We start from the raw sequence: 70,818 nt of genomic DNA, 5'->3' as shown, positions 1-70,818 counted from the left end.
TTGTGTTGCCTGCAGCCAAGCCTCTTGTCTTTTCTCCTGTAAACTCAGTGTACTGACCTAGATTGGAGTTATAATCCATAGTATGACCATGTGTGGTGACAAGTCGTTTTATATGATATGTCCTACATTCCTGTGTTGAGCTGAAGGCCATTGGGTTGATTAATTGAACAACAATATCTCATATGTTTTCCCCCAGTCACATTCATTTAGTTTGCTGGTCATTTTCATATTTACCAGCAATTATACTTCTGTTGCGGATAACGTTAGGAAGCAGGAGAAAAGGGGCTTTGAGCAGAAAAATCTTCCTTAGGAGGTTTTTTGAATCCTGAAGACAAATCCTGAAAATGATGCAATTAATTCTGACATGACTTTAAATGTCTGTTTTTCTTCTTTTTTTTTTTTTTTTTTTTTACAGTGCCTCTGGAACCAATGTTGTTGCCATTGATAATAAAATTGAACAGGCTATGGTGAGTAATATATCAACCACTGATACATTTTCTTACTAAAATTTAGTTTCACTTTTTAATTAGAAATGTATGAAATAGGTATTCAGTTACATGCAAAGAGCAATATCTGAGAATGTATCCTACACATATATACTGTATTATGTTGCTGTGTTAAGTCATTTGGGTTTAGGGCTTTCTCCTTCTTTTATTCTTAAAAATAGTTCCTACCTTCAGCTCTCATGTCTGTCTTTACTGTGTCAAAGACGGTTTGTCTTTGCCTTTATGCACAAACATACACTGAATACACAACTAGAATCAATACATGAACAACTTAAGCCTTGAGCTTCCCTCTGGTGTCCTTGTCTGCTCCATGTTAGAACTTGATAAATCAGCCTCTGTTTGACTGGTCAGCTGTCGGTCAGGTCCAACATGTTGTTGGCCCAGTAACACATTTCATGCCACGCTCTCCTCTCCCTCAGGACCTGGTGAAAAGCCATCTGATGTATGCAGTGCGTGAAGAGGTGGAGGTCTTAAAAGAGCAGATCAAGGAGTTGTACGAGAGGAACTCTGTGCTGGAGAGGGAGAACGCCGTGTTGAAATCTCTGGCCAACAGCGAGCAGCTGTCTCAGCTGTCCACCCAGTCAGCCGCCAGCTCCAGCGCCACGCCTCCCCAGCAGGGACTCAGCCAGCCTCAGCAACAGCAGCAGGCCCAGCCTCCGCTTCAAGTTCAGCCTCAGCCTCAGCCTCAGCTGCAGTCACACCTCCAGCTCCAGCACCACCCCAAACCCCAGCAGCTCCAGACTCAGCCTCAGCTTGACCCTGGCCAACAACAACTGCAACCCAACGTCACCTCCGCTTGAAGTGCATCTACTCTGAATCGCATGGGGCAGGAAAAAAAAAGAGCATCTTCTCTACAACTTATTACAGTTTGGTGTATGTGAAATTAAAAAGAAGAAGAAAAAACTTTGTCTTCTTAGCCACCAGCTTGACCACAAAGTACAGTGCTTGTGTGTATGTGTGTGTGTGTGAGGGCGAGTTAGAAAGTGTGACTTTGGTGTTGGAATGTAAGTGTGTGTGCATCTGTACTGTGGGCCTTTCCAGTGTTAATGCAATCATCGAGAGACAGACAGAAAGACTTAGACAGAGAGAGAGTGTGTGTAGAGGCAGAGTATCAGGGAAGGTCGAGGTGTTTTTCTTTTATCTTCTTTTCATCTTGGGTTGACTGCTGGGTCCAAGCTTCTAGAGAGGAAGTCCTTTCTTGGACCAGGCCTGAGCAGGACAGGCCTTCGACCAGACCTGAAACCTGCTCAAACCGTGGGTTGCTGATAGGGAGGGGGTGGACCTCACATAAGGGACAAACAGGAGTGATTGTCAAAAAAAAAAGAGAGAGAAAGTGATTATTTTTTTAAATGAGATAATTGAGTGGGTAAAGAGTTATTTTTAGCCTTCTTGTTTCATGTTGTAAAGTAAGAAGTGGGAGAGAGTCTGTCTTTTTTCGGAGCACCACACTGCTGCCGTTACTTTTACATCAAGTCCAACTCTTGCATCTGTCTTTTTGAGTTCTACTGTTGAGTGTTTTATTTATTACAGGGCTGCTATTTTCACAAATGAACAATTTCATGAAACCTGTTTAACAGTAGCCCGTTGACTCGTTTCCTCCTTTCTTTTACAGTGTTTCAACAGATTGGCCATACGTCCCAGGGGCAATGCTTTATATTTACTTGTCAAAAATGTAGGCAAAATGAAATTCTGACAGACGTTTAACACTAACTCAAAATTTACGCTGCAGTTGCCAATTCATAGCTCAAGTCATAACCCAGTATGAATGTACATTTTTGTCTAGTATAAAGTATTAAGAGCCTTGATGGGTGACTCTTCACCTGTTGACATCAAATCTTAACGCGAGCCTGCACAAGGCATATGATGAAGATTCAGTTCTGTTGGTAGTTTCTCTAAAGGTGAATTAGTGTTGCCATAACCCCCTCCTTACTTAGTTTTTTTTTTCTCCATTGTTTTTCCTGAGGGGGCCAGGGGGAAAAGCTGTGAAATCATTCAACCTACTTTGTAACCAAAGATGCAAAGCTGTGTAAATTGATTATTTTTAAATGCACACATGTACTTGTTTTTTTTTTGTTTTTTTTTTTTTACTTCCTCCTTCACAAAATATTTTGTTGCTGTTCAGCATGTTCTGCATGATCTGTAATCTTCAAACCACTTTCTTACCTCATTTTTATTCAGCACTCTTATTGTAAGATAGTCTGTGAACAGTGTAAATGGGGGAAATGATGTGGCGCAGAGAGAAAAATAACCTAGTGTTACTGACACTAGTCACAGAAAAATGAAGTGAGCCATGTTTTGTTCATTGATATGGTGTTTGAATTTCATATGCCAATAGTTTTGTTACATTGCAAATTTTAATGTATTTAAATAAAAGCAATATTCAGATTCCAAAAATATGTCCGTCTGTTTTGTAACAAAGTTCCAGAAACCAGTTTAATAATACAAGACATTGAAAAATAATCCTGTGGACATTTGCAACCTTTAACTGTTCAGCAGGAAACTACCTAAAATACGCACCAACTTCTGGAAGCTCAAATTGCTCTTGAACACTGAATTTGAACGCATTCGTCCTACCATTCATAAACATCCACACCAGGATACAATGCTACAAATGCAAAGACTGTGTTGGAGCTTTCTGCACATGTGAATTGCTTCACAGAAGAAATGGTAACACCACATTGTTGTAAATCAACAGGGAGGTGACTGGTTTATATTACACAGGCAGGTGGCACTGTTTGATTACAAGATGGAGATTTGAAACATTCAGCATCAGTGTGCTGCAGACTGATGTGAGGCTATACAAATATATCAAATCTTTAAAGAGAAACTCATTTATTTGAGGAAACATTACAAAACAATTCTCAAAAAAGGTACTGAACACATGTGCCACCCTAGCAAATACGTAAACAGTTGTCTCTGAAAAGAAATACTCTCAAACAGTCTTTGTAATAGTGTCAACAGTTCAAAGTCCAAAGGGGAAAAAAAGCTCTTTCCTTCCCACTATAGGACATTAACAGTACAAACAGCTGCATACAATGATATGGACAATGAATGGTAACTTATTTTAAACAAACCTCCATTGACACTTGCACACTTGATTTCTCACAGTTGAGCAGTTGTGCACGTTGTACTCATTTGTCCAAAAGTTGCCCTCCCTCCCGTTAGTAAAGTCAGTGAGTGGGTCAGCACTATCCCATCCATTAGGAAGGTGGGGATCACTGTGTGGGTCTGAGTGGGACAAAGGAGCCTCAGAGCATTACTTATCACTATCTTTTTGCCAGCTACCCCACGGTAACAAATCGGCTGCCTTTGCTGCTCTGCGCTGTGGTGGTGCGACGATCTTTCAGGATGCGGAATCGCTCGTTCAAGGTCATCGATGTTTGCTGAGGAAAGACAAGGTCACGGATGATATGTTAACAAGCTTTATTATCCATACTGTGGAAATGAGAACACAAGTAAGTATTGCATAAAGCAGCACACTCTCACCGGTTTCCCAACGCTGTTGATGTCAAACTGTAGAGGCACTCCTTTTGGTATTTTCTTCTCCACTGTTTCCAACTTGACAGGAGCAGAGCTGGCAGCCGGGGGATGCAGGGTCCAAGCAGTGGGAGGCCTGTGAAGAAGTCACGGAAACATTTATTTATTTTTATCTGGAGGCGTCTTGTGTGTGATGTTTGGTGTGAAGGTCAACATCAATCCCACCTGTGGACAGGTGGCAAATTATAGCAAAAACCTGGCTCAAGGCTTACAAACTCCATGTTGGGTTTTACTTGCATTTAATTCTTCACGTCAGTTCATTATTTACAGAATCTAAAGAAGGGTCTAGGGATCCTTTACAAGGTGCTATGATTATTGAGGAGGTTGTCGGGATAGTTTGACTGTGTGATGGGCAGGTTCTGGAGGTACTTTAAGATGTTAGAAGGTTTAAGTGACAATTGAAGCAGCTCTTCAGCTGGCTTTAGTCATCAAGAAGGCTCTGCATGTCCTTGAGGAGTTTCTAGGGTCTTTGAGAGGTTCTAATGGTCACTGAGAAGTTTTTACTTGTAGTTATGGATGCTGTAGCGGTCAGTGATAAGGTATCATAGTGGTACTGTCTACTGTAATAGAAAGTAAGTTATTAATAGCTGTTAATAAAAAAAAAGTGGGTTTTTCTAAATGACTCCCTAAACTATGTGTGAAACCAGTTTTTTAAGATTCTGCAGGGTTTGTGTTGAGTGATTCTTACTCAGGCTGGGTCCTGGCTGTGGGGTTGTCAATTGAAACAGTCAAAATTCCACTGCTGGTTGTTGATGTGCGCCACCTGGTGGACAAACAGATGATGTATCATATCACACGAACACAAGAGACACGGACACAAAAATGGCAAACAATAGTCTTCCTCCACTATAATGATTCACATCCTTAGTGCGATTTCCTCTCCCTCCGTACTTAGGACAGAGTAACACAAGCAAGTAAGCATTTTAACAAACAGACACTGGAGCCTTCGAGTACTCACTGGCGAGTTCTGACTGGAGGAGACCGAGGATTTGGCTTTTGCACCTGGGCTTGTACCTGCAAAGGACACAAAGAATGAACACAGTGGATTTAGTCGAAAGATAAGTTCAAGGGTTTACAGTGTTTACCCTTATAGACACATACAAGTACACAAGCTAATTTCATAAAACATTCAACATTAATCTACAAATATATTCAACAGCAGTCCACACATCACGTGCCTTGAGTCCTCTGCGAAACAGAAATGTGGCCTGTCGTGCTTCTCTCTGAGTCTGCTGGACAGGTGGCAGTGGTCTGCATAAATGGAACAAAAAAAATATTGCAATCAATGCACTGGGTCATACAGTTAAACACATAATAATCTTTATTTTTCTATACCCAAACAAAGCAAACTATTTTCTAGACCTCTGAAAACTGAGTCTTGTGTGTTTGAAATATCAAAAACAAACAAACAAACAGACTGACTTTGGGTTCTCACACCACTCCCCCAATTATCCATGTATCAGTAGAGAATTACACATTAGTGCACCATGGGACTGTACACGAGTTGTTAAGGGGTGTTCTCACCGCCGTCGCAGTTGAAATGGTCTCCTGACAGATGCTGCATTCTGGCCTCTCTGTGAATCAGGCTGCCTGTATGGCCGCCTCTGGACCTCTGGCTTCCTGTACTGGGCTTCAGTGCATTGAATGAAGGGCCTTGTCTTCTGTCTTGTTTTCTGAAAAGGGAGGTGCAGCAGAGTGTCTTTAATATACTGTAGATATTACAAAAAACAAAACTTTTGCAAAGCTGGAATGTGTCTATGAATATATAGCAGGAGCTGATACATTTAATTTGGAGAATTAGGTAAAAAAAAAAAAAAAAAGTTTTACAGCGTCATGGAACAGCATTAAAACCTGTGATCACAACGGCCCCATGTGAATTTCAAGAGAACAAAATGACAATACAATGTGCCAAATCTATGAATCTGAATCTGATGTCAAGTGTAATGTGGTTCTATGCTAAAAACTTGACAGTAATGGAAGAGAAGATAAGTCACTTTAATAAGGCACCGATTGTTTGCACCTTAAATATGGCATTCTGTTTGCACTGGACTCTGCACTGGACTTGAAGTTTCTTCACTGTGTTTTTTATTAGCAGTGTTTTTATTATTATTCCCAATATTCATTGCATGCCTTCGACCCTTTATCTTAAGTTTGTTGATGCTGCAACTGTGAATTTCCCGTGCAGATTAATAAAGTATCTATCTATTCTAATCTTAAACTAGTAAAGCACAGGTTAACTCAAAGGGCATGGACATTCCTTTGTTAAGTTTATTCTCTTATACAAACTGACATTTAACTTTTGGGAGTAATTAGAATTTTAACCTAACTTTGATAAGAATGAGAAAAAAATAAATGAAGCCCCCAGTGGAAGGACAGTGTTGAGAATGTAAAACACACACACACACACACACTCTCTTTCACAGTGGCCCACAAAGACAGAAAAATAATTACAGTTCCTGTGGTGGTTCAAAGTTATAATCACAGCTGCTAAAGATTCTCATCAAGTCCTTTAAGTCTTGAATATCAAAAATGTACTATTCTCAACTATCAGCAAACAAAACTGAAAAGTTTCTGAGATTGTCTGGAGCAGGTGACAGCATGGGCAGCTAACTAAGCGAGTTTGCTGTTCCTGGACATCAGACAGTGGCTGCTGATGTCTGTTGCCAGGTGACAGGATGTGGAGAAAGCTCTGCCTCTGGGTGTGAAGAGGGTCAGGCAGAGCCAGGTCATTAAAGCAGGAGGAGTACAGTCTGTTGGTGCGCTCGCTTTTTACACGCAGCGAGCAAGAGGGGCTTTGGTTACCACGGCAACAGATAATGATGTACAAGTTTTTGAAAAGTATTTCAAGCTCTGCCTGTTTTAATTTGCTGGTGCAGAATGACTTGCAGAAGTTGATAAAGTTTCAGTCCAATGTCAGCATCACATAGGTAAAGTTTCACTGTAGAGTTAACATTCAGTGTTCAATCTTTAGTATTGCTTCTTACATTTTTCCTCTTCTTTCCTTTACTTTCTATGTATTTCAGTTTTTCACATGTTTAACACTCTCATTTCAGCAGGAGGCTAGAGCTACATTAGTAGGGCTAAGAGTTAATGGATAACTCTGGGATTTTTGAACCTGGGTCTTTTGTATATTATCAATACTGACAACAATCTTTGGAATCTGTGCGGAAGATGTTTTTATTTATTCAGTTCAAATAATGTTGCAACCTCACAATAAAATCTGTATGAATACCACTGTTGCTGGCAGTCTACGAAGAGGTACATGAGAATCTACTATCAGCGGTCTAACACTGGCTTGGGTATGCCCAGCAGTATGTCTTCCATTACCTGGTTGACTGCTGATCGGTTGAGTGTGCCGACTCGTTTGAGCAGGGCAGCTGGTCTCCTGGCTGCCAGTCCTGTGATAACCCCCTGACCCCGTCGTCGACCCAGTAAGGGAGGGACCCGTCTGTTTCTTAATTTAGGCGCTCCTCCTTGGGGTACGCCGCCTCCTGGTAGAGATAATATTAGTCCCATTACACACGAACACACTCAGTTCGATTAAAAAAACACGTTTTACTCATCAGCAGAACAACGTCGGGGGGCACACCTCTCTGGACCGGTCCAGCGGTCCGCGGTGAAACTCCTTTTCCTTGGATTAAACGGCCTTTCTTCTTGACTGGTCGGCGGTTCACAGTGGCCTGTCTCCTTTTTTGTTGCTGCTCTTTTTTGTTCAACCGAATGATGTCATCTGTTAAATTTATCACAGGAGCAGTGTTAAACAAATGCGTCTGGATGCTCACGGAATCTGTTTAGCTAACTAATGTCACCCTCCCACTTTAAGTAGCTTTAGCTAACGTTAGCAAGTACTCTATTTTGGTAACCTTAGCGCTAGCTACTGAGGACCTTACCTAATGACATGTCGACTTTATCGGGAACCGCTGGTCTTCTCCCCCGACCTGCTGTAAAATCGCCTTTGTTCATACTTTAAAAACACGACAAACAACCCGAAGTGCAACGAGAAATATAATAGTAACAGCAGACGTGCTAAGTGTTCGTCTCTTTTGAGGCTACGCTGCAAAACACACGGACCTCCTCCTCCGAACGTAAACGGCGCCGCGCATGCGCTGTAAGGACACCCAATGGCATTGTGGAGAATGAAGTTCATTTAAACAAAACTACAGCGTTACAAAACCCAAACACTAACGTACACATGTAACTGGTTGTGTGAAGGGAAATACGATACCCGCAAGCGAGGGCTTCATCGACATCGTGTCTTTCAGTTTGTGTCATCTATACTTTTCCAGTTGTGCTGTAGCAGCTTTACTTTGGGTCTTATCCATTCATTGTATGCTGCTCTGCATTTGGAGAGGGTAAGTTACAAGACAGTCTGTCGTTTAAACGAGGAGCTTCTCTGGCGTCGTCGCCCTATTGACTTTTCTATCATTTGCTGTCTGGCGTGTGTTTCTTACTCTATTCTAGCCTCATAATTAAGTCTTAAGACTCGTTTTTGTAGTTTGCCGTTTCTGTGTTTGTTTTTCAAACAGGCGCAGAGTTATCTCAAGTTTTTCACCATTTACACTGTGGGTTGTTTGCAGCTCATCCTTTTCCTGTGCACCAAGGCGACTCTTGAGGCCTGTTATCCACAATCATCAGAGGCCCCGTCCAATTTTCTTCTTCTTGACCAAGTCATTCACTAGTGAAACCATCATGTCAGACAAAAAGCGTAAGGCACCATCTGCTGCTGCTGGTAAGGAGCCCAGTGCCAAGCAGCAGAAGCTGGCTCCCAGCAAGGAGGAGAAGAAGGAGAGAGCTGCTGGGTGGCTGCAGGAGCTTGTGAAGCAGCAGAGGTCAGAGAAGAAGGAGATGAAGTTTAACAAAAAGCGCCTCCGCTTTATATCTGACACTGAAAAGGTAAAGCAGGGCTCGGAGGGTGTCCTGTATTGGATGTTAAGAGACCAAAGGGTACAAGGTAAACACCTAACACAACCAACAGTAGAGCCATAGGAGACCTTTTGGGCTTGTCTTTCCCCCATTTCTCTAGTGGCCACATCTCCTGAGTTTCTCCTCTGTGTTTTAGATAACTGGGCGCTGATCCACGCTCAGCAGCTTGCTGTGAAGGAAAACCTTCCTCTGCACATCTGTTTCTGCTTGGCTGTGCCAAAATCAGAATTGTCCACCTTGAGACATTACAACTTTCTGCTGAAAGGTCTGGAAGAAGTTGCAAAGGTATTGACATTCTTTTTTTTTTAATGCACCGATTACAGCTATAAATCCCAGTAATGCATTTGTCAGTTTGTCAATATGAGTCTGGCTTTGCAAAACAGTGTCAGGTGTTTTACAATATATTCTGACACGTCATTAAAGAAACAGTCAATTGGTTATTCAGACAAAGCATATGCTTGAATAATTTTTTGTGGTATGTGATCCACATTGTTAAATCCACTACCAGCTCTATGAGACTTAACTGTGTTGTTCTGTCTTTATCAAACAGGAATGTAAAGCCTTAGACATCCAGTTCCATTTGCTCCATGGTTCACCAGGGGAAGTTCTCCCTGGTTTTGTGTCTGACCGCAACCTGGGGGCAGTGGTGACAGACTTCTCCCCCCTCAGAGAGCCAATAAAGTGGTTGGAGGACGTCAAAAAGAGCCTTTCAAAGGACATTCCCCTCATACAGGTAAAAACATGCACTCAGAGAGGTGATTTACAGGTAGAGTGTGCTGATAGGATGCTCAAATAAACTTGAAAAACAATGTAACTGACCTTATTTAATACATTCTACATGCATTGGTGTTATGTATGCCCATGTCACTGTCACTCCATTTATTTGATAAATGAGTTGAACACCCCCCCCGTTTTCTGTTATAGGTTGATGCCCATAATATTGTTCCTTGCTGGGTAGCATCACCTAAACTTGAGTATTCCGCCAGGACTATCAGAGGAAAAATCACCAATCTTTTACCAGAGTTCCTCACTGATTTTCCTCTGGTAGAGAAACATCCTCACACAGCTACAAGAACAGCCAAAGTAAGTGCTGCAGTAACAGTGAAGGACATGCTCAGATTGTTGTGGATCAAAGTTAAAAAGCTTTTGTAAGGTGGAAGAAAAAGTCAAGTATTCTTGGTTTTATGTCATATTCAAGGACTTTTGGCTCAGTTAAGACCATGCAAACACCATTTGTCTTTTCCCAAAAATATTTATAGTGTTTACTAAGGTCAATATAATGGGAAAGTAAGCTGTCAGAGAGCTCATTGATGGGGAGTTTGGAAGACTGCTGCAGTAAAACACTTCCTTTCAACCTTAAGCTGTCTCCTCTCCTCCACACGTTATTTATTGATGAGAGAATATAAACAGTCGACTTTTTTAACTGAGTAAAAGTTTAAATTCCTTCCCAGAACTACACATTAAAGCTGCAGGGTGTATATGCTTTCACTGCAGTGCTGTGATTAATATGCCATTCACTGTTTGAGCCTTCTGATATTATGAGGTTAAAAACTCTTTTGATGTTTGCAGTTCACTATAACACTGCAGTGTTTATCTACGCTTGTCACAGCCCGCTGTGACCTCTGCTGAGTTTCTCTCTCATCGCCCTTACTCATCCCACAGGCAATAGACTGGGACAAAACCCTGGCCTCCCTACAGCTCGACAGAATTGTAGGAGTACCGGAGTGGGCTAAGCCGGGCACCAAGGGAGGGATGGCCACGTTGGAGTCCTTCATTGATGTTCGCCTCAAACTGTTTGCCACCCAACGCAACGACCCAAATGCTGCCGCCCTCAGCCAGCTCTCTCCCTGGATCCGCTTCGGTCAGATTTACCATGAAAAAAATATTAGATAAAATTTGGTTTTGTAAAAATCTGCAGCAACCATGTATGTGTCTAGTCTTCACAATTCCAAAGACAGCAACACAGTGAGAGAAAAAAAACAACACAATACAAAAGAATACTGAGGTATTGTACATGCTCAGTTGACTTCAAAGTGAACAGCAGTGACACCAGATCACATAATAGGTTAGCTTTAAAAGGTCCTCATTACCAACCCTGATCTGGTGACACTCTTGTCTATTTGCCTGCTCATTCTGTCCATCTTTAAATGCATCTTTTCTTGCTACTTTCAACCATCTCTTCTCACTCCCATCAGGCCACCTGTCAGCTCAGCGTGTGGCGCTGCAAGTTCAGCGCAGTGGGAAGAACGCGGGTCAGTCTGTGCCCTCCTTCATTGAGGAGCTGGTTGTGCGCAGGGAGCTTACTGACAACTTCTGCTTCTACAACAAGAAATACGACAGTGTGGAAGGTCAGTTGAAATCCCACTAAAATCCTGTTCACACTGTTGTAATAAGTCTCAGATGAAATCATTCAGATGAGTCATCTGCTCTAAGGCTGAATTAGTTTGTCAAAATGAATTGCTTGTAGAGTGGATCTGAAATGATTTAGCTGCATCTTTGATTGTGTTTTTTTTTTTTTGTATTACATGTGTGGCACTCAGGAGCATATGAGTGGGCTCAGAAGACCTTGAAAGATCATGCCAAAGATAAAAGGGAGTATCTCTACAAGCGAGAGCAGCTGGAGAAGGCAAAGACGCACGACAAACTCTGGAACGCAGCTCAGGTACCAGATTCAGTGTCAGTCAGGTCAGGTAGTCTGTGCTGTGCTTTGTTTCTTATGGCTTTTTGTTGCATGTCTCTGTTAGTACCAGATGGTCACTGAGGGAAAGATGCATGGTTTCCTGAGGATGTACTGGGCCAAAAAGATTTTGGAGTGGACTTCCTCACCAGAGGAGGCTCTCTCCATTGCCCTATACCTTAATGATCGCTACGAACTGGATGGACAGGACCCTAACGGCTTTGTTGGTAAGCACACAGATTAAATTCGCCTCACTTGAGCACGAGTGACACTGATTTACTGCATTGTTTTTCTCACATTTTAATGCCACTCTGCTGTATTTTTTTCCTCCTAGGTTGTATGTGGTCTATTTGTGGCATCCATGATCAGGGCTGGGCTGAGAGACCTGTTTTCGGAAAGATCCGCTTCATGAACTACAAAGGCTGCACTCGGAAGTTTGACGTAGCCCAGTTCGAGCGGAAGTACTGTCCCAAAAACCTCTGAACCATAAAATGTTTTGAAGGATGGGAATAAAATGCCTCTTACATCTCCTACACCTTTACCTCAGGGAGTGTTTGTACAGCGGGTTAGGGTTACATCTTTTTCTTTTCTCTGCTCTTTGCTGCTTTTTTATGGCCAAAATATTCAGTATGTTGTTGTTCAGTTTGTTGTTTTATCTGAGACATGACTGTAACTTGATTTGTGGTAGTTTACTGTTTTGTGTGATGTATCATAACTCTAAATAAGATGATCTATGGTGCCTGGTTAGCAGAAAGAGCTGTTCACTTTGTTTTTGTGCTACTTTGATACTGAACTACTTTTTGTTTTTTTAACTTCTGGTTTTTAATGTAAATTTTATTTTACAGAACATGCCCTGTTTGGGGTTACAGTAGCCCCTCTCACACACTGGCTGCTGTATTGTACATTGTGGTATATTGTATAAAATTACACACTGGGGCAGCATAAAGTTGCCTTCATATGGTTCTGTGTAAACAACCTAAGACAGCCTTCTCGAGGGAATTCTTAGTGCCAGTACTGCGCAATCTCAGTGTAAGAGAGGCTAGTGTGTCTTTTAGAGAAACTTATTGAATTTTACTCTTTTTTGTAAGAAAAAAAACCTCTTTTCATATCAAACTGTAAACAAAGTTAGAGTTATAAACTTTTCCAGTTTCCTAATGCTACAGTGTCTTTATTCGTTTACAGTTCTCCCAGGCTCACTTGTTTGTGAGACCTGAAATACAGTTCAAGTTGCTTTTAACAGACTTGATTTGATTTTTTATTTTTTTTATTTTTTTTTTACACAATAGCATACACCCATCTGTAGTCCCTTAAAGCTGATTGCACTGAAATTTAATCCTGAATTAAACATAAGAATGCTTACGTTTACCTTTACCTGCAGGCTTTGAAATGTTGTCTACAAGCTACAGTGATAGTTAAAACATATGAGCCCACAGATGCTGTTGTTTTTATAGAAACACATTTCATCATGAACCTTCAACAAATGGATTACCCCAAGAATAATTCATATCAGAGAAAAGTATGATTCTTACTCTGAATAAAGGATCAAAAAAAGACAAATATGTACAGTACTGCATACTAGCTCAAAATGCATATTACATCTGTGTGGTTTTGTTGCTCACTGATGTAATTGAGCACAGAAACAAAAACCACTTCTACCCAACCTAATTAACTCGGTGGTAGATAAAAACAATCCCTTCAGGTAAGGACACACTTAACATAGATTCAGAAAATACAATATGAAACCTCCTCTATGCTGTGGGTTCTTTTATTGTGTTAGTTCATTTCACGGGTGAGAGATACACTATATATGCTAATTAGCTGAAACATTCAGTAAATGGTTATAGGGACCATATACTGGATGCATGTCCTCACAGTTTCTTTCACATTACATGCTCTCATAGATTAACAGTTACAGTTACTAAAAAGAGAAAATGTAATGTAAATTGATTTGATAGTAATCTGTGGTGCAACCCAGCGTGCTCCTTTAACCAGACCAATGATAGATTTCTGCTGCAGAGCAGTGTGGATATACAAACAGACAAAGATGTCCATGTTTAGATGTTCTTCCAGTGCAACTGTAAACAGTGGTGCCATGGTTTATGGTAAAGAGTGTTAAAATCCGGTGCTGAAACAATGGGCCCTCTGGAAAACCAATATTTCTCTTCAACACAGAACATCATATGAACACCGGAAGGAACTGCACCAACTGGAGTGTTTTTGAAGTCACAACTGGCAACCTGGATGAACTCACTGACACTGCAACATCTTCCATCAGCTTTTGTGATAGAGGACCTTCTGCACATACAACAAGAGATGATGGTCTGTCAGGTCAAGGAGGATGCCTGCATAAGTGTGGATAGAGCCCTGCACAAGTGGCCCAGGAACTCACTGACAAAGGAACTCAGAGAGGCTGAAAAAAGCCACACTGAAAAGGTGACCAAAAAGGTTTTCAGAGAATGACTCTGCATGGGTATATACTGTATATATCTCTTATCTTGTATATTATCTGTATATTGCTGGTATATGGTAATATATGGTAATATGAGTGCATACTATGTAGACTGTATATATCTACAGTGCTTGAGAGTCACCTTTGTGTGTATTTTAATATACTAGACCAATAAATGTGACTCTGATGAACACTGACTCAAAGGGGGTGTTGCAGGTAATTTTGAAGCTTTTTGTTGCCATGGCAGACAGACAAGTACTTGAAGTCACAGCTTTGTAAGAATGCAGCCACAGGTCACAGCTCTCTTTACACTGTGCTTTTGAGCTACTCTCCAGGATTTTCACAGTTCTAAAAAATAAATTAAGGCTACTCACCTAAAATAAGCTCAATTGTGTAATTTTGCATGGCTTGTGCAGAATGGAGCTGCTTCTCAATAAAAGCTGACTATAAATTCTGTCTGAAGTTTGTGTCATCCTCATTTTATCACTTCAGTAGTTCTGTTACTTCATTTGAATGTCAAACAAGGCTAACCACTTAGCTTAATATGGCAGTGCTCTTGTGCTTTTGGGAAATTATTTATTTTTCTTTTTTACAAGACTAAGAGTTTACAGCCATGCTAGCAGCTCTGTGAGGTCATACTTAAGCACAGAAGTGCCTCGAGCTAAATGCTAACATCAGTATACTAACATGCTCTCAATGGTGGCGCTAGAGGAAAGGTCAACTCACAGCAAAGGTCAAGATTCATAGTCTGGGGACCATGAATGTCTGAACAAATCTTCATGGCAGTTCATCCAGTACCTGTTGAAACACATCAGTCTTGACCAAAGTGGTGGAACAACCAACAGACTGACGCAGAGCCACGCTGCTAGATGTTGAAAAATGCCAAAAGATTAGGTGTTGGACTATGTGAACTTTTACCTTCTCCTGCTCTCCTGGGAAATTTCTTCCTCTTGACTTTGCAGGTATATGAGTCATTCCAGCACAAGAGACATAAGGAGAATGCAATCACAGCAGAACTCCGGTGTCCTGGGATTTACCTGTCTTTTGTGAAATAGCTTGCATATAAATTGAGTGGAGAGCTAATCTCACCCACTAAGACTGGTATAACAAGGAGAAAATGAAAACAGCAAAGCAGTGCCAGAGTTTAATAAATGTGCTGTTGATATCCCTTTTGCCTTTTATCTACCAATATTTACAGTCTTCAAATTACTTTTTGCTTGCACTGACATCCGCTCTGGTGTAAGTATATTTTTCTGCATGTGAGCTTATTCCACTAGGTTCCCATCTGAATGTTGTGTCACAACCTTGACACTCCAATAATGATTGGTACAAGCAATATTCCAGAGGGGGAGGAGGACACATTAGTATTCAGGGGCCACAGTTATTTTTCATCCATTCATTCTTTTCTCTTGCTTATTCTGTTCAAGGTCGCAGATGGAGGAGATAATAGCATGCACTTGGTGAGAGGGCAGTGCATGGTACACTCTTTTTGAGTTTTCTAATTAACTTCACCTGCATGCCTTTGGACTGTGGTCTGACACCCACACATGAAGAACAAATGGTAGGTTTGAACAGTGCTAAACACTGATTCACTGGGCAATAAACATCCATTTTCTTAGTTTGCTTAGTTAGGCATTTAAGGCACCCTTGTAGCTAGATTAAAGTAAATTGAGAGGTTTTTATGTAGTGAGTTAGGACTAAAGATGCACCACTGCTGGTGTGCTGCTTTTGCTACACAGCCAGTGTGGACAGGGTACTGTATATCAATGTGACTTACACTACATAAAGCATCAGAGGTATATTAACCCTTTTTATTGGTACAGATAATATCAGAGAATTAATCTGTATGATGGCAGTTTTAATAAACAGCTCATGTTTTCAGGATGTGAAGGTAAAAAAAACCTAATTCAAATCTAAACAAGTGGAGTTTCAAAGTGTCTTGCTTTTCAATGAGATGGTCAAAAAATTGAGCCTAACCACTGATGATGAATGTCTGAGCTAAAGTTTTAAAATCAACCAGTCCTCTGCCTGTGTTTGATCATAAAACAATTATCTGTCAGTGGTGACAGAAATTTGCAATGAAAGGGGCAAGAATTGTCTTTAATGTTTTACCCATTAAATCAAGGCCAAATCTTTGAAATATTGTTAACTACTTTTTGCATATTAACACCATTACCACCAAGTTAATTTGGCACACAGCTGCTTGTTTACATGTCTAGCAGGTCCAGAGCACTGTTACCATCTCATTTCTCTGGCTGGCTGTCGAATGTAATTACCCCCAATGTTCACTCACCTTTCAACTCTGCTTTAGTCTCCACCAACTCTTGAGAAAAATATCTGGCTCTATATGTTAGCTGCTAAATGCTCCACTGTGTTCACCAGTTAGGTGCTAGATTTTAATGAACTGTAATGTATGCTGTTTGGTGCCGGGGTGATGGTTTATCAGAGCGTGCCTGCTGCAGCGTGCTTAATGAGGTTAATGAGAGCAGTGAATGTGAACCAAAACGGCAAAGTTGTGGGCTGTAAAACCAAAATAATGATCTGAAACATGTTGAAACCCTCTGTAGAGCTGCTGAGACAGTTGATAATTTTCTGTGGGTTCGTTTCTTTGACAGCACACACAACCATTTAATCCTCTGTTAATTTAATCAAAGTAAAAGTAAACAGCAGGTCTGTGATGCTGAGGTGCAGCAGTGCCCAAAGAGCATCAGAAGTCAGATCGCCAAAGTCATTAGAAGACATCATCTGGGAACCATGAATATCTAAAAGCTGTCAAGGCATTTCTGCCTGGACAGCACTGTATCCCTAGAGTTGAGCCTCTGCCCTGGCTAAAACTATTGTTTCGAGCAACCAAAATTGTGCCCTACTTATATTTTATATGCTTCATTTCACTGCTGGATATTTGGTTTTGAATGTACGACACTCCTTCCACAGACAGACTCCCTATTGCTGCCTGTGGTACAGAGCTGCTGACAGAGCTTCAGCCCAGCACCCCTGCTCTGCTCCCTGCTTAACACATCAGGTTGAGGATGTAGTCTCATGTCCTCTCTTGCTTTCTCTCAACTGCTGCTCTTGCTGAAATTACCTTCGTTCTCCCTATCTTCATAAAAGGCTTCAACTCGACTCACCTCATATTATCCTCTCCGCAGTAAACCACATCTCCTCCATATCGTTTTGTCTTTGATATGCTTCCATGCTTTTACATTACTTCCTGTCTTAGCAAATAATCATTTCAGCGTAATAAGAATATGGCAGAGTGATGTGGCTTCAAAACCTCTTCATCTGCTACTTTAAAAGAAGTGAGTGTGTAAGTTTACCATTGCACTAACTGTGTCAATTAGGTTTCTGAGATAAAAATCTGAATTCTCTTCTTTTCATTATGTTGTGAGTCAAAACATGTCAGAATGTAAACTACCTACACTAATGAACACGCAGGTCAAGTTTGAACTGATGAAAACAAGTGATGTGAGGCCAAAAATGTTGCAACTTTTCCCTCCTACATCTCCTACTGAGCATCGCATTGACTTTTTATTGCCCCTAAATTTGGAATTTTATGGTTTTCAATATGTAGAATTTTACAGATCTGTTCTCATTTCTCTGAGTGAGAGTCAACATGAAACACGTCATATTTCTCATTTGACTTGATTTGTATTTTAATTTCATAGTTACAACGTTCTGCTCACATAATTCCTTAAAGTTAAATGATGCCTCATATTGTTATATTGTCAAAGAGCCACGGGTGGTAACGATAACCAGGCTCTTGAAGTACCATTACCAGGGTGATATTGTGATCCAGCCTTTTAAATTAGTCTATTTGCAGAGCCAGTGGGTAAACACAGTATTCTGTTATGGTGATGGAAGTTGTTGGTATATTGACAATAATTAGTGCTGGTGTGGCACACTGATAACACTGTGCTATTACAGAGTGATTTGTCATTATCCATCATTTAACTAATTTCTTTCCCTTGCTTTTCCCTTTAGCCTCTACCCCCTCATAGTCATCATCTCCATGTGCACAAATTAAGTTTTTCCCTGCACTACATGTCACCCAAAGTTGAGATGAGACAGCCCAGTGGAAAGGTTTTCGTGGCTCTTGGCACACCTCGTTAATAACTCATATTGTTCGAGCAGCACTTTAACCACAATGTTTACGCAGACAATATTTCTGTCCTGGAGCTGATCGCTCTATAGGAGTCTGAATATGAAAACAAGTGCAAAGACTCATTATATTCATTTCTTTAAAACAAGTAATAAGAACAAAATCTCAGCTAGCACATCTTGCCATTAGCATTGATATTCCAAAGCAGGTCATGGAATCAAACATAGTATTTCAAGGGTATACACTGGGAAAAACATACATGTTTTCATTAAACAGTAAAGAATAACGCATCAATGCATCACTTTTGCACTAATAAAAGAGTAGATATTCTATACATTAAACCACACATTAAATAACATGAATGTGACGCTTTACAACTAGCAATAACCATTATCATGTATATGCTGGTAATTACTCTGTACAATATGTAGAATTACTAATATATAGCATAGAAGTAAACATACACGCAGTTATCAAAGATGTATATGTGGGAAAATGGCAGCTGGCATATAAAATCATTATGCCTCAAGTATTTTCTGAATAGAATTTGAATACTTGTGAGGCACTTGAATTATAAGCCTTGTCGCTGGTTTAATAACACATTCAAACTATCTTATTTTTATTCCTGTTTCTCTTAATCAATTTTCATTTCCACCTGTGATTCACGCCCCAGACAAGTGTTCGTTGCTTTTGAACAGGAGCTGTTGTGCATTCACTCTTTGCTCTGACAGCATGTTGATGTTGGCACTCAGAGCCGTACAGCTGTAAATAAGCAAGCCTGAAAATGTTATGGTTCACATTATACACTATGTACAATGAATACAGCACACAAACAGAAATTATTTACTTTTCAGACAGTTGGTGGGGTTATATTTCCCATGCATAAAAATGCAGTTTTGTCATTTATATGATAATTTTATTGTTCATCTATGCATTGACTTGGTCATCTTCTCACTTCGTTCAGGATGTTGTCTTGTAGGTCAAAACCTTCCCATTTGAGTGTGCTTGGCCACCATGAGTGGAACAGATTCAAGACTCCTTACCATAGATTTACCACTAGTCTCTGAGCACTCTTAGAGGGGTGAACAACATTCTTCCATAAGATATTCCCTAATTTGGTTTGCTGATGATGGTGGTTAGTTCACAGTCTCCCATAGGTGTTCAGGTTGTATCAGATCTTGCATCTGTGTAGGCCACAGGATACGACTCACACCACCGTCAGGGTCATCAAACCGTTCCGTAACCCCTCGTTCCCTGTATTTGTTGCATTCCTCCATTCAGTTATTCAGTTTTTGACCCGTCTGTGTGTAATGTTCGTGGACCTCCTTTGGCTCAGAGGACCCTAATTCAGTTTCATACTGTTGGGCGTTTTCTCGCTCAAGGTGCTGCGTTGTGTCATCTGTAAGCTCGAGCGCATGGGCAAGCTTTTAGAATGACATGTCATGTGACTGAACATTTCTCTGAACCTGGTGGACATCAGGTTATAGATGATGGGGTTGATGACGGAGCTCAGGTAGAAGCAAACTCCAGAGATGATGTGAACGTGCTCGAAGATCTTGAGGTGCTGCGTGGACGATTTGTCGATGTAGCTCCACACCAAGCGTTCCATGTGGAAAGGAGCCCAGCAGAGGCCGAACACAATCACCAACACACCTGGACCAGACAAATTACACAAGTCACAGTCGACCAGACAGACACACACAATCATGACGTCAGTCCAATTACCAGCATGTGACAGATGACAAGACAAAGCTGAGACAGATGGGCATGTAAGCTGAAATAGACTGAAAACAACAAATACATATGGTGTTAACACATACACATTCACATAGTCAATTTAAATTCTCTCCTCTGCTGCTTTGTAACTTGGTAAAAATATAACTGAAATGACACCTACACAACATTTTGGTGACTTGCACGTTGCGTTTGCTCAGCTTCTGCTTATGGGACCTGGAGAGACTTTCCGGTTCGAAGCTGCACCTGGTGTCCACCACGGTCGTTATCCTCTCCCTGCGGAGCCGCAAGCCAATGAGCAGGTAGAGAACACTAATTATCAGCATGGGGAGCAGGAAGAAGACCAGCGTGGAGATCAGGATGATCAGGTTGTACATCCAGGCCGGCTTGACCAACTCTGAGGATGGAGATGTAACAATGTGTAACAGCACAAAATTGTCAGTAAGATCATGATCCCAGGTGTACCATGGGTATTATTGCTTCATACGTCACTGCAAAACCTCTTGGCACTTTAAGCCATGCAAACAGCATGATTTTAGAAATGGCAGTTCCAGTCTGTTTGATCCAAACTGGGACATCTTAACAGTGATTAAATGGACTGTTACAACACTTTCCACAGACATTTGTAGACATTCTCCAGAGCTGACTTAAGCACCAGGCTGTCATATTTGGTTTTCGAGTTCAAATTCTTGACAAATATTTAATCCCTTAGCATATATAGATAGATAGTCATGGTGCCCAGAGGATGAATACTAACAACTACAGTAATCATCAGACTTTTCCTGTAGCAGCACCATGTGCTTCTCGTTTGTTGTTTATACTGTATATATGTCCCCTTTTGGATGGACTGTGATAGGGATCCATTGTGATTGTCATTCATTTTGAGCATGTTTGCAAGCTAACATTTAAGCATTTAACCATATATCATTATTAGCATGGCTGTAGACTCTTAAAAACAACAAAATTAAGTGTTAAATTTTATACGTACGGCAGATAGCAGAACGAGGAAACTCTCGTCCAAACTGTGAAGGCAGCGCCTTAATCCCATGCAGACTGGTGTTTGGCATGGCACACAGCATGGACAGCACCCACAGCATGAAGATGACCTTCTTGACATGAGCACGTGTGGTCATGTATTTGACTTTTAGGGGATGGACCACCGCCACATAGCGTTCCACGCTGAGCGCCGTGACATTGAGGATTGAGGCGAAGCAGACGGTTTCAAACAGAAAAGTTTTGAAGTAGCACCCCCCCTCCCCGAGCAGGAAGGGGTAGTTCTGCCACATGTCGTAAAGCTCTAATGGCATGCCCAACACCAGAACCAGCAGGTCAGACACAGCCAGACTCAGCAGGTAGTAGTTGGTGGGTGTCTGCATCACCCTGTAGCGTAAAATGACCGCACAGGTCAAAGAATTGCCGAGGATACCAACCATGAAGATGGCCAGGTAGGTGACACAGACGGGAAAGAACATGGGGGACCTCAGAGGCCCCAGGTGTTTTTCCAGGTACTTGTCCTCAGTCAAACACATCTCATCCAGCTCTTGCTCAGTAGCTTTGGTCAACACCAAGGAGATATTCATCCCACACATCACAAAAGCCTCATCAGCTGTGGGAAGAGCTTCGCAGGAACAGTTCAGACCTGGCATATTGGTGACTGGTGTTTCTAAAACTAGTGGGAGTAATAAAGAGGAGAAAGGTGTATTTCAAAGGGGCACTCCACTGATTTTACACAACTCATCAATAAGAGTAGTACTTAAACCGTGTTTTCTGAAGTTTGACAAAAATAACCCTGATGATGTCATAGTGATGTCATCAAGGTTATTTTGGCTCGGGCTTGAGACTTTGAGGTGCTGAGTTTGAATGATGTAGACATTTACCGTGCAGAGAACTTCCAACATGGTCCAGCTGTTTTTGGAGCTTGATTTACCAGTGGATAAAAGTAAGAATATCTTGGCCACTGCTGCTTTGATTTTGAACTTCTCACTACAATGTTTATTAATTATTAGGGAGGGAATATTGCTGCTAAAACAGTAGCTATTAAAAAGAAAGAAGCAAAAACAAGAAGAAGAAAACCAACAAAACAAAAACACTTGATGTGCATAAGTGGCATCCTAATTTTAACTGACCAGTTCACATATAGCAAACTGCTGTTGCCAAGCAGCTGCAATATAAGTCTTGTGTACAGCAACTAGCAGGGAAACTATGCTTATAAATGGAAAACTAAAGGCAATGTTTAATTCCACCATAGCAGCAGTAATCGTAATGTTTGACACAACTTGCCATGTTCTTGAGGCCATAGCCATGTACAGTAATTGCACTGTAAAAAAAAAAAACCAAAAACCCCACAATTTTCTCAAATATGTAAATATGTTTGGTGTACTCTCTTACCATCACAGAAAATATGTACATATGTAGACAAACTATGCTATCACAATGTCTCATTAGGAATTTATGTTCAGTAGAATACAGACTTCAGAGAAGATTTTGTTTGGATTTCCACTATGGATTTGTTTATCCATTCATTATGCAACACAGTTATTAAGATGACTTCATGTGAGGAAAAAAAAGAAAAAAGAAACGCACCTGCAGCTTGTGGGCTCCTTTAGTGATTTATCCTCCTCTTATTTACAAGATGAAGAAGATTTGAAGAAATGTATGAAGATGTGTAATCACCATATACCTCTGCATCCTGGAATTAGTTTTTCTGATACTTTATCTTGACCGATTTGGTGCCTCAGTGCGTCACAACTGCCTCGACTTCCCGTATTTGAGCACTGGTGTTAACTCCACCTCTCTCTCTCTCTCTCTCTCTCTCTGCCTCTCTCTCTTTCCCTATCACCAGAGTGTCTTGTTTGCAGCCTCCACCATTAGTTACCCTCTGCACCCATCTGTCTTCCAGTTCAACTTCTTTTCTCTCATTCTTTTTCACACTCACACTCACACACACACACATGCACACACTTTGTGTCTCACACACTTTCATTATCTTTATACATGAACCTACTGAGTCTCTATACCTTGTCATCCTCCCTTCTATTACTTTTCCCATTGAAAGACCACATATTGTGTCAGGGCGAAAATTAAGGTGGAGATTGTTTTGACCTGTGGTCTGAGTGTGTGTGTGTGTGTGTGTGGGGGGGGGGGTGTATATGAAAAATACATTTGTGTTCCCATTTCCATTCATTCCAAAGGAAAGACAAAGCAAAAACACACAATTCAATCATAAAATAAACTGAAAAAATATACAAATGTTACAATACTGTATGTTCAGATATTGTAGAAAATAAAGCCCTATTTTTCATTCAGTTGCTCTGAGAATAGACAGCATTGGTGACAGTAACAGCAAACATTAAAAAAAAAAATGTTTGTGCCTTTTTGTACAATGTGATGTAACTTTGATACATTCATGGGCCCCAGAGGATGAATCTCAATGATTTTGGTAGCACCTTGAATTTTCCTCTAGCACCACCAACAGGTCAAAGTTTTCACTTATCATGAGAAATATTTCAATATCTCCTTGATAGACTTGTGCCACATGTTGACACATGATGTACATGGTTTCCAGAGGATGAATCATCACGGTGATCCCTGGAATTTTCCTTTAGTGCCACTCTGAGTTTGTCACTTGTGATTTGAGTAAAATGTCTTTGAATTAAATGGATTGCCATGAGATTTACATTCATGTTCCCCTTAGGATGAATTATAACAACGTGTGGTGATTCCTTAATTACTTTTTTCACAGTTATTTCCAATCAGTAACTACGAAAATCTGTTTCATGCATGAACTGTATGCTATACAGTCAAATGCAACCACAGTGATGAACCCCAAGTAACAGCTGAAGTTGAGCCTGTGTCAACTTTTTGGCAGACCTCCCTGTGTTGGCGCTCTCACTTCTCCGACAGACTGGCTCCGTTTACATGAATGACAGGCCTGCATCTTCTCCCACAGCCATGGACCTCACAACAGCATTTAGCAAGTTGGTATATTTACTGCAAATATTGTAGTGACCAGGAATCAAACCAGCAACTCTATACTCCCTTAGGACATTGTTACACATGTCTTACTGTGTATTTTTATTATTACACTCATTTTTTAAAAGCACAATTAGATCCAGCCTAATAAGCTGCAACGTGTGAGCAGTACAGTCTCATTACGTCTTATTTCATCATATCTGCAGTCCCTTGTTGCCAGAGAATGAAAATCTGTGTAAAAATATCTCAGCGTATGAGCAGATGCTTTGATTTCAAGTGACTCATGCTACTCAGTACCTTGTCTTCTTGTGTTAAACATACAGCATGTGAGTCATCAAATGTGCTATGATGTTTGAACATTAGGGAGTAAAATATTTGAATCCTTAAGGCTCAGATGAATATTTCCCCTATTGTAAACCAAAAGCCTAATTAATAAGACAAACACTTTTTAAGAGCATTTCTGAATGTATACGAGAGAGAGCTGAGGAAATATTTGATATTTTGAGGAGTGCTTTGCTAATAGATCAGCCCAGTGGGGAACATCCTACGCAGTGCATTTACAGGACAGGAACAGAGAACTCTGTGTGCAATAAATCATCAACAGAGCTTCAGTCAGAGGGCAGAAAATGTGCAGTTTTAGCTGACTGCACACGCCCGTATGACTGTGTCTTGTGCCCCCACCTCTCTCATATATCTCTGCCTCCCTCTGCGGCAGTGTCTAATTCAATCACAGCTTTTAATCCCAATGCAGGGGCTCCAATACTTCTCTGGCAGGAAACTGACATGCTCTCATTGGTGCCTCCATTTAGCCAAGCGTTAATTGGGCTTCTGTGTCAGAGTGACTAAGACGAAAAGCTTTGATTGCGACGAGACTCCCTCAACATGCCTGCCAGGTCAACACTGTCTGCTTTTAAATTTGGGCTCAGGGTGAGAGGATTTTTTTTTTTTCATTGGAGTGTGTGATTATTACAGTTTTTCCCAAAAGATTTCTATTAAATTATGACCACAAACCCAAACATGACACTGTGATCTCTACAGACCAGGATATATATAGCCACAATAGCATATTTTCTGACTTAACTCACTGGATTTGGTTTTATTTGTCTCTAAGCATGTCAGTAATTGATTAATTAATCCACAGACCTCAAAGTAAACAATTTTCTTTGGAACTAGTTTTTTGGAGAAGGATCAATTTCTCAAAGCTGCACACTTTACAAACAAAATTCCATTAGCGTCCATTGCACTGGGTGGTGGCCAAAATCTCAGAGTCACATAAGTCAAGTGCTGACTAAATACATACCACCAGAACAGTGGTTCCATAAGGAAGAAAACAAGAAAAAACAAAACTTTCAGGTGTTCAAAATTATGTTTGTTTATTAGGATTTTTCTTGTGCTTTTTGAGCTCTTGATAAAGCAGCCTTTTAAATAAAACTACAATTAATCTGAATACTCAAAATCCCCCCGAGAGATTGGATCAGTTATTGTGCAGCACTTTGTGATGTCTGCCCTTAAAATGTACAACTGTATATAAGTATATAACATTCAGTCTTGTTACTGCAGCGAGCCAGGCACTGTCTGTTTTTACAGCCAAACTACATTTTTCACCGTGCAACATTTCCGGCGATCTAAGATATGCAGCCTAAATCAAGTGATGCTGTGACATAAAAATACACAATATAATTTTCGGAGGCTATTTTTGTGCCTTTATCAGATTTAAATGAGACAGCAGAGAGGGGATGTGAGGAAATGAGGGTAGAGTTAACAGGAAAGACTCAAACCAGTTGAACTCAACTTTTAACCCCTAAATCACTGGGATACCCTAGTACCAAAAGAATGGAAGTGAAATGGACAAAACAGGAGACTTAAGGTGGACTCAAACATTTAGTGTTCAGGCAAACACATATCCATTATATATACCATGAGGAATTTAAGACAGATGAGGACACAGAGAAAATAAAAGCTTCTTATTTATTACCTCCACCTGCTGCCTCTGGTCAGGTCAGGCCACAGGGTTTACTCATACATCACAGGCAGTGTTGGCCCTGTCCACGAAACACATATGCAGCCTGGAGCTTTTCCTGCTCATATTAAATTCTGTCATGTACTTTCCCCTGCCTTTGCTAGAAAATCCTCTGTATGTTGTGGAATTGTAGACAGGGTGGAATAAGACAGAAAAACAGACCTGTGATCCTGGGATTGTTTGCAGATCTGTGGTGGACAACAGCAGTGTGTCCCCTATAACAGTGTAGTATGACTGCTCTGGATGCTCAGGCTTCTGCCCTCGTTGAAATATATTATCATGAGAAGCATTAAGGCAAACCATTCCATGTGAGATGGCAGGGTCCAGGAGGAGTCCCCCCACCCCACCCCGTGGCTCACGGCGTGACATTTCCGCCATGCCAGGACCGTTTTGTTTGCAGCATCAGATATGAATGAATACCAGGAGGATTTCTGTCAGGAGGATTTATTTTAATTGTACACAGCTCTTCTTGGGCTCCACCTGTGTCAGTGGAGGCTGTATGAAGGAACCAAGTCTCTGGAGAGACAAATCCAGTCTGGACTGAGACTGTGCATGTTTGTATCTGCTCTCTGTTATATTTGGATGGAAACTGGAAGCTTCCTCGCAACTGGCTTGCAGATTTAATTAACTAAATGTGGAGTTTTTAAAATGTGAACTGTGTCAAAGTGAACAAAGGGAGCTGCTATGAAAAACTCCACTATTGTATGTGTGCATATGGGATGCAATTACAGTCCCTTTAGTTATAAAGGCTCCACCTCTCCTCTTTAAACACCTTTAAGCCAACCACCAGCTAATAGTGGTTTGCAATGCCACTGAATTTCATTATGAGAGAATGCAATTGTGTGCTATTTCTCATTGACATCTTAATTATATCCTTGTCATATTAACCCCCCTTTTTAAAGTAAATATCAATGTTTGGATTAAAATCGCTACCTTGGAAACTCACAGGATTCATTCTCTTGTAAAAAGGAGAAGAAAAAAAATCTTTGCTAAAAAAATTTAGTTACTGACAGCATTTAATGAAAGAGTGGCATCAAGGCACTCAGGTGCTGGCATTTTTATAGCAGCCACTTTTAAACAAATCTGACATTTAAGAGCGCTCTTGATGTTTCTAATTTCCAACTTTAACATACATTTGTAAGCATGTGTGCATAGACTATTTAATGAGTCAGTCTATTAAAAATGCAAGTGGAGTCTGTTGCATCCTCTCCATGAGTCTATCTGGTCCATTAGGGACGGAGACACAGTTGGACAAGCTGCTGGAGTTTGTCTGGCATCACACTGTGACTAGTGGCTCCTCAGAGGTGCAGCTGCTGGATGGACAGCTGAGAAAAATCTTTACATTCACAGATGGTGAAATGGCTCTCTGACTTTTACTGGTTTTCGGCACTTTACAAGCAGTTTTATGTTTGATTTTAGATACTTTAAATATTATATATCAACACAATTTTTGGTACATTCAAAGAACCTCATGGTTACAATGCTTGAGGCCTGTAACTGGAAATGTGGGCAGAGATCCCTCAGCACCACACCTCAGCAGTCCAACAACAAATTACACTGAAAATCTCCTCCTCAACCAATGTGTGAGTTAGTGATTAGTCCATCAACAGAAATGTATTCTGCAATCATTTTAATTCTCACTTCATTATTGAATCAATTATCAAGTAAAACTGCTAAACATTTTTGGTTCCAGCTTCTCCAGAGTTTCTGACTCTTGGTCGGCAAAAGAAGCTACCTGCAGATATCACATTTGGATTGAGAGTAAATTAGTAGCTTAAAAGTAATTAATAGATTAATTAATAATGAAAATAATCAGCAGTTGGAGCTATACTTGGTACAACATGGTGATGGGAGAAGCATGTCTGCAGAGCCCAGAGGCAGTGTCTGGGTGAATGTTGGATATCCAGTCCAATGTATGGGCCAAGCTGTAAATACACTGGATCCTATATTTCTCCTAATGCACCTTAACTTTTGTCTTTAATTAGATCCCTTTGCTTCAAATGTAGGCAATATTTTCTATCAAAAAAGTTTAAATTATCTGAAAACATGGTTTCAAGTCAAAGATTTGAAAGCAACATCATGAGGTATTACATATCAAGAGTTTAACAAAACTCAGCTAATCTGCATCATCTGGAGTGTCTGGGTGTGGTTTCATCAGAGCTGATTGATGGTGGCCTGACAAGAAGCAAACAACCCCACAACTGTCATTAAATCCTGAGTGTAAATTTGTGACATTTCCAAACTGGGTCCCACCCTTTAATGAGTAATGAGTAATTAATGAGAGGGTCACAGACAAACAACAAAATATGGAAAATCTCTTGTGTATAATTACCCAGACAGAAAAGGTTTTATTCATGTTGGATCCCACTACACATAATAAGAAGATGAGTGAGAAGAAGCCTTTTGTAAGTTTTTACTATTGCTACATAGCCAATGTTAGCATTAACAGCTGTTTACTGTTTACTAACAGTCTAGAAGAGTACAAGTTCAGCATCAAATGTCATTCCTTCACTCACCAACAGCTGTCTCCAGTGGTGGAGAGCAATGCCAAAATCTTGCTTGTAGTTTTATCGTTTCTTTTCTCCCACTGAAGTTAGCATGATAACCAACTAGGCCCAACTCAGCCATCCTGTCTCATCACAGACTCACTGTAGCATCCAGTCTAGTCTAGTCCAACCTCTTGCACTGTAAACGCAACGATGGCTGAAACTGTTGGTCACCATCACCACCCCCCCACTCCCAGGAAGAAACCACACTCAGTGGCAGGGAAAACCTACAAAACCCCCCTTTAAAGATGGTATAAGTTCTAGAAATCAAGTTAGCTCTGGTGTAACACTTGAAAATGAACATCTCTGCTCCTCCCTCACTGCTCTATTACACTCCTATATCCTCATCATGTGTGCTGTCTGTTTCTCTGGAGCAGATTTTGATTTAAAAAATATTAGGAAAAAAAAAACACACTGTAGCTTTAAGTCTGAAGCCTGAGCTGAGGTAACCCTGATGAAATCATTAGTTTTTTGTTTTTTTTTTTAACTATGAAAGGCTCCTCCAGAGCCTCAGACGACATCATACTGTTTTGTTTTTGTTTTTTGACATGTTGAGTTGTACTTGTAGTAATGAGTAAACTGAACTTCATTGTAAAATCAGTGGAGTGCTCCTTTAACAGCTGCACAAATAAAAACATTTTCATTTCACAAACAAATCTGTGCAACCTGTGGGCCACAAAACTAAACAGTGGTAGAAATCAGTAAAGAGAACTTTCATTACATTTCCCTACATACTTTACAATTGTACACACACACTATCCCCACAACACTGTGCTGCAAATAACAGTGATGAAAAACACAAAAAATTATGGGCTGACTGTGCTTCACTTGTGGCTTATTTTCCCAACAATTATGATCTTTAACTTCTCTTGAAGGACCACTTATGTCTGCTTACAGTACATGAGAACACTTAATGTCACTTGTATTTGTGTAAACTGTTTAAAGGTTTACACAAGTACAAGAATGTCGCAAACACTGAGTGGAGCTGAAAACAATGTCTCTGTTTCTGAAAAAAGTATAAGAGTATAGAGTATAAATTATATATTTGTGTTATGCTGATGGACGGCTAGTCTGACACTGCACAACACTGCTGGAGTTGCTCATGTTTGGTTCATTAAGCAGAAAGATTTCAATGAAAGCTGTGTCCGTATTCAAAACAGAAAACCCAGCGTGACAGTGAACAGGAGTGTTTCAGAGACCTAACGTTACCTCAGAGTCATGCAGGGTATGTGCTGTAGATGAATTGCTGCGACACAACTTACTGGTAGTGCAGTTCAGCTATCTGTCCTCTTCGAGAGCTCCTAACTGTGTAATCCATAATTATGTTTATCCCTTCTTTTGCAGAGGTTAGTGTTAGACTTTCTGTCACCGCCACTGATTTATGGAAAGGGCAGCAGTGACACTCTGTCTTACTATTGCCTCTCCAAATTTGGATAGAGGCTTTTTTTAGATTCAACCACAGTTTACAGAAGAGTATGGGTGCCAGTGATATTCGCTCACTTCAAACACTCCGAGGATAGGTACTTACTGTAGGGAAATTCTTCAGAGAAGTCTTTCTCAGATTGTTCATAAAATGCAGCTGACAGTTAGGCTGCCAGATGCTTCCTGCTGTGCTAAAACAACAGCAACATGATAAACAGGATGTGGGAAATAATCAAAAAATGAAAACCCTCTATTAGGAATCTATATAAACAGAGAGGAACCAAATCAAGTGGACGTTTTGATGAGGCTTTAGCAGCAGTGAGGCACAAGTCAGTGCTCTCGTGTTCTCACGTGGAGGCCTTTAAGTCGGCCACCAAATTAACTCAGGAAGATGTGACAGGTGTTATACGCCTGCTGTCAGCTGACATCAGCATCGCGTGACTCAAAGTCTCACGCCAGAACAAACGTATTTTTGCTCTTTTAGTTCTTGATTGTTTTCTCAATGTTAAAGGACTGGGTTCAGTGGCCTCCTTGTACTACAGCAGTCACAATAACACGATGGCTCTGTTTACAAAGCCACTTCTCGGGGGACAGGCACTGAAGGCCTTTGTTTGAGCCTGTGGCTGCCTTCGTGCAAAAAAGAAACAAAATCCCAAACATTTTAAGTCTGTCATCCATCTGGTCTTTTCACTGTCAGCTGAACATGGACAGCAGTCACAAACCGAGCAGATGTAGTCTGAAAACGTATTTTCTTTGCCTTTCAGACAGTCCTTGAGACTGTTTCACACTTCTATAATCCATGCTAAATAAAACAATTTCACATTCACAAAACAAACTTTTCTTTTCTTTTCTTATCTTTTTTTAAAGATAGAATTTAATATCTTCATATGTTTTTGGAGACCTAACAAATCATCCTGAAAAGTAGTCCAGTAATTCCCCTGATTTTACTTAATGCTTTAAGACTTTGTGTTTTTGGTGAGTTTGTCAAATCTTTTATTTATTTATGCACTTTTATTATTTATGAGTCACAGCTGCTTAAAAATACTGAGGTTATGAGTTCTGTTCAAGTATACAGTGTTTTCTATACATTTTAGAATTGATATAAATGTATAGGTAGGCAATTGTAGAGGAAGAGAGTACATTATTTTAACTGTAATCTCATTTGTTTGATTTAGAGTCAGCCTTAAATAAAACCGATCATGTGTCTTACAGATAGAGAAACAATACTCCTTTGGTAGCTACAGCCCTGTTTAGAGTGATGAATGATGTTTGTAATTACAATAACACACCCAGCATGCAGCTCAGACATAATATATCTGTGTTTGTTGATACAATATAAACAATCAAACTGAGTCCTTGCCTTTGCAAATTATGGGGGATCATGCTGTCATGTTTTTATATTTGTTTTCATCTTTAACACCGTCCAAATTTCCTTACATTTTTACAGCTCCTTGTTTCCTTTGTGCATTGCATTGTGGGACAACAAAGCGCACATTAACTGCACACAAAAATGAATTTAGTTTGCACACTTGTTTTGAGGATACCTAATAGTCATTTTTTCAGCCTGAATGCTCCTCATTCTCAGAAGCTGCTCAGCGTCGTGTCTTACTGCACTTCACCTTTTGGCCACTAGGAGACGCTCCTGTTCCATGAGTGATGGGTTCGCTACCGGAGGCAGGAGGGGTATACCTACTGAAGCATACAGCTGGTTGCATCATGATGTAATGTTCCCTGTATCCTCATGCCAGATAAAATTACTGAGTCCCCAAACCAAATTTCAGTTTGTGTAACGACCAGGTCTCTCCCTCTCCTCGCTGTGTGTCACCACCCATCACAGGGACGAGGAGGAGGGGAGGGCTCGGAGGGGGCAGACAGTCACAAGTGCTCATCATCATCATCACCGCTACCTTTAAATTGGCCTGTGGAGTCATATCTGCTGCATGCAAGTTGCTGCAGCCTGCAATCCTCCCAGGGGATTTCTTCCTGCTAATCGGCTCAAACACAAAATAAATCTTTCTCAAGTCGTCATACTCACACACACACACACACACACACACACACACACACACACAGGGCACATGTCATCACCCTGACCTCATTATGAAAAGGTTTCACGGAGTCTTCGCCCCACAGATTGACTTTTTCCCCCCAAGCTGAGGCTCGTGAGGTCATGCTAGGTGTCTGTTTTCCTGCTATTGGTGGAGGAACAACCTACTCTAAACACAGCACACAAAAACACTAAATTAATGCAAGTGTATGGAAGGTGAAACAGGAAATTCTGTCTGGTTTGTGGTCACGAAAAACAACGACAAAGCAACAACAGAGAGTGTTGCTTGACACGTCGGGTTTATTTTTATAGCCTCACGAGGAAAGACGGTTTGAATATATAGTATTAGCTGCATTAAAAACAACATTCTTTCAGCTAGGTATCACTGAACTCTGATGTGTGAGCAAGCGCCTGTTTTCACAAACAGTCCTGCTGTCAGTGGGGTCAGTTTAAGACTCATTTTAATTGCGAACAGCTCTTCGTCAGGTCTACCGTTTTGGATAATGCTCTGTTCCCTGCCTTCCTGACTGACTTAGCATAACAATTGCAGGTTAGAACAGGTGTGACCTGTGTGAAGGACTTCTTTTGTCTCGTTCTGATGATTGCAGACAGTTTTGGGCGTTCAGCCACTCTAACTTTTTCCACTACCATCAACTTAGATATTTTGTCAAAGAACATCTCTCTACGTCTCGAGAGGCTACTGGTCGAAGAATGCACTGACCTGCGCTGCAAGCTGTACTCAAATATCTGCAGCTGCATCTCAATCTTAAAACCCATGTTAAGGTGCAATAGGAAGAGGTTCTGGTTCATAACTCATGAATATTCATCATACAGTTTAGACTTCATAGGCCCCAGCACATTTGCTGTTGTATCAGTTATGGCATATTTACTGCTTGTAACCCTTGTACATCTATGACAGTGCACCTGAAATTCAAACAGTTCAAGCATATTGTTGGTTCAAACAGAAATTTTTCTGTGATCTATATATACACTTTTAAAATATGAGAAAATCCTCACTAATGTGTACAATATTACAATTTGTAGTTGTCCTTTTTTCTTATATTCTCCCTTGATATCTTGTGTTTATACATGGGATGAATGTATATCATATACTATGTTCTGAAAATGTAATAAAAATGTGTCAGTTTAGTGTAGAATCAACATGTGCCCTCTGTTGACCACTGCAAAAATATGGGTTTAATTATAAAAACTTAAAATACATCAAGTTTGAGGGTAATGTGGGGTAAACCTGCTCATCAGGTGCTCGGGGCTCTAACAGAAAAGGGCACAGGACGTCTAGTACTGCTTGGATTCAACCTCGGGGGGGAACACATGAGCAGCCTCTGCAGCAATCTGCTCAGCCTGCATGATCATTTTTGTGCTTGAGTAGAACCTGAAGTGGAGGATGCTGCCGCCTGACTCACATGGTTTTTGCAGGTTGTGCAGAGCGAGCAAATACTCTGCTAACATGTAGACCTTTTAAGCTGGAATGGGCTCCAAGCCACGCTGGGACACACCGGCACACCAGACACTTTTTAAACTCCAAATGAGAAGTGTTGTAAAAAGCAAAAACCATCCGACACCAATTACTTCACCTGTGGGAGGAAGTGGGAAAACTGTTGGATGGTGCAGCAGACACCATTTACCTGGACACCTGAGGAGGAAAATCACACAAGATAAACGGGTCGAAAGCCTCCAGGTTTTCTTGGTACTGAGCATTAGTGAGCTGGTTAATAATACATGGAGAGAAGGTGTTTGTGTGGCTCATTTCTCAGCATCTTTATGCATGAGAGTAAACAGTGATCTGACACACCTCTAACGACCACAAGCTTACACAGAGTACTTCACCTGCTGTGGCTGCAGGTGAGTAAGTGTGAACCTGTTTCTCCATTTAAAGCCACGAGGAGAGGTAGGGGCAAATGTTCATCAATAACCAGCTCATAGTTAAAAACCGCAAACATGTTTACCAGACAGAAACAGAGGCGGAAACAGCAGGCGAGCTGTCTCTCACTCTCCATCCTCTGTTATCTAATTTGTCTCAGTCCTCTTTGATCGCGTCCCTGCTCCATCTCAGCTGATGAAAAACAATTGTCTGTATTCATTTTCTGCCTCCACTATTCCCTCGTCCTCTCCTCTAGTTTCCTGTGGGAGCCCAGTTGGCTGCACTCTAAGCTAGTGAGGGATGTGAACACAGAAAATTAGCAAACACGCCAAAGCCAGTAATTGTTAAATTGCAGCAAATGGACCCCATGTGAACCAGGCGAATAAACTCAGAAATCAACAAAGCCTATCCACACCCGGTTTATCTAAATTCCAATGGTATGCTCAGTAATGGAAAAACACTGTAGAAATGCCATTTCAAATAGACCCCAATGTAATCCCCAGCCCACTGGGGTCCATTTAATCAATGCTACAGACATGAGCATAGAGGAGGAACAGTCTGCAAATGGAAGTGGAGTTCTGAGTCAGCTCACAGGAGATTAAAAAGTAGAGGTGGATGAATAATGGAGGAGGAGAATGGTGGGAAAATTGCCGAATGTGGCGAATCATCAATAACGCCTCCTGCGAATAATTCTGAAGGAAAAAGACTTCTGCTGAAAAACTGTCTGTGCCCACTAAAATGGAATTGTTCTTAATTAGTTTTTGCTGTGTATTGCCTCACTCTCCGGATGAGCACTCATTATTTTCACGAGCGAGGTTCCACTCATTTGGGCCTGAGATTACCTGCAATCCTGAAATCTTCAGCTGAAATTTCCCATTATACAAAATCCTGTGAAATAACTGACAGCTTTCCACTGATTAGCTGTAAAGTTGGAGAGTCGGAGGAAGTGCAGTTGGTATTTTGGTGGAGCTCTACGCCCCAAACCTGGAGCTGCAGGCTGACACTGACAGCTTCATGAGAGGAGTCGATGCAGGAGCAGTTTCACTGGGACAAACACAACAAGCTCCTCAAAACCAACACCAACTCATGTTTAATCAGTCAGTGGTGCACGGAGCGACACGCTGACAGCATTTTATGAAAAGCCCAGCAGTCCTTGTGCCCTTAGGCTCCAGCTAAACAGCAAGCTCCCTGTCTGAACATAATCATGTATCATTACTTCTCCAATCAATGAGGCAAAACGCCACTCCTGCACTTTTTCATGTCTCTTTCCAGCGGTGCTCGTGAGGACTCTGAGCTCTTTATTTTGGCCTTGTTCGAAAGCAAGGAGCTCAGACTGACAATGACACATATTCAAATATATGCAGAAATATGTGAAAACTCTTTGGGCAAAGTATCTTGATTGTTTTCCCTTCATTATCTGTCATTGTTGTTCCCCATTAAGTTTGTCTCCCAGTGTTTGTTGACAGATCATTTTCTGGTTTTCTCACATGAGCAGCCCCACAGAAAACGGATTAACTTCAAGTTTCTGTTGTTGTCAAAAGAGTGAATTTTGTTTGTTTGTGTGTTGGGGTTAGGGCTATGTAGCCTCTTTACTTTTTAACAACTTCGCCACGGTTGTGCGAACGTTTTCACTGTAACACGCAGAGACTTTAGCTGATAAATGGCATAGGCTAACTACTGTATTTATTTTGGGAAATACTCTTATTCACTTCCTTGCCAAGAGTTAGATGAGAGGATTAGTACCATTCTTCTTTCTGTAGAGTATGAAGCTACAGCCAAGAGACAGTCAGCTTAGCTTGGCAGAGAGTTACAGCATACGGCCAAGAAATAGTCATAACCCCCCGTAAAGAGTGAATCCTCTGTGTCTGACTGACAGTTTTGTAGCTTTATTGTTATGTTAATGTTCGCACTGAGATGCAGAGACTTTAGATTAGCAGATAATTTAAATAACTATTGTATTTAAACATTTTTAGGAAATGCTTTTATTTGCTTTCTTGCTGAGAGTTAGATGAGAAAAGTGATACCACTCATATATGTGTCAGTTCAATATGAGGCTAGTACCACCAGCAGTCAGTTAGCTTAGCCAAGAGCAAAGGCTGGAAACAATATAACAGCTAGGCACACTCTGTCCAAAAGTAACAAAATCCTCCTGTCAGCACTTCTAAAGTTCACTCATTAACATGTTTTATCTTTTTTGTTTAATCCACACAAAAACTTGAAAATGACAGTTCAGTGTTTTACAGGGAGTTCTGACTATTTCTTGGCCAAGTGCTGTAACTTTCTGCTAAGCTAATCAACTGCTGGCTGTAGGTTTATATTCACTGTATAGACATGAGAGTGGTGTCAGTCTTCTCATCTAAAGCTCAGCAAGCAGTGAATGAGTGTATTTCCGAAAATGTCAAACTATTCCTCTAAATTGTAGGTCATGTCTAAATGGTTTGCTGCAAGCACATCTGAACTTTAATGTTAAGCTGCAGTTCAGAGTTTATTCTCAGCCGGTTGCTAAAACATTCTCATTACAAAGTCCATTTAGTGGCCTGTTCCAGAGCCTCTGATCATATCACATGATCTTCATCAGGAGATGGAGTTTGCCCAGCTGTCATGAAACTGTAGTTATTCAAATTTCCACTAAAGAGAAGACAAGAAGTAGTGCTCATAAAAAATTTAGAAACTACATTTCTATGAACTCTATCTGCTGATGAAGATCATGTAAAATGATCAAAAGCTCCGTAACAGCTACTAAATGGTGGTGATTCATTTTATGGTCAAGCTGATTGTCAATTTTTATCCTGCAGATTTTAAGTGAAATAGGTCTCTGTTAAATAACAAGAATTCATTGATTATTCTTTTATGCATTGAAAGCTAATTTTTGGAACGATTCCTCTGACTACCTTACATAACCCATTTTATTCCCTGCTGTAGGATATTGTTGTAAATTATGCATCTAGGAAGAATATGCTGCATTATAATTATGGTTTTTAGCTTTTTATGCTTGACATTTTTTATTCTGATGATAGATGTTTTATGTGTATAAAGAGAATATAGAACATATATGGAGCAAAAGCCTAAACATCAGTGAGGAACTGGCTACATTCATGTAAAATTCATAGACAAATGGTTGCATGTGACTAACATAAATCTACAAGTAGTGCATATGCGCAAAGTTCTGTGTTCACATGCATGTTTATCATACACACAGTGCGGAGGACTGGACAGACTCCATAATTCACTAGTAGTTTGCAGCAGACAGTCTGGCTTTGTGGAGATGTTCTGTCATCCCTTCTTGTCAGCTTAACACCACCGTCCCACAGAGCTGATTTTCATTCCCTCCACCTCATCCTTCGCTCTTCATGTCTCCTCTCCATGCTCTGTAAAATATGTATTTTTCCCCCTGAGCCCGAGAACTGATTTCTCATCTGCAGGAGGATGGGAAGACTCTCCAGAGCAGCAATTCCTTACTCCACCTGTCGCAGGAAGACACACATTCCCCATCCAGTCAGCAACTGTTAAGCTTGGGGTCTGACTGCCACTTCATCATGTCGGACAAGGGTGAGAGGTTGCACTAGAACAACACCTGAGGTGCAGATGAACTTGAAGGCATGACTGCATGGGGTCCCTTTCCAGTCAAAGAGATACAATAAGAGTCTTTTTTTTCTCTACACAGAGGGAAAGCCGATATAACAGGCTTGGCACTCTCTGCAATCCCCATCAGTCAAACGTAGGTTTGTCAAGATATTTCAAAATAAGAGGAAGAATGAACACAGCAGTTATATTGGATTTTTTTTTATCCATTAGTAGGTTGAAATTCTTCCCGGCACTGTGCACTGTAAGATACTGAGGGGATTCAGTGACTGTTGAAAAGCTGAGTTCACCAGCAGATTTGTAATTTTTTCCCCTAAAAACTCATTTATTCTCCAGGGAGCTTCTAAAAAAACACACAAACAAGCAAGCTATGAGGGATTTTTAACAAATAAGAGTCACACAGAAACAGTAGCAGGAGCAGTAGCAGCTGATTTCTGCACTGTCACATGTCGTGTTCATAATGACCGTACCAATGCTGCCATGAAGGACACTGTCTGTCCTTGTTTTTGGTCCTTTTTTGTCTTAGTTTGAATATAGCTGGTTAAAGAGAGCTGTCCATCACTGGTTTCAGTAGTGGAGGCTGACCCAAGCCTGCTGGGAACTGAACTGTAGTTAATTAGTGCACAAAGCCTGGGGGACAAAAGAAACTTTGGGAGGGGTGGGGGGGTGACGGGGGAGTTACTTGGAAGTGGGGGTATTTGTGTGGATTGAGATTTGCATGGTGGTGAGGGGAGGGGGAGGGGGTCTTAAGTTTGTAGCACAGAGGGCCTTTTTTTGGGGGGGGGGGGTAACTTTGTATGTGTGTTCCTGTGCAGTGGGGGGTGGGGGAGGGTGTGCTTAAGCAGTGGGAGTGGGGACACACAGACGGATGAATTAGCAGTGTGAAGGGGAGCCTTGTCCCTGAGCTGTGAGCTATACTACCAGCCAGCATACACAAGCACTCTGCTGGGGGGGACAAAAGAGCGAGTGGGTCTGATGGAAAGGGACCTAAAAGGAGAGACTGTGAGACAGAGACTGCAAAAGGTCAAAGTATGGCATGAACTAATGAGGGCAGGCAGTCTGTCAAGACACTGCTTTGCACTGAAGATATCACTTTGATGAGAAGTAAACTGTATCGACTCTCATAAACCCCCCCATGGGAAAGCCACTGTATGTTCCAGCAGTATTCCTATAGAGCCTCAGTGTGTGTGGTATGAGTATTGAGTTTTCAGCAGGATTATAGGTTTATGAGAAGACTTTTATTGTGAAATTGATTAAATGGTCCTTTCATTTTTGTGGCTATGATTCCCATTAGCATAACTCAGCTGATAAAACGGAGTAAAATCTGTGTTTTTGTTAAATCACAAAGTGCAAGTCAAATCACAAATGGTTATTATACAGTATCAGCCTCAAAGGCCACTAACCCGCGGGAGGCGCTGTCTATGAACTGTTATCAAAGCTCGTATTGACGTTCTCCGCCAGTGCGACCACAGTCCATTTAATGCCCGGATTGATCGGTTCTTAGCTGCGGAGCGCGCAGCGTCCAGGCCGGTGTTGCCTGCTGCCAGCGCGGACAAACACTGCGGGCTACTGGCCGCTTCAGTCTGCTGGCCAACCAACCAAGCAGCCTCCTCCTCCTCCTCCTCCTCCTTCTCTCTCTCTCTCTCTCTCTCTCTCTCTCTTCGCCCCCTCCCACCTCCTTACCCTCTCATCCTCCGCGCCCCCCCGCCAGCTGCGTCAAACTAAACAGAAACATCCAGGAGAAAGCCGGAAGTTTGTCTGTTTTGACTTCAAAATAAAAGCATACAATGTGTTTTCTTTTAGTTATTATCTGAATAAATGAACACTGGATTAAGTGTAGGGCTCATCACCCTCGTCAGTGATCTTGGTCTTGGTCTTACCCGGGTGTTTATTTTTACCCGTGATGAAAACAGCTGCGGTGACATCACTGATAAGAATGAGGTCATCTTCAGTCATCAGTTGCTCCTACCAGGTGTGACTCACTTTGCCCTTTTAATGAATATTTATATGAAGTGCAGATTGAAAGCAACATATAACAATATAAATCTTGTATGGTATTATTATCACAGACTGTGTAATTTTTGGCAATTGGCTAAAAATAAATGGGTTAAAATATATCATTTGCTGATTGGAGAAGAGCCTAAAAATAAATTATACTTCAAATCCATTAATCTAACATTGTTTGTTGTGCTATTCTACAACTAAACTAATTTTTTGGTCACAGGGAGACACAAATTCTAAATAACACACCACAACACTGAAGAATTAAGAATCATGGCTATTACACTGTACACCGCAAACGACTGTTTTTACAGTCTTAATTATAAAATGATATATTTATCACTTATGAAAATTCTAGTTCCAGTTCCTTTTTTGTTAAGATAAAATAAGATAAACTTTTCTGCTCCCCAGCAGGAAAACTGAAGTATCTTGGTAAAAGAGGAACAGTTGGTTCATTCTGGCAATAGCCTTTTTTAAAACTGGAATATCATATACACACTAAGTGTACATAAAATATTATATAAATGGGACATGTAAAAAACTAAACTAGTCTAATACAAAACTACTTTATACATCAAACATAAAGTACTATGAGACAAAAATAAAATGAAATAATGAATAAAATGAGGTTAAAATTAAGCTTCTCATAATTGCACATTTATTATTATTATTATTATTATTATAACGCGCTATTAGTTTGAAAATCCTGACCGGAAGCTTGATGTTGATTGTGTGTGCTTTGACGCTGCCTCCCAGCCCCCTCTGTGTCTCTGTCCCAGTGCTGCCATTCCGACGCACATCTTTCGCAGAGGAGCAACAGCTACACGGAGTTGGTCAAAGTGGACTACACAGATCCCCCCCCCCCGCGGACAGGGACCACTTCATACCTGGGGTTTCCATCCTCTGCTCGGGCAGGGCAGCAGCCCGGAGATGCGCCCCTGGACAGAGGTTCGGTGTCGGTAAAGTCAGATAAAGAGAATGAGACTGAGAGAGAGCTCCGTGTAGCGCTCCTGTAGCAGGAATAACGGGACCTGATTGAATGCAAAATAAAGAAGCGGTCGGTTGTTATTTTTTTCCGAGGATTTTTTTTTCTTTTTTGGTAGAATGGGGCGGTGAGAGCCCCAGTCACAACTGAAGACATGAGAATTGGGAGAGGAACAAAAAGCTCGGCTGCGGTGCTCTGTGTTTGAGTCTCCATCCATCCGAAGGGTCCAGTCTACACACCTTTATTCATGTTGCAAAAGCCTGTTTTATGACAATGGATTACTTGCTGTGGGTGTGCAGCCTCGTCGTCCCCGTGGTGCTGGCTGTAGAAGGTATGTCGTTTCATATTTTTTATGACTACTTTTGTCTCCCGTAGATGAACAATGGACTGTTGGGTTGGATTAGATTTTGGCAGTAAAACACCCTATTGTCACTAAGAACAAACACACCATTAACACGAGGAAACCCGCGTATAGGAGCAGAGGGTATACAGTGTTTATTATGATTTAAATCATACTGGGGTCAGCGCATCGCGTCAATATAAATATCACATCAGTCATTTATGTTTTTCCTATGTGGAATTAGATCTGTAAGCAAGGCTCCGTCCATGTTTGGTCTAATTAAAGCTTTTAGTAATACTGCGGACCCGCTCTGTTAAACAGGCAATTCCACTGAGTATCAATTTGCTCCCTGATTGTAATCCATGTACACATGTATCAGCACGCCCCGTTCCCTCTGTGTGTGGTAGTGTGTTTAGTGTGTGTGTGTGTGTGTTGACATCCCAGTGTTTCCATTGCGGCTGAAGGACTGCCCTGTTGCTATTGTCCCTGTTGTTGTCACACCCACAAGCTGAGTGAGGGTGCCTACCTGCCCCACCTTTCCCCCACCCCACAGCAACCACAGATGTTACAGACTTACACCACAGATACAGTGCAGGGTGTTGGAGTGGGGGTGGGGGTGGCGGGGTCCCTCCTCTGCTTCCACTGTAAAACAGAAACTGCACCGACTCCTCGTGATGCATGTCCAGGTGTTGCTGGGTTCAAGCACCAGTCAAAAAACACAGAGCGGACACTTAAAAAACACAGAGTGGATCAATCCGGGGCCCCTGAAGTGCCACAGACACACACACACACACACACACACACACACACACACACATGAAATATATTAGATGACAAGTGTGAATTAAAGGTCAATGGCTTAACAAGTATTTAGCAGTCCCCGAAGCTCTCTCCATCATCGAGGGAGTTTTGCTCCAGGGGCAAAACCAACCCTAGCCCTCCGCTTCCCCCACCCCTCCCACGTTCCACTCCCTACACCCCCCCTCCACCCACCCATCCAGCGATTCCTCTCTGAGCTGTAGCTACATTTCTCTGCCTTGCCTCCTTCTCTCCCTCCCCTGTCCAATCTGCCTCTCCTGGACCATGGCCAGCCTGATCCCTCATCAATTCTGGTGTCAGCAAGTAAATCAATGCAGCGGCAGCAGCCCTCCCGAGTCCCAGTGGGCTCCCACGGTGAGATGATCAGCCCCGTTTCCCCCCCCCCCAGCCTCACCACTAACTGTTACTCAAAGCTCCGGGGTTAACTAATGTTTGTCCTCTGAGGATAAACATGAAGGGCAGATCATCGGATGGGTTTAAATGAGAAGGGGGGAAAAGGCAGGGCCCTTTTTTTCCCCCAGCGAGCTACATGTCGTTATTTCGCTGCTTACTCAGTGGATTTCAACACATGGCTTGAATCTGAAATTTGTTTTTTTCTTTTTCCTCTCAGACTGGCAAGTGTTTGCGCATGGATGATGCAAGCTGGACTGCAACTTGAAGTGTGTGCTTATTTACAAAAGCTACAGTGATGACTTATCTCCAGCTCGCACCAACATGCTGCAGTAAAAGCCTCAGCAACTGTGACATTTTTATGCTGTATTACTCCCATTTACAGTCAGCGTTTACTGTACTCTTATTTTAAAAGCTCATAAAGTAGATGGATGACCACTCAGAAAGCATTTTATAAAATAATCTACAAGATGTATTGCAGGAAAAAAACACAAAGCATCAAGTTTTCAGAAGAGTTTCACAGGAATACAGACCCTCATTTACATTTTCCTGATTTCTATATGTCAGAATATCAGCGAGAATAATAGTTTGTTGACCTGTAAAAGCAGATGCAAGCAGCTCTGAAGAGAGACTGAATTAGGTCAGCTTGGCTTGTTCGAAAACTCCTCATCAGGCGTCAAACTGAGCATCACACTAGACTATTATCACTGCAATTCTATGGAGAGAAACATGTACTCAAATACAAATGCACCTTTTGAATGAGCTCGGGAGTCAGACTTTTTGAGACTGAGCCCCCCCTTTTTTTTTCTTTGTTGCACCTATTTATAGCCAACACATCTGATCATCCTCTGATCACTGATGACGATGATTGGCTGTTAATATTTCATATGTTTGCTTGTTGGCAGCGAGTGTCAGTGTAGTGCAAGGCGAGGCCTCTCTTTCATGATGCACCCGCTTGCACAAAGTGAATAAAACATTAGCATGTGTGAGATCCCAAAGCGCACTGAGAATGCAGAGTTGTGTGGCATTTTGGCTCCGGCGGGTGATCAAAAAAAAAAAAAAAAAACAGTAAATGCCACGGGTGGTGATGCTCTAAAGTTCCCACTGCAGCATTGTTTTCTTACCCCAGGGGCAGAATGACTCCACTGCTGCTGTAGTTTTATGGGAGAGGGGGGAGATTTCTGGATTTGAGTTATAGCAGCGAGGCGATCTCAGAGGCATTGTAAATTTAACAGGAGAGGGAGAGAACTGTGGAACAAATGGAATCTTTTTTCAATCTTAACCGGTTTCTGGGATTTAGTGAGTTGACGATAACACACTTTGGTGAGGAGAGTCGCAGTCGAACGAAAATCTGTTTCATACTGAAATTTGAGTGTTTTCAAGGCAACATGAGTCTGGACTCAGATGTTAAGCTTGAGGATACATAGTGTCATCCCCTCCTGCTGGCTAATAATAGTTTTCCCTAAAAATACTGTGATTCTTTAAAATTTCAGTGGAAAAATTCTCTTTCTCTTGCTCCATGTTGAGGTCAAAGGTCAGGATGCAGGATAGCACCTCGATAACTGCTAAGGATTCAATATCTTGCCCAAGAAATCCTCAGCAGGGTGAAATCCTGCTCACACAGGCGCTTGAACCAAGCTTTCCCAGATGCAGGATGGTCACTCCGGTGCCCCTGCATGTGCACCGTGCGAGGTGAAGCCTGTTTTAAAGGAGCATCAGCTCAAACCTGTGGTTTGCCAAGGCTGAGTGATTCTGTCTCCATTGCCTCTGGGCACTGGGAGAGAAGAGGGACGGGGTGACGAACCAGATCAGACACCCAAGGGATGGGGCTGGATCCATGGATCAGCAGCAGCAAGTAGTCCAGGAGCGTTCACTCAGCTGTGTGTGCCACCGAGGGCAGAGTGTAGCCAAGCAAAGACAACAGCCGCTGATTTCACTGATTAGTTCCTCCTCTCTGGCTCAAGTCCTGCTAATCAGCAAAACAACCTTGTTCACAGACGTATATTTTGGCTCGACAACTGACGTTATTAACTGCTGTCGCTCATGCCCTCACACACATAAATATTAAAGCGAGAATGCTTTTATTAACAAGTAACAGGACTTGCTTTTGTATTCAAATCTTGGTCAGAAAATGTACATTTGCTTTGTGCATAAATACTACTTATTAAATAAAATGCAGAAGTAAATGTGATTTCCATGGTCAACAAAGACGGAGGCAGCCACTTACTTTTTCCTTTTTAAATTAAATCTTTTATACTTTATGCAGCACTACTCATCTGTTTAAATTCCAGCCTACCAGCCCACTTTTCATCTCTTAAAATGCTGTTATCTGCACATAAAATATTTCTGTTTAAGGCTTCACATTCACAAGCTTAACTAATGCATGATTCCTGTTGCTCACCATTAAGAAGTGATAAAGTGACTAACAGTTAATGTGATTAGTTAATGCTTAATGGATCATCATTTAATGATTGTTAATTCAAATATTCATATGCTAATATGCCACCAAATTAGCTGGGAAGTTACACTGAAAAGTATATTTGAATAGTGTGAAATCATAATTGTACCTGCTCTCATAATAATATGAAACTGGCAGTCTTTTTTGGAGGGGGGGGGTTACATTCATTTGCTTTGTTGCCAAAAGTTATATGTGAAGATTAATATCACTCTCATGTCTGTTGTCTAAATATGAAGCTAGAGCCAGTAGCCGAGTAGCTTAGCTTAGCTTAGTCTTGAAATGGGGGGAAACAGCTCGCCTGGCTCTGTCTGAGGGGAACAAAATACACCTACTAGCATGGATATAGATAATCCAAGTGTAGACAATACAAATCAACTCTTTATAAGGGGGTTACATGCTGCACTGTTTCTTGGTCAGGACCAGTTGACAGGTAGATGTTTGTGCCAAATATGAAGCTCCTGCCACCAGCCAGCTAACTTAGCCTAGCATAATGAGTGGAAACATGGGGAAAAAGCTAGCGTGGCTCCTTCCAAAGGTAAGAAAATACAAGCACCTCTAAAGCTCACTTCATTAACATTACATGCATTTGGCCAAAAGTTTTGTAAGCATTACAATTAAGTATACCATTCTGAGGAGTTATTTTTAGAGTTGCTAGTATTTAGGTTTTGTTCCTTTCAGACAGAGCCAGGCTAGCTGTTTCTCCTCATTTACAGTCTTTAAGCTAAGCTAAGCTAAGCTAACCGGCCTCTGGCTGTAGCTTCATATTTACTGTACAGACACGAGAGTGGTGTCAATCTTCTCATCTAAGTGTATTTCCCAAAGTATTAAAGCATGTGTTATATATTTTAATTATAAAGAGTTATCAAAGTTTCATCCGTTTCTGACTACGATGGACCCTGATCAGGGAAACTCATATGTAGTTTATCATTTCCCATCAAAAACCAGCTGTCAGCTCCTGCCTCCATTCACATACACGGCCAAGCTAATTCCAAGTATGATCAATGCCCTTTTTTGCAGGCTTTGGTTAGATTTCTCTTGCTTCAGTTGACAACCACAGATGTAATCTGCCCTCTTGGATGTACAGATCACTATTCATTATCTCTCATCCTCTGAAAAGAAGAAAAGCCATTGTGGTTTTTCTAATGAACACAAAGCACAGACTGTAAACACTGCACATAACTCTAGCTCAGCAGCTACAGATGGACCAGTGATCTACTCACTCAGTCAAACAACTTCTATTATTGAAACACTAAAGCCAAGGACACACTGCACTATAACTCCACCGTCTTCAGTCTTTAAAATAAAACATCAACCGTCAACATTATGGGACCAGAACAAAGCTATGTGTCTTGGAAAGACCTGCTGCTGTTGTATTCCACAGAGCATGCTATTTGTTTACCCTCTCACACCCTCCTTTAGCACCGTTATCAACAACTTGTGAGCAAATGGTGCACAGCAGGCGCCATGTCATTGAGTCTCCATGAAGAAAGTGTAATTGTTTCAGTAATTATGTGCTAACAACAATGGAGCAATGAGAGCCAAACACATCCTCGGCTGTATACTGAGAACCGTAGAGAGGCGTTACTTCTTCTGAGGTGCGATGAACTCGCTGGACCACCACTCAGGTGACAACTGATCGACAGTCTGACACAACAACGCCCGTGGATCCTGCTCTTTATTCTCGGCGTCTGCTCTGATCGTCTGCCCCGATCTCGCCTCCCTGCAAAGTTGTAAAACAGCTAGGTGAAGAAAACATCGCTGAGATCAGCTGTTAAGTCAGATTTGACGATTCTCAGTCAGAAGGTGTCACATTTCTGCCACTGCCGGGTGTTTCGGGTAAAAGCCCCCTCCTAAAATGTGCTATATTAAATTTCTCTGTGCTTATATGACCTCTCCGAACCAGTGCTTGGTAATGGAATAGTTCCCACTGAAGGCATCTTGGAGGATGCTTTGTTCTTAGTTCCACAAATGAATATTGAAAGAAATGCATTTGCGAGTGCCAAACACCCAGAGAGAGAAAGCCTTAATTAGGCAGCATCACAGATATGCCATGATTGTCAGTGCTTTCAAAAACTGAGTGCATGTGGGCGGAGGTTATGAAAGAGAAGGGGAGGAAATTTTACCTGCATCCCTTTGTCAAGTAGAGAGAACTTGTGTGTGGTCTCAGATGCTGTACAGTAACTTGGCTTTTCCTCCTCACACCATTTTAATTCAGGTTTGTAAACCTTCCTCCTACTCTCAATTTGCAGAAACCCTTATGGACAGTCGGTGGGCAACCACAGAGCTGGCTTGGACCACATTCCCAGAGAGTGGGGTGAGTTAGTGTGTGTGCATGTGTTTGGTTCGCTTTGTGTTCCCTTTTTTTTTCCTGTAACAACATTTGTTCCATTTGCTTGTTAATAGAGCCCAGTCTGCCTTGAACAGCACACCTCCTACTGTTTTATATCTTTGTTTTTGCAGTGTATGTTTGCTTTCTTGGATACTAAAAAGCAAATGAGAAACACACTGTGTGACATTGTGTGGAAGAAATCGAGGGTTTTTAGTATTTAGACAATGTAAAAAGCTTAACAAACTGCATACAGTCTGTGCATATTGTATTTTAAGCAAACAAATGAGCGAAAACAGAGCAAATCCCCACAGTGTGTCAGGACCATTAGGTGGGCTCTACCTTGCATGTCTCCCCAGGATTTAGAGCCTGATAATTGAAAGCATGTGTCTCTGTCTTTTATAATATGGGCCCAAGAGCACATTATAAACAGAAATTAAGGTTTTCAGTTGATACCCCCTATAGGAATGGTGAGAAAATAAAACAACATGAATTTGACCCCAGGGCTAACAGCCTGACAGACCTCCCCCACTCCCGGCCAGTGTAATTTGTCTTCGCTACGTGAGCGCAAAGTCAGTCAATGGAAATGGTGAGTTTCCATGGAAACGATCTTCGGCAGGCCCCGGCTCCTTCCTTTTTTCACTACAAGGGCCGGCTCTGAATGTCCTAGCATCCATGAAGTCATATGTCACGATTGGCGAAGCAGCCCCTCTCCTCATGCCTGACAAGCCCATACGTTCGGGGGGGGGCAGCAATTATCATATTTGTCAGGTAGTGCATCAACGTGTTGCTGGTGATTTATGACGTCTAATGCTGACTCGTGGGCTCATCGTTTGGGAATAAATTGCACAGGAGCTCAGAGACATGAGATGAGTTATGCATTATTTTCTTCCAGTTGAAATAATCAATTTCTGGGAAGCTCATTTTTTATGGAAACGAAGCATTCAGTCCGGGGGGGGAATTAGGGAAAAAAAATCAAAAAAAGATTGACTTCTCACAAGGTTATTTCCTAATGGACTAAATATATTGACCTATGAAGCCATTTGTCATAGTCTGTAATGTTAGTTACCATATACAAAGCCCAGCGACACCAACTTATAAAGCTATTCATGATGACATGGGTCAGATTATTTTAATGTCGGCTCACAGAGAGAAATCATGTACATCTTTAAATACATATTTCCAAAGCTACATGATGTAATAAGACATAAGTGCTCCACAGCAAATGCAAATATCTGACCTTAGGCTATATGTGTAGGCACAGGAGAACACACACACACACACACACATATATATATATATTCTGCATAACCTGAAGTGGTCAGGAGTGCTGCCAGAATGCAATCATACTGACAGCATTGCATTTAGATGGCCATTTTAATAAATAACTCACTGCATTATAGATATATGGGGGATGATTCCATTTAAAATGTACAGTTTGATACTCTCATGTCCCTGCACAGATAACAAATTTATATGTTACAGAGTGGAAAAATCTCCTCTTGAGTCAGTTTGATTGCACTGCAGATGTTATACTGTAGATATCTGCTTCCTATAAGTGCGTCTGCGGTTTGTTTAACATCCACTGTAGGTAGACTTTAGTAAACATTTGTAATGATCCTAATGGCAACGCAGCCTCCATTTACCAAACTGCCAACACGTGATCAGCATCAGAACTGCTAACCAGACAGGCATAATGCGTGAAATGTGTTTTAATGGGAAAATGTTTTCTATTAATAGTCCTTAATGATTGAAATTTTCTGAATGATTCATGCAATTAGAAGCATTTTAGCTGCAAATTATTCCTCACAGGCCACATGTACTCAGCTCACTGTGGGAATGTGTGTGTTACTAGGGTGTGCATGTGCTGCATTTTTATTTTCTGTTTATATCAGACGTCACTTGGCTGTTTTGAACGTCCTCTATGCTTGAATAGTTTGCATTAGGATGCACTGCATTTAACATTATTCAACATTAATTAATAACATATTGGATAAGTGAGTTTCTGCTGTAGCTCAGTAGCGCCTGAATGAAGAATAGAACTGTTGTCGCATTAGGAAAAAACATTAAATAATCAATTCAATTTTGTCTCATTTTATTCTTAAACCTACTCTATTCTTCTGTCCCCATTGTCTAAATTAGTTGTCTGTCCCCCGCTATCGTGTCTTCCTTTGTCACAGTGTCTCTCTGTTGTTTCCACAGTGGGAGGAAGTTAGCGGCTATGATGACTCCATGAGCCCAATCAGAACCTACCAGGTGTGTAATGTCCGACAGCCCAACCAGAACAACTGGCTGAGGACAGACTTTATCCCCCGGAGGGGCGTGCTGCGTGTCTACGTGGAGCTCAAGTTCTCCGTCCGTGACTGTGCCAGCATTCCCAACATCCCCGGCTCCTGCAAAGAGACCTTTAATCTGTTTTACTACGAGTCAGAGGGGGACACGGCTACAGACACCAGCCCTCTGTGGAGGGAGAACCCCTACGTGAAGGTGGACACTATCGCCCCAGATGAGAGTTTCTCTCTGCTGGAGGCAGGCAGGATCAACACCAAAGTGCGCAGCTTTGGCCCCCTCTCCAAGGCAGGCTTCTACCTGGCGTTCCAGGACCTGGGCGCCTGCATGTCTCTCATCTCAGTCAGGGTTTTCTTCAAGAAATGCTCCACCACCATCGCCAATTTTGCTGTCTTCCCTGAGACTGCCACCGGGGCAGAAGCCACTTCCTTAGTGATCGCTCCGGGGGCCTGTGTGACCAACGCCATGGAGGTGTCCGTCCCTCTGAAGCTGTACTGCAATGGGGATGGCGAGTGGATGGTTCCTGTTGGCTCGTGCACCTGTGTCGCTGGCTTTGAACCCTCTGCAGACAGCACTCAGTGCCAGGGTATGTGTATTTAACAGACATTTGGACTTTCATTTAACCAAACCTTCTTTATATGCTCAGTGCAAGTCACCTCAGTCTGTGCCCTCTTCTCTGCATTTATTGTGTGGCTCCTGAAAAGGGGGTGAAGGAGGGTGGAGGAGAGTATGAATTAATGAGGTGTTGCAGAGAGGAGCAGCATACAAATATTGTGAGAGCAGGACAGGAGGGAGAGAGAGATAGCAGGAAGGCACAAAACAGAGAGCCAATAGATTTGTGGGAGCAAAATGGAGATAATCGAAGGGAAAGGCGTTGGAAGTCCAGAGAAGAGAGATATTAACAGAGAGAGAGAGATAGTGAGAGTTAAAAGGTGTGAATTGCCAAAGATAGGACGGACACAGCAGCCAAAGGAGAAGAATGAAAAGGGAGGGGAGGGGTTGCAGGAAGTCAAAGGCAGACAAGCGAAGCCTCCCCTCACCTGGGCGTGAGAAATAGTGTCTAACATAGAGGGAGCTCATTTGTTGCCATTTGGCAGCTCAAGGTTAAAAGCTTGCCGCCAACGCCTGATAAAAAACTCTCTAGGGCTTCAGCCAGCGGTTGCGATGAGGAAGTGTAATTTCCTCCGCGGCCTCCCGTTAGTTAATCTACAGGCGGCCACGCTCATTAACACCATTCAGACCAACGTGAGCCAACACTGCCACGCTAACATTAATCACTCAGACATTTCATTTCTTACCTCAGTCTCACCGCCCGCTCGCAGCCAAGCGCCACATGAGATGGAGAGAGGGCGAGGAAGAAGAGGAGGGAAGGAAGAGGAGAGACGATAGAGGGGGGAAAGAGGGAAACATTAGTGTATCAAAAAGAGGAAAATCATAGTGCCCTCCAAAGAGGTTAATGGATTGAAGCAAGACAGTGGGGTGATTCAGCACCCACTCGAAAAAGAGGCGAGGAAAACAAACAAATAAAAGAAAATGATGATGCACTGTGTAATAGAAGGAAAATAAATCAGATCAGAGGGTGTAGAGCCTAAAGGTCTGGGTGAATTATGGGAGGCAAAAAAAAGTACATTTTCATCTTATCATCTTTGGCTTTTTATTGCATGGTTTTAGAGCTACAATGTGGGGCCATTAGCTGCGCTGATTTTCCTAAAAGTGCCATTGTTGGGAATTAGGGTGGAACTTGAGTTCAAACTGAAAGACCACTTAGACTAACTAGTTAATCACACACACTCTCTCTCTCTCTCACTGGCTGGCTTTTATGAGCTTTCACGCTGACAGGACAGATGTTTGCCAGAGACCCCACTTTTACACCACCAGTTAGGAATGTGGGAAACAGTAAAACGTGGGGCTCTGGAGGCTGATATATCCAGACCTTTTGCTGCTAATCCCCTTTATCTGAATCCTTCTTTAGTCTGGGCTTATGCTGGTTTATCCTTAAGACTCGATATCAGCCAACCTTCAGCGTGACACTTTGGAATTCAAATTAATCGCACGGACACATCGTCTAAGATTACTGCACTTTGTATATTTTTCTAATAACTCTCCTCAACTAATTTACGTCTAGTCTGATGTCCCTTCATTTGCATTGATTTATTAGCTTATTATGGAGCTGTTCTGCATGCATGTGGAGGACTTGTTTGTATGCAGCGGTGTGGTTTGGAGAGCTGAGGACCGAGCAGACACTGATTGATGGGTTTAGGGTGTATCCCTTTTCTCAGAAGCATTCTCCATCCCTGTTTGTCTGACAACAGCAATCTCCTGTCAGCAGTCTATCTTCATCTTTATCCTCTTTTTCCTCCTCTTCAACACGAAACTTTGCTGTCATCCTGACTCTCTTTTTGGGGAGATTAATGTCACCTGGTAAAGAGAGTGAAAATGAATAGAGCAGATGCAAATGCATAGATAAGAGCTGATGCTCAAGTGTTTGCCATTTCTCACGTACGTATCAACATCTTCTCCATAAATATTGAGCTTCACAGGTACTTCACAGGCGCTGTTTTTTGTTCTGTGACAGACGTGACAGCCACTTGTCTCTTAGATAAGTGACAGCAAAGTGTGTTTTTTTGTGCTTATTGTCTTTTGTATTTTCTCTCTCGTCTCATCCAGCTTGCATCCCCGGGACCTTCAAATCCAAATTCGGGGAGGGATCCTGCGCTCCCTGCCCGTCCAACAGTCGCACCAGTGCGAGAGGAGCTAGTATTTGTCCCTGCCAGAATGGTTTCTACCGTGCTGACAGCGACCCTCCTGACTCCACCTGCACCAGTAAGTCATCCTCCACTGCATAACCTGAAAAAAATACATTTTCAGACTCTTTTGAAAAGTCAGAGAAGGGCTCAAGTATCATATGGTGAATTATCAGTGCTAGGCTGTATCAATCATCATTTAATTAAAGGGATTTCTTTTCTAAGAAATCAGCGTATATCCTCGGTCTTTATTTTAACTTCACTTCATCTCTACTTCTCTACTTTCATTCTCTACTTCATCAAAAATGTCATTGTCCAAAAGAAGAAATAATTTTTTCATCTTGTTTTTAAATTATTTAGTTTTCTGCTATCATAGCGTCCTCTGCATTGGTGTTCAATGAGGGTGTGAATTCATTTTATTATTTTACAATTACTTTACAATTTACAGCAACATTTTTTGTCATTTGTAGCAATATCTGTTTAAGCAGGCGATGAAGTAGTTTGTTTCAGTGTACACTCAGGCAGTTAACCAGTTGCCAACATTGTTATCTGTTGCTTTTTGCTGTTAGTCCCATCTGTGACTGGAGCTCTCCGTATGTTACTCTGTGATTCTGTTCACACTAGCAAGTTAGGGTCCACTTTCCAATGAGTGGAAGTTGGTTAGCCTAGCTTGCTAGCTGCTGCTTCATGAGTGAAATACAAACTTAGGGGGCATGAAAGCTCCTCCAAGATGTTGCAAATGGATGGTACATAACCAATGTTTTTTGGCTTTGTTGAAAAAGGAGGAAAATGTCTTGTATTAATGCTCCTGTGCTTTACAGGGCAATGACATGCCCTAGACGCTAGCCAACCGTGGAAACTGACAGCGACAGCTCTCAAATGTCAGTCACATATTCAGACACTGTTACCACAAATATGTCCAAAAATGCTTTCATCCTCTCCTATTATTTTACTCTCTATATTCTTACGCAGAGAGAGAATTCAAATTCTCAGCTCAACAAATTTGCAGCTTCATGTCAACATTTCAAATGGAAATCGTGTGTTTGGTGGTAACTAGTGTGGTCTGGTGCTGACCGCAGCGTCCATGCTCGTTCTGCATGGACGGGCCTCTGAGAGAAGACCCAGCAGTCGTGCTGATGGAGAGCGACATGTGCTGCCTTGACCGTGTAAAATCACCCCCCAGGGGCCTTTCGCCGCGTTAAATGACACACACGGCCCGCAACTGTCTTCCCCAGATCCTCATCGCAGGAACACTGTGGACTCTGACATTGACTAGTGCACACGCAGACAGGCGGGCAGAGACACAAGCACCACCTCCGACTAAACGTGCAAACACACACATATACACACACACAAAAACACAGGCCTGACAGTTCTGTCCCCGCGGTCTGTCAGAGCTTGTGCCAGGCAGCCTGTGCTTTGTGTTGGAAGTGGTGTGTTGCACAAGAGAGGCTCAGCCAGTCAATGGCCGGCAGCTTGGGCTCAGCGTGTGTTTTAGATGGGTGTCCAATTAGAAGAGCCTCCACTCTGAACTGTGTCTGCCTAATTAGAAAGGACAGGGCGAGCGAAACACGGCTCAGGGCGAGCCGGCTGAGGAGCTGAACTCAGCGGACAGGCAGTTTCAGCTGATGGCCTGGGAACCTTCTCTTCCTATTCCCTCTCTCTCTCTCTCTCTCTCCCTCTCTCCCTGCCACGAGACAGGTTAGAGTTTCTTGCCGCTGGAAGCTTAGAGGGAGAGCCCTTCTCCTCTTTCGCTGTAATAGGATGAAAAGCACGTACGGTGAACCAATCTTTGTTGCCTCCCTCTGCGGTTATCACACTTTATCCAGGTTTCAAACACTTTTCACTCAAAACGCAGCACCGCTCATTGAAACGAGGTGGCCTTGGGTTATACTGATACTAGAACATGCATTTCCATCATGAGTGGATTAGCCAAGTTCTACGAGCACCAAGAGGGGTTGTGCATGAGAGTGGACGTGGGCTACAACGGCAGAGCTCCATAGGAATGTTTATTTCCTTAAGCAGCATTACTTAGTGATGAACAGTGGTGTTGTGCTTCTGCATGACAAGTTGTGCTTATCCTCCTGTTTCTGAATTTGTTGATTTATTTATTTGCACCAGGAAGGATTTTTCCCTCTTGTTATGTTGTTACATGTTTCCATGCCCTTTGCTCAATACTAAGGATTTGTTTGGGGCATGTAAGGCAATATAAAACATTTATTTGTGCAAAGGGATTTTATAAAAAAGAATAGGATTACACTCTAAGCCAGTTTCTGTACATGAAATACTACCTCCTGTTGCCTTCTTACAGAGATATTAAAACATTTTTTTCACCAGTGAGGGAGGATAAGGTAAGCTTTGTGTAGGGGACATGACTAAACTAAAGCCTCAGTTGTGTGTTTTTTCCTGTTCTGCCTGCCCACCTTCTTAAACACCTACGTGTGTGTCTGTGTATTCGTCCGTGCAGCTATCCCCTCGGCGCCTCGCAATGTTATATCCAGCGTGAACGAGACCTCGCTGTCCCTGGAGTGGGATGAGCCCGAGGACACAGGTGGCAGGAGCGACCTGGTCTACAACGTGGTGTGCAAGAAATGCCTGAGAGACCGGAGCCCCTGCACGCGCTGTGACGACAACGTGGACATCGCTCCTCGCAGGCTGGGGCTTAGGCAGAGGAAAGTGGTGGTTAGGAACCTGCAGGCTCACACGCGCTACAGCTTCGAGGTGCAGGCTGTCAATGGGGTCTCTGGGAAAATCCCCACCTCGCCCAGCTACTCCACAGTCAACATCACCACCAACCAAGCTGGTTAGTAGAAGAGGATATGTCAGTGTCACTGCATATGTCCACAAACCAAGTTAATTCATAGAGCCGCTCTGATCAATACCATTTAGCATCATGATGAAACAGGCTGGTTAGTGGCTCCTATGTTCAGTCAATGTCAATGAGTGTCTTAATGAGCTCTTAGTATCCAGAGCAGTATTAACACCAACAGTAAACACTGTTGAATAAGCTCAGCGAGAGCGACAGATGGAAAAGCTCTCAGCTGGAGCGCTGCCTCTCTGAGCGAGTTGCAGGAAAGGCAGATAAAATGTAAAGTATACTTTATATCTGCACTGTCAACCAGGAGTCTCACGTTACATCACTGACAATGTCACCTTTCAACATCTCCACTTAATATTTGCAGCGTCATCATCAACCAAACTGCTCAGCGCCTTTCACAGACTGTAATTACTCTCCCAGTTAACCTGCACTTAATCCACCTTGCTGCAGTTTATGGACCCAAGACAGTGACTGTCAATTGAGTCACTTTCAGGCCTCACAAATCAATAAACTGAAGAACGGTGAAGGTGAAACGTGCACCACTTTTCTTAAACTGTTCTGGTTGAGGTATTTTGGGTAATAATTATCTTACTGAGATGGTTTGTGACTTCAAAAGAGAAAATCTTGGCATCTCAGAACTTAAAAGTGACGATCCCCCAGCTCGCAGCTGTGGTAACTTTCCAGTGCCAATGTAAAATAAACCTCTTCTCTCTGGTGTCCGCCCGCAGCGCCTTCAGCAGTGCCCACCGTCCATCTGATGCGCTCCACCTCAGACACTCTCAGCCTGTCGTGGCTGCCCCCAGAGAAACCCAACGGGGTCATCCTCGACTACGAGATTAAATACCATGAGAGGGTGAGCTCTGACTTTTTAGCTGTTGCCTTAATGTAGGTCACAGTGCATGCTTATTGGCTTTGAAAATCTACTTTTCCAGGCCTGTACAGAGAGAAGCATTTATATGGATGCTGAAATATGTAATATTGAAATGCGATGTGTGTGTGTGTGTGTAAGTTGAGTCTAGAAAACTCAAGGAGTAGGGGCCAGTTAGACCCAGCAACTGGTGATGTAAATGCTGCGTCACTGGTATAGATCAAATTCCCCTTTAAAGCCCTGCTGATCTGATATGGACATTTCATGATCTTTGATGGTAAAAACATAGATCTTAGACCTTTGCCAAGCATTCAGACTAAAAACAGCACTGCATTAAAAGAATGTATGGTTGGTGGGGCCGGTTGTTCAATGAAGCCAGTAAGGTCAGTGAAGGCTTAACACAGCAATGTCACTTGCCTGTAAATCAGGCAGTAAAGAATAGCCTGTTGCATTGCACATCCAGTTGCAGTTGATTGAAGCTCGACTGTGATACACATTAGTGTCTGTTATTTCTATATTTAAAGCTTATTAAAAGAAGAGCTGTGCAGTAATAGAATTGATTAGCAAACTAAATAGTCACTTCCCTCGCATCTTTGAACCGACTGGAATTATTCAGATTAGCAAAGTGACTAATAATGTCCACTTTTAGATGGGGCTATAGTTTTTCAGGCACGCTTTTATCTAAAAGTGACAATTGCAGGATCAGGGTAAATATGTAGTAGAATGGTAGTTCAATCAGAGAAGAATCAAACAATCAGCAAACTGCATCAGTGATGTTGGTTAGCAGTATTCATCCAGAGCTAACACTAGCAACATTAGCCAATAGGTATACCAGGCAGCAACAGTGTAAGACTGTGTGTGTGTGTGTGTGTGTGTGTGTGTGTGTGTGTGTGTGTGTGTGTGTGTGTGTGTTAAGCTAACTTATAGTCTGGTTAACTTGCTAAATAGCTAAACCACAGTGACCACTGTGGCCACAAGTGACAATTACAGCATAACAGTAAATGAAAAAAATGAACTATAACAGCAGCACAGGAAGAAAATAGTCATAATTAACTGAGATTATTAACTGTCAGCAATGACTGAATTTTGTTTTTTATCATGTTACTGAAAACCAAAAGATGGATTCCTCTCCCACAGCCATCAGAAAATTATCAGAGGACTCTTGACGATTGCCACTTTAACAGTTCTTGTTTGTTCTTCAGGGCCAGGCAATGTCTCACACCGTAACAGCCCAGCACAGTTCAGCTAAGGTGGAGGGGCTGAGGGCTGCAACGCCCTATGTGGTGCAGGTTAGAGCTCGCACTGTTGCTGGATACGGACGCTACAGTAACCCCATGGACTTCAGCACCAGCCTACACAGTACGGACAACCTCTCCCCCACTTTACAGTCTGTTCTTGATGATGTGCTGCAACAGATTTCTTAATGAGGGTTCCAGCTTAATAACTTTTACAGCCACCTTAATTGGTGGTCATTACACATGCAGAACAGGCCACCCTTTAATCTCTCAAGTAGTGTGTGTCTGCTGTTATTTACTCATTTGTGTCTGCCTGTGCTATTTGGTCCAGGTGACCCTCAGAAGTCGGTGCAGGACCAGCTGCCTCTCATCATCGGCTCGGCCTCTGCGGGCCTGGTGGTCATTGTTGCCTTGGTGGTAATCGCGGTTGTCTGCCTCAAGTAAGTGTTTGATTTTTATTACAGACAGCTTGAACTACATGTTTCATTTTGTTAGTTAGACTTTGAACAAAGAGGCTCATTAAATTTTAACGTGCTTGCAAAGTGTGTATACTTACTCTTTAGCTTCAAAAAGCAGGACAGAAAACAGAGCTGCTCTGTGAGTTTCTTCCTTGGCATCTGTAGACGAGTTCGATATTAGTTTGATTTGCTGTACCTGGAAAGGGTCAAGACTGAATTATGTGAATGTGACTTTGTTTATGTGCTGCTTGTTTACAGGAAGCAGCGCAGCGGCTCAGAGCTGGAATACACTGAGAAACTGCAGCAATACAGTAAGTTTATGTGTTCAGCTTGGGAACTCTCCCCTCTGTCTCCTCTTTGGTCATGCCTGTACAGTTAACCGACTGATTCAATCAATTATCCAATCACCTGACTGAGGCAGGAAACAATTTCCCTGTTTGCTCAGAGGAAGTCCTGACGGATAGATCAACTGAGGTAAAAAATATGAAGTGGACACAACTATGTTTTTATTAATGCAATGTTTTGATCCAAATGGTCCACTTTTTTCCTTTAAATAATTCAATATTATTGTATTTGAAGTTCATATTCAATTTTCTGAATCAACATACTCAAAATATCAATTCCAAAATTATGGTTTCCTATTACTGATTGCAGGCAAATTTAGATTTGATAAAAGAGGCTAATTTCTGGTGGGTGTCACTGTGAACTATAGTTTACATATGATATAAACTATAACATCCCAGGTCAGTGACCTTTGCTGCATGTCAACCCCCCCCCCACCACCACCACCTATATTTCTTGTCTGCCTCTCAACTGTATATTGGCAATTACAGACAAAATTACCAAAAATAATTATAGCTCGACTTGAATACATGTAAATTTAAATACGTAGCTATATTGGGATTTCAGTAATGGAAAAAGACTAATAGTTTACACCTGTGCTCACAGCTCTGTTAGGCCATACTTGAACTAAATGCTAACGTCAGCATACAAATATATTCACAGTTGCAGTGCTCATGTTGTGTAGATAACATTTACCATGGTCACTGTTTCAGTTTAATATGTTAGCACTCGACATAGGCTGAAAGTGCAGGCTGATGGTAATGTTATTAGTCTGGTGGGTTTTTAGCAATAAACTAAGGTATCACATATTCAATTTTGACCTGATAGTGGTGACAGATGAAAAATCTGGATCATTAAAGTGATCGGGGTTCATCCTCTTGAAACCATTAATTTCATGGCAGTTGATCCAGTGATTTAGAGAATTCAGATGCACTGATGTGTTTTAACTCAACAAAGCGGATATTAACTTATCTTTATCTTTTCCGTCTCAGTTTCCCCGGGGGTCAAAGTGTACATCGATCCTTTCACCTACGAGGACCCCAACGACGCCATCCATGAGTTCGCGAAAGAGATAGACATCTCCTGCGTGAAAATAGAAGAAGTCATTGGCGCAGGTAAACAACTCTGTCGTTTTTGTCTAAGAGGATAGAGAATGATTCAGGTTTATTAATCATTTATTTGAACAGGAGTGTGCCATCAAGCCCTGAGGTCTGTTCTGTAAGAGAGTCCTCTCTGGGAGAAAGGGGGTTAGGATTCAGAGTGTGCATGAGAGCTGCAGATTGAAGTGAAAATCTTTTCTGTAGCTCTTTCCCCTCTAGTCTGTTTTTTTATTCTCTCCAGCAGCATGTTGTGTCCTAACTTCACCTCAAATGACAGTCTGCTCCTGCTCGTTCAACCTTCCTCCCTCCCTGTCTTTTCTTTCTTTCTGTCTTCCTCTCTCTCTCTGTCCCGTGTAAACATTCGTACTCAGGCACCAAATGCAGATCCCTCAGGTTCCTCGCCCATCCTCTGTCTCCCTCCACCGCTCCCAGGTTACACACTCGATCGATACCAGCCACTCCCTCTCTCCCCAACATCTTTGACCTCTGACCTCCCGTCTTCTCCTCCTCTCTTTTCTAATCCTCTCCCACAGTTGACGCTGACCCTCAACTCTTTCAAATCAGCTCCTTCACTCCCGAGTCCGACCAGTAACGCTCCCTTTCCCTGCACCGCTTCCCAACTTCCCCTTTCCCTCCACCCCTCCTCTTCTTTGCTCCGCTCACTCGACCCCTCTCCCCCATCACCCCCACCCCCCCTCAACCCCCCACCTTGTTCTCTCACCCCAGGTGAATTCGGCGAGGTTTGTCGCGGGCGTCTCAAGCAGGCCGGTCGCAGGGAGATGGTGGTGGCGATTAAGACGCTGAAGGCTGGCTACACCGAGCGCCAGAGGCGGGACTTCCTCGCCGAGGCCTCGATCATGGGCCAGTTCGACCACCCCAATGTGATCCGGCTCGAGGGCGTCCTGACACGGAGCTGCCCCGTCCTCATCATCACCGAATTCATGGAGAACGGAGCGCTCGATTCCTTCCTAAGGGTAAGCTTGGCGGGTGGTGCGTGCCGCATTGCTCTGACAGAGAAGATTACTTTCTGTTTGTATCAAAGCTGAGAGGAACACACACGCAGTCAGTCATTCTCCACACCTCTGGGTTATCGGAATGTTTTACTCTCTGTAAAACACCCTGAGGCGTTCACTTGCTGAGTGATAGAGATTAAATGTGCAATATAACGCCTGGAGACAGCCATAGTGTCTCTGCTTGACGTGACTGACTGATGCTGACAGGCTTTCCAATGCACAAACTCCTGGTGGAAAACTGTCACACAGCAGACCTTTGGATAGGTTTGCTTCTGCGTATTAGAGAGTCTTTGTACGATTACAGAATACATTACTGATCAGAGTTTTTTTGGTTCAGACCACCACCACCTACACAAAACGCTGAACAAAGGCAGGATGAGAAATGAGGTGTCACACAGAACAGTTCCAGCTGCGTGGGGCCTGTTACATGTAATTTACATTCAATAAAATGTGTTTTCTCGCACGGCCGCACTGTGACGGAGTCGGCTTCCTGTAGCTGTTAGGCTAAATGAGGTTACTTAATGCTTGTGGGGAATCAGTGACATGCTGCTGCCTTTGGATGTAGTTCATGTTTAAGTTATGTTGCATAAATGATGAGTAGATTGGTAGAGTTATCAATGGTATTGATGAATCCCTTGTTTTTTTCGTCTTTTTCGTTTCTTGTCTGTATGGACACATAAATACAAAAGGCAAAAACGATATTTAAAGAAGAAAAAAGAAAAAAGACATATACTGGAGTTTTATGATTTGACAAGCTGATTGAATATTATACAGTATTATCGTATATTATATATAAAGATTTGCAGCACTTCTCTGTCGTTTCATCTTTGGGGTTTGGACTAACTGGCAATTTGAAGATTTCTCACTGTTTAATTAAGTTAATCTGCCAGTTATATTCTCAAATAATAACTCCCCACATTTGAGAAGCTAAAACCAGGAAATCTTTGCAATATATTTTTTTTTTTTTTTTTGAAAAGTGACAAATGATAAACCACTTACCAGATCATTTTCTGTAGAAACCTGGGCTCTTGGACATTGTAATGAACACAAGACAATTAATCTATCATTTAAAAAAAACTGACCGATCGATCAATAATGAAAACAATCAGTTTATTTGTACATCTGATAGTCCAGCCTGAGCTTTTCCCTCCTTCTCACCCACTCCTCTCACTCAGCTGTCCCACAAATAACACACACAAAAAAAATCTCCTCGGCCTGTGCTGTCCTCACCCCCGCTCTCCCGCCAGTGTCACACTGCCTGTGACTCAGAGGAACTCTGAGTTCTGCTCTAACTAAGACACTATAGATTTAACTCACTCTCACATGCACAAACTGTCTGGGTGTGTCACACACATGAGAGTGCCTACGGCAGCTCCTTAGAGACATGGACACACTTGTACACACACACGACATATGCACATGTAGAAACACTATAGATATACAGAAATAACACACACACACAGACACACACACACAGACATACACACCACCATGGCTTTGAAGGCCTGCTATGAATCATGGCTGTTTATACATCCATCCATCCTGGCTTGTTTTGCTGTCAGACCTCATTGGAGTGTGCAGACTACAAAGCAGCATGTTTATGGTTTTGTCATGTCACGTCTTGTGTTCTCTGCTCTCCCGTTGTGGAGAAAAAGAAGGAATTGATTATGTCGAAAATTGTTTTTTCCACCAAATTCTACTCGGATTAAATATTCAAGTCATGAAAGAAAAGTTCAGTGCAGCTTTAGCTTTGTCCTGGTTTGCAGAATTATGATTTATCGGTATTTACTGTGTATCGATCAGCATTCCATTGATTCGTTTTAGTCCAACTCTCACACATCAGGTTTCAAGAGCCTTCACAGGTTGGAGTGCTGATTTATTACGATATCGAGTTTATCCCGCTGTGGCACGCTTCATAAACGTGGAGAATTGTAAATTAAACCCTGAAAGCCTTAATCTCAGATTCGTTTCATGCCTCCCAAATGTTCACATAAAAGGGCAAAAATCTGAAAATCATGGACTTTCAAATGGGGGAAATGAGCTTTGAGCAACATGCCGTTCTAATTCAGTCAACCGGCCGATTTCTGCTTTAATGTTCACAAGCAAAAACAAAACAAAAAGCAAACAGAGCTTTTTGCCTAAAGGAATTCATGAGAATAACCGTGCCGCCTGTACCTGCAGCTAGTTTGTCAGTCAGTTGGAAAATGAAAATAAAATACCTGCAGTGGATTGGTTTGGATTTCAGCATTGCTTGTTTGTGTTTAGAGTCGATATTAAGCCCTAATGGCTTTAGTATGATAGTAAAGACTCTAATTAATCAGCTAATTGGACAGCGTGCGTGAAAAGGTCAGCTGTCAGTGACTGTCAGTAGCAGCTGTGAAGCATTATGACAGATGTCATGTTTATGTTGCCTCAGTGACTGATTGGCTCTCTGCTGTTTTCCTCTTCTCTTTATCCCCCGTACTCCTCCCTGTCATCTATTTCTCCATATTTCAACACATCCTTTCCTCATGTCTCTCTCTCCGTTGCTGATCTCCCTCTTCATTAACCGCCCTCTCTTCCTCCCTCTCGCTCTGACTGTTGTTTTGTGTAGCTAAACGACGGACGCTTCACGATGACACAGCTGGTCGGGATGCTGCGTGGCATCGCTGCGGGCATGAAGTACCTGTCAGACATGAACTATGTTCACCGAGACCTCGCTGCCCGGAATATCCTGGTCAACAGCAACTTGGTCTGCAAGGTCTCTGACTTCGGCCTGTCACGCTTTCTGGATGACACTTCAGCTGACCCCACTTACACAAGCTCCCTGGTCAGTATTATGCGTGTGTGTGTGTGTGTGTGAGAGGGTGAGTGTGTGTGCTCTGCTCTTCTGTGTTTGTCTACTCTGTGCATGTTTAATCGAGCTTGTTAGTTTGCACTTGTTTCACATGTGCATATGGATGCGTGTGTGACTACTCATGTGTGCCAATATTTGCGTTAGCACGCAAGACCGTCTGTGAAATTTGCATTAGCTTCTGCATGTGTGTGTTCACGCTGTCTCCTTGTGTTGTTATCTGATTGTAGTGTCCCACAGGGTGTTAATACCATTCCGCTCTGTTCTTGTGTGTGTGTGTGTGTGTGTGTATGAGCAGGGAGGGAAAATTCCCATCCGATGGACAGCACCGGAGGCCATCGCCTTCAGGAAGTTCACCTCTGCCAGTGACGTGTGGAGCTACGGCATCGTCATGTGGGAGGTGGTGTCCTATGGGGAGAGACCATACTGGGACATGAGCAACCAGGATGTAAGTTAGCATGACAGTCTCATGTTGCAAACCCATTTCTATAGACTAGATGCACACACAGGAGTTGCATGTGTAAGTTTAGGGCCGGCTGACAGTTTTTCTGAGCTGCTGTGGCTTTGATTTCCAGCGTGACATGTTGGACCTGGGCCTGTTCTGCTGTCTTTATCTCCTCACTGCAGATGCTGGTGCAGCTGTGTTCTAGTTTTTACCACCTTATTTACAGCCCTAGCCTGTTCACCCTCCACAAATCCATACTGCAAAGCCTCCATCCTCACACACACACACAAAGGCATACTCAGGAGAAGCTTTTTTTTTTTTTTTTTTTTTAACAGGCGTTGTTACCTGTAGGCTATCTGCACTGCACAGACATCCTAACTACAGTTGTGAGCTTGCAGGAAAGAAAAAGAAATCTCTTGGTTCCTCCTCCCTGAACAAAGTAACGAAGCAATGTGTACACCTCTACTTTATTCTCTGAGGAATATCTGCTCCGTATTGTGCTTCAAAAAAGAGAGTTGTAACGCTGATAGCAATAAAGCAAAAAGCAAAAAAAAAAAAAAAAAAAAGAAAGGAGCCAAAATGAAAAACGCCAGTAATGTATGTATAACTTTCATAACAAAACCCACATGCCGTAATGAAAGCATCAAAGTAGAGGCCCTCTATTGTTCCCAACAGCCTTTGTGCCACAGTCATCGCTCAATAAGCAACAGAGTCAACAAATACGAGATATAAACAGAGGTGCTCACTGGCTACAAGCACGACATAAAAATCAAAGGACAAGCAGCAGGAGAAGAGGAGTGCGGCAGAAATGCTTTATTGTTCCCAAATGGCAATTTTTTATTGTTGTGGGGAGTTAAAACCCATACAGAGCTTATGGAGGGAAAAGCAGTTGCTAGGCGAAATCAAATCAATGAGCGAACGTTTTCATCCCCCACTTATTGTTTCTCCCATCAATCATGCCAGTTTTGAAGTGACAACTTTTAGAATACTTGAGAATATTGTTTTTATAGTTTTGTAAAGATACTGAAAGGAAGATTGGAATATGTGACAGCGTGAGCCGAGGAACTGCCTAATGTAGGACATAATACGGTAACTGGGGATTGTTCTTCCATCGCGGTAACAAAGGCCAAACTGAGTGAGCAGTAACACAAGCCAGTCAGAGCCAAGTGTTAGCACTCTGAGGAAACGCCACATGATTTTGATTGAATCCTTGTGTGCAAGATACTCTGGGTCAATATTTAGCACAGTAAATGTCAAACTTAATGTTCATTCGAATGTGTTTGTGTTTTTAGTCATGCTAATAGTGTGGTTTTACAGATGGTAACGTCAGTTGACCGTTGTGGTTCAGAGTGAAATATCTTAATAGTTATTGGACTGATTGGGATAAAATTTTACCAAGAGGATGAATTGTAATGACTGTGGTGACACCCTGACTTTTTAAATAGCTTTGGCTAAAGATGGAAAATACCCACAAAACTAATGACAGTCCTTTTAGCCTCTGCTGTACTTAGCAAAGTAGAAAATGTTAGCATGCTGTCATCCCCAAACTAAAATGGTGAACATCATCTGCCAAACCATGCTAACATTATCATTGTGAATATGTTAGCATGTTGATGTTAGCATTTAGGTAAAAGCAACACTGTGTCTAAGTACAGTCTTGCGTAGCTGCCAGCATGGCTGCTGATTCTGAGCCTTGTTAATAATGACTTCCTGTTCAGGTGATGACGGCAGTAGAGCAGGACTACCGGCTGCCCCCACCCATGGACTGTCCCATGGTGCTGCATCAGCTGATGCTGGAGTGCTGGATGAAGGAGAGGAACCTGAGGCCCAAGTTCTCGCGCATCGTCAGCACCCTGGACAAGCTGCTCCGCAACGCCGCCAGCCTCAAGGTGGTGACCAGCACCTACTCAGGGTGAGTTCACATGCAGAAGCAGATTAAAGTTGTCAGTATGTTTGAAACAAACTGGTTTGTACAACATATCATCCTTCCAAGAGGACCTGAAGGTTGGAGCGATGTTTGTAGCTGTTCAGAGTGGCCACAGTTGAAGGTGGGGTGACAGGCTAACTATCAGGGAGATGGGTGCAGTGGGATAATTGTTCAAATGGTGATAACTTCACACACTTTCAGCCATTTGAAATATTGCACGTAGTTGTACAAAGGAAAAATCAGTTCAAACCCTGCTTCCTTTCTCACCTCCACTGCATCAAGTGGGCGAGCTTGTTGAATTGTCAGTTTCGGAAAGTTACAGAAATTGATGGATGCAGCCTCCCCCTAATTTCCAACATTGGAAAGATGTGGGTGGAGGGGGTTTTAGATGCTGCTCAACCAACCGACAAGCACCTCATTTGAAGTATACTGACACCTTAATCCCTCACTTAGAGACAGAAGTAGTTTCTAAAGAAAGATTCATGTCATAGTTGCTCCTTAGCTTTGTTCTCAAACTGCCTTCTGTAGGCTGCAGTGAATGGGGAGAAGTGGATGGAAGTGTTTGCCTTTGGAAATGTGTTATATCTCACTTCTTCCTTTTTAGGAAGAGCAAAGCACTTCACTGTTGCCACCTCGGCAAGTTTGTTGCGAGATTTAGCAACTTTTCAGACAAACTTTCTGAATTTACTCTCCAAGTAGCTGCAGCAAAAAAGTCTCACTGAGTCTCCAGGCTATGAATAAAAGGTTGAACCAAATGAATGTTCAGCTGCAAATTAGTGCAACATCTGACCGTTCTGAGGAATCTCAGTTCACAACAGCAACTTGAATTCACAGCAAAGGCAGAAGCTCACAGTAGAAATGTTTTAGTATTTGATAACTAATCATTAAGTCTGCAATGTCTCAGTTTGTTGTTCTGTTGGCGGACTTGGCAGCAGCTGTAGATGACCTTTGTTGGAAATATATGCATTATGCTGTTGGTTTTTCCATATAGGCACAAAATGCTTTTGAGGTTTTTCTACAATTACAGCAGAAATAGTGAAAGTAAAAGAAAGGGGGGTGATGCAATTCCTTCTCTTTCACCTTATGTGAAATTGTCACCTGCATTGTACATGACGGCTGTGAGGCTGAGAATGAAGACTACTCCTGCTGCAGAGACGAGCAGTGCTGTGCCTCTGGGCTGTTGGAATAAGATGTCACAGTAAAAAAAAATATGGCTGGCCTAAAGAGAGGCACAACAAGGTTCATGCTTGTTGGGTCTGGTTTGTTTTATGCAGTCAGTTGATTTGGGAGGATACTTCTTTGAGCTGAACTGTTTTGCTGCCAGACAGACATCTGCCTCTTTTTCACTGACACCTCCCTTGGAAGTGTAGAAGTTGACTTATTCATAGGTAGCCGTCCTCGTCTTGACGCATTGTTTTTCAGCTTTGTTGTTCCTCGCAGTGACTCCAAATGTTTCAGCCATTTTTACTCACCTGTTTGTTCTGAATTTTGTTAGCCTGGCATCCAGTCAACTGTATGATTAGTGCTGGTTTACATGCTAGATGCTCAGCTCAATACATGCTAGATGTATTGATGTATAATGAATCAAGCGCACATCCTCAACTCTGTGACTATGCCGTAGTTTCCTGTTTCCGACAGGCACAAAAGGCAGAATTCATACATATAGTATTGTGCCAGCTTCTTGGCTCACAGTTTCACTCTAACACCGAGCCCCAAGGGCAATTCCAATGCCAGGATTTGGGCTCAGTGAAGCTAATTGTGTGTGGAAATGTAATGGCTGACCTCGGTTTAATTCTTCTATACTTGGCTGGATGCTGGAATATAGGTGATAGGACAGACAGCAGCCAGAGCTGCTGATGTGGAAAAGCAGGAAGTGATGAAGTGTGAGTAATAAGGGAGATTGAGGAGAAGCTAAAAGAGAGGAATGTGTTTAATTAGGTTGCTAATGAGCTTTTTAATGCATCAGGGGAGGGCGCGCCCGGTGCTGTGATGGGCGAATAGGAGAGGGATATGTGTGCTTGTGTGTGTGATGCTTGTGTGTGTATGCATGTTATGCTACGTGTCGCTGTGCGCAGATGACATGCCAATGATTAATTTATAGCCTCATCTGTATGCAACAGCAAGAGAGATAGACGGAGAAGGAGCAGGAGGAAGAGAAGGAGGGAGAAAGGATCATGTTGTCAGAGCATGATTTAGAGAGCGTCTCCTGTGTTTGCGTGTGTGCATCTGAGGCGGCGAACGCTCGCTGCTGCTCACCTACAATTGGCTGCTCAATGATGTTGGGCCAGATAACGGAGGGAGGGGGAGGATATGAGATGCAGTGCTATCTGTAGAGTATCTTCAGCCACTAGGGCCTTAAAAACAAGGACACTGGCCGAGGAACAAAGGACACTCGGAGGCTGCAGCGCCTTTTCCAAGATAGCAGAGGAATATGTTGAAAATTTATTAAAACTGGAAGTGTGATGAATAGATTTGGCTTTGAGTTGGACTTTGTTTACAGCTGATTAAACTCAGCATATTCTTGTGGTGCAGGTTTTTTTTTATTGTTTATAAGCATGAGGTCTCAGGTGTATTTACTATGCAGAATATAGCTACACTGACACCAAGATGGATTAGACCTTTATCCACCCTCAATGAAATCACTTAGCGCAGTAATAATGAGCTGTATCTTTAGTTTAAAGTGGCTGTGAACCTGCCGCTGACCTGTGTGGCTTTGTGTTGGCAGGGACCTGCTGCGGCTCGGAGGAACGCTGCCGGGACACAACAGGAAGAGTCCGGACAGCAGTCAGGAAATCGTTCGGCAACAGATGAGCCAAACTCTCCCCATCAGAGTGTGAAAACCAGAGGATACAGAACAAATTAAAAAAGAAAAAACTACCTAGAAACTCTGATGCAAAAGAGCGTGATGTAAAATAAAAAGAAGAAAACAAAAGAAAGAAGCTCCGGCTACAGAGAACGAGGACCGTTGTTTTTGGAGGTTTCTTTCCGAACTGGAGATTTAATGTCCGTTTAAAGAGAACTTTCCATTGCAGTGTGTGTGTTCATTACTTGACACTTGTGGATTTGTGACTGTTGACATAAAGCCAAACTTCCTATTGCCCCCTCTCAGGTTGTGTTTGCATGTCTGCATGTATTTTTTCTGCTGGTTGGGAATCAGTCTTTCCTTCTCTTCCTTTCCCCTCAGACTGAGGACGGGAGAGCTCACACAGATGATAGGATTCAGTGTCTAGATGATACAACAGTGCCAAGATAAAGCAAACATTTGCTTAAAGCTAACTCTTAAGACATCTGTAGACCTTCAATCCAATCAATCTTTTCTGGGTTTTTTTTCTACCCAACCAACTGTTTTATTTTACTTTTTTTGGAAACAAGAAAAAAAACACACACTTTTCATCCACTTCCTCTTAAATACTGTCTTCCACATGTACTGGGAGATATACGTGTTACAAATCTGTACAAAGCATCTGAGTCTTCACACCGTCTCTCTCTGTCTGCCAGAGATGGGAGAGATGTTAACTGACACTGTGCGGGACACGTCATGTGCATGCCAAAGTGGAAGCTTCTTAAATACAAATAAGTTCCACATTAACTGTTGCTTTGGTGGCATTTTGCTGTATGGACTTTTAATGTCCATGTTTTTCTTAATCTTATTTGATTCATATTCGCATTGTTTTGAATGCTAAGTTATTATCTATTACTGCAAAGAGGTGTTTTTTTGTGTTTTTTTTACAAGTACCGGGGCTTAACTTTTTTATTACGATGCTTGTTTTTTCACACATTAACAAACCAGACAGACATGAATGAGTGAATTTAAGAAGGAGTACGCTCTGCTCGGACAGAGGAATCACCTTTAAAAACCACTGAGGAGACTCTGTCGACATCGCTGTTAGGCATTAGTGCTGTGTTGTATATTTTACTTTGGCAAACGTGTTGCAGATCAGCGAGAATTAAAAAGGTCAGTATCTAGATGATAGCATTCATGACCTTAATATTGACCTGACCTACAAACATTGATGTAGAACAAATCACTCACTGGTTCATTTCTCCTGACATGTTTTTCTTCAGCACGCCAGCTGTCAGCGCAGTTCCTATTTAAAAACAACTGCCTGTATATAATACTATATTTCTATTAGACCAATCTGCTCAGCATTTCCAATTATCTGACCTGACTTTGGCCTCTCTATGACCCTCGTTTATATGCTTGTTTGTTTATTGTGGAGGAGCAAACAAATGGAGAAATTACAGTTTAATGGTCATTACATATCTGAAACTGCAGTATATGTCAAAATGAAAGACGAAAATGAAATGTGTGTCTGTTAGGGCAGACTTTTTCCTGTGCAATTAAAGGTGTATTAGATTGTAAAAAAAAAAAAAAAAAGCCAGAAACCTAGAACAAAAATAAGCATTTCTCTTTCAGTATTTTTACGATAATCATATGCAAATAAATTATTAAACGGATCTCTGGTATTCTCTTTGATTTCTCAGTGGGTTCACAAGGCTGAGGTTCCAGGTCTCCTCTGATCCAGCCGAGGGATGAAAAGAGGGAATAGCGAGTGTGTTTTACCTCCTCAGTCGGAATATCGCAGCAGCTTTGGAAATGGACTCATTAAGACTTAAGATTAATCAAAGGCCGGTCCATGCGGCTCGCCAATTAGCGAGACCACAGGACTATTCTGGGGATTTCGGTCTCAGCTGCTGCTGGAGATGCTTCAAGGAAGCAAAGTTAATCTGGCTTCACACCAAATGTCAGTGTTGTTTGGCTTTAATCTGTCAACCAGGACACTAACCGGGTCTCTCTCTGTAGCGCTGCAGATGAGTGAAGCTGTCACCTTCTGTTTTTATTGACTGAGAGGAAGGCAGTCTATCGGGGTAGAGAGGCAGTTGGGGTGGGGGTGAGAGTGGGGTGCTCCGAGGGTTCATACTTAACCATTTTTGACTGGCTGCTCAGACAGCAGCTGTATGATCATCCACCAAAGGGAGAACTGGTGGTGTTGTGTTGTCTACATGTTCCTTAATCACATCTGCTGCTCTCACGGGATGTACTCACATACACACACACACACGTACCAGGTCAACACAAGAAGAAGCACACAGACCAGAATGTGCAATATATGCAGACACAGGGCCACTGGGTGTAATTCTACTGGGCGACCTGCAAAGCGTGGCATTTATCATGCGTGTCAAAGCTTTGCAGGCAGATAGCAGATAAATGCTCTGTGGTGGTATGGCTGCTCTTTGTGTTGATGCAAGAGAGAAGATGTGTAGAACTGCTTGACCTTGGAGGAGAATATTACGCATACAAACCAGCTGAGGAGGAAGTCTTCCGGTGAAAAGCTGCATTTTTAGACCCTATTTTGAAGCGAGCTCAAGTTTTTAATCAAGCTCCAAAAACACAAGAGGAGCCTGTTTTAAATGTGTTTGCTTCTTGAAAACTGACACAATGTCAAAAGTGAGATTTTTTACATCCTGTTTACCATTAAACATCTGAAGCGTTTCCAGCCTCGCAGGCCGCTGTGGCTCGTTGCTCACACGAGAGACAACATTCGCAGCCCTCCCATCTCTGCAGAGCTGGATGCGTGATTTTTTTTTCCACCTCTACTTCTTAAAGATGATGCAAAATGGCAGCAAACCTAAAGGAAAATATCTCATTATCGTATTACAGACCATTAAGCGATGAGAAATCAGCTGCGACAGTTTCTCACAGAGATTTTAATGAGCGTGCTTGGTGGAGTGAAAACTGAGGAAGTGATGGCAGGATGACAGACAGTTTTTATTTCATGGCTGCTGGTTGTTCGTCAGTGACCAGACAGTCTGCGGTTCAACGTCAAATCCCTACATCACCGGCGTGATCCTGACGATTACTGAGAGATTAACAGCAGCTCTGCTGTTATACTGGATGTACATAATCGCACACAAACAGCAGCCAAGACAGAACATGCAGAAAAAAAAAACACATAGGCACCATGTATATTCCAATAGATAACTATACACGTGCCTGTGCACTCACACACAGATCTGCTGGATTGGCAAT

At 42.1% G+C, this 70,818-nt stretch overlaps 5 protein-coding genes across 7 annotated transcripts in view; 3 read left to right on the top strand and 2 right to left on the bottom strand.

Annotated features, from left to right (window-relative positions):
* Nucleotides 1-2,900, top strand: part of LOC108883770 (TSC22 domain family protein 2) — a 21,917-nt gene extending 19,017 nt beyond the window's left edge. For both annotated transcript variants that reach the window (XM_018677244.2, XM_018677243.2), the window contains 2 exons: nt 416-467; nt 926-2,900. In XM_018677244.2, the coding sequence (XP_018532760.1) occupies nt 416-467; nt 926-1,306 (433 nt within the window). In that variant the 3' untranslated portion in view covers nt 1,307-2,900. The remainder of the gene's footprint in view (nt 1-415; nt 468-925) is intronic.
* LOC108883772 (UAP56-interacting factor) lies at nt 2,566-8,139 on the bottom strand. Its single transcript, XM_018677246.2, has 9 exons — nt 7,934-8,139; nt 7,633-7,773; nt 7,371-7,534; nt 5,568-5,716; nt 5,222-5,294; nt 5,002-5,057; nt 4,732-4,806; nt 3,993-4,119; nt 2,566-3,889 (listed from the first exon to the last, which is right to left on the bottom strand). Exons 1-9 carry the CDS (start codon nt 8,004-8,006, stop codon nt 3,788-3,790), a joined length of 960 nt encoding a protein of 319 aa, XP_018532762.1. The 5' UTR covers nt 8,007-8,139; the 3' UTR covers nt 2,566-3,787.
* Nucleotides 8,140-8,216: 77 nt separating this feature from the next.
* cpdp (CPD photolyase) lies at nt 8,217-14,289 on the top strand. Its single transcript, XM_018677245.2, has 10 exons — nt 8,217-8,395; nt 8,621-8,994; nt 9,103-9,251; nt 9,517-9,699; nt 9,891-10,049; nt 10,629-10,827; nt 11,162-11,314; nt 11,507-11,628; nt 11,711-11,870; nt 11,978-14,289. Exons 1-10 carry the CDS (start codon nt 8,373-8,375, stop codon nt 12,124-12,126), a joined length of 1,671 nt encoding a protein of 556 aa, XP_018532761.1. The 5' UTR covers nt 8,217-8,372; the 3' UTR covers nt 12,127-14,289.
* Nucleotides 14,290-18,314: 4,025 nt separating this feature from the next.
* On the bottom strand, nt 18,315-22,675 carry LOC108883769 (neuromedin-U receptor 1). Its single transcript, XM_018677242.2, has 4 exons — nt 22,509-22,675; nt 20,914-21,594; nt 20,089-20,322; nt 18,315-19,844 (listed from the first exon to the last, which is right to left on the bottom strand). Exons 2-4 carry the CDS (start codon nt 21,569-21,571, stop codon nt 19,534-19,536), a joined length of 1,203 nt encoding a protein of 400 aa, XP_018532758.1. The 5' UTR covers nt 21,572-21,594; nt 22,509-22,675; the 3' UTR covers nt 18,315-19,533.
* A 17,493-nt stretch (nt 22,676-40,168) lies between these two features.
* On the top strand, nt 40,169-69,245 carry ephb3a (eph receptor B3a). 2 transcript variants are annotated; one of them, XM_018677237.2, is made up of 15 exons: nt 40,169-40,713; nt 46,639-46,703; nt 48,918-49,590; nt 51,672-51,827; nt 54,216-54,551; nt 55,295-55,419; nt 56,637-56,793; nt 57,001-57,109; nt 57,386-57,438; nt 58,462-58,584; nt 59,296-59,543; nt 62,176-62,391; nt 62,714-62,863; nt 64,579-64,772; nt 67,513-69,245. In XM_018677237.2, the coding sequence occupies exons 1-15, from the start codon at nt 40,650-40,652 to the stop codon at nt 67,622-67,624; spliced, it is 2,781 nt and encodes a 926-aa protein (XP_018532753.1). In that variant the 5' UTR covers nt 40,169-40,649; the 3' UTR covers nt 67,625-69,245. The 2 variants fall into 2 exon arrangements, with proteins under 2 accessions (XP_018532753.1, XP_018532754.1); XM_018677238.1 differs by lacking the exon at nt 40,169-40,713 and adding an exon at nt 44,669-44,924.
* The last annotated feature ends 1,573 nt before the right edge of the window (nt 69,246-70,818 follow it).

This window comes from Lates calcarifer, linkage group LG4, assembly GCF_001640805.2.
Source record: "Lates calcarifer isolate ASB-BC8 linkage group LG4, TLL_Latcal_v3, whole genome shotgun sequence".
NCBI classification, from domain to species: domain Eukaryota; kingdom Metazoa; phylum Chordata; class Actinopteri; family Centropomidae; genus Lates; species Lates calcarifer.
This window is presented reverse-complemented; position numbering and strand designations above follow the sequence as displayed.

Coding starts and splice junctions, on each gene's coding strand:
- ephb3a (XM_018677237.2), top strand. CDS start 40,650: ATGACAATGGATTACTTGCTGTGGGTGTGCAGCCTCGTCGTCCCCGTG. Junction 57,439..58,461: donor TGAGAAACTGCAGCAATACA/GTAAGTTTATGT, acceptor TTTCCGTCTCAG/TTTCCCCGGGGGTCAAAGTG. Junction 59,544..62,175: donor CGCTCGATTCCTTCCTAAGG/GTAAGCTTGGCG, acceptor TGTTTTGTGTAG/CTAAACGACGGACGCTTCAC.
- LOC108883772 (XM_018677246.2), bottom strand. CDS start 8,006: ATGAACAAAGGCGATTTTACAGCAGGTCGGGGGAGAAGACCAGCGGTT. Junction 5,058..5,221: donor TGTTTCGCAGAGGACTCAAG/GCACGTGATGTG, acceptor TGTCCTTTGCAG/GTACAAGCCCAGGTGCAAAA. Junction 3,890..3,992: donor TCAACAGCGTTGGGAAACCG/GTGAGAGTGTGC, acceptor GTCTTTCCTCAG/CAAACATCGATGACCTTGAA.
- LOC108883769 (XM_018677242.2), bottom strand. CDS start 21,571: ATGCCAGGTCTGAACTGTTCCTGCGAAGCTCTTCCCACAGCTGATGAG. Junction 20,323..20,913: donor TCCTCGTTCTGCTATCTGCC/GTACGTATAAAA, acceptor CTCCATCCTCAG/AGTTGGTCAAGCCGGCCTGG. Junction 19,845..20,088: donor GCAAGTCACCAAAATGTTGT/GTAGGTGTCATT, acceptor TGTCTGGTCCAG/GTGTGTTGGTGATTGTGTTC.
- cpdp (XM_018677245.2), top strand. CDS start 8,373: ATGCTGCTCTGCATTTGGAGAGG. Junction 9,700..9,890: donor AGGACATTCCCCTCATACAG/GTAAAAACATGC, acceptor TTTCTGTTATAG/GTTGATGCCCATAATATTGT. Junction 11,315..11,506: donor GAAATACGACAGTGTGGAAG/GTCAGTTGAAAT, acceptor TGTGGCACTCAG/GAGCATATGAGTGGGCTCAG.